Below are 51,041 nucleotides of genomic sequence, written 5' to 3'. Positions count from 1 at the left end.
CAGTGGGGTGGAAAGCACTCATTCATCGACTCTTATTTACAGAGCAGCTGCCGTGAGCTGGGCTCACTTCTGGGCAGTGAGGATGGGCAGTGGGAGAAGCCAGAGTGTCCACGCTTATGGCACCGAGGGGGTATCCTAAGAGGAGAAACAGAGAAAGCCCGAAGAAATACAGAAAGGGGAGGCAGGACATTGGCATGGGGAGCCTCCCACGTGAGAGGTGGGGAGGAGACAGCCCAGACGGGGCGGTGTGGGGTCGGAGTCAGAGGCTGGGATGTCACTCTGACCCCCTCCTGGCAGGACGGACTTACAGGTGCTTCCTTCTGGACCTCAGTTTCTCTCATCCGGACCATGACCCCTGTGGTCTTGAGAAATCTCCATTCAGCCCACAACCTCCAGTCCCAAGACTTCCTTTCATCGACTCTTTTTTGGGCAGTGTCTTGCATTTTAGCTAATTAATGTTGAGATAGAGGTGACAGGTCACATTCTCTCAGTTTTACGTGTAGTGGGTGATTATTCGATGCTTGTATGTGTTGTGAAACGATCACCACGATAAGTGACTATCCATCAGCACACAGTTCAAAACCTTCTTCTGGTGTGAACTGCTTTTTACGTAGTTTTAGTCCTCCCTTGCTGGGCAGGCTTCCCTCTAGTTGCGGAGGGCGGGCTTCTCACTGCGGCGGCTCGAGGGCTTAGGGCTTGAGGGCGTCCGTGGCTGCAGTTCGCGGACTCTAGAGCGCAGGCTCAGTAGCTGTGGCGCACGGGCTAAGCTGCCCCGTGGCATGTGGGATCTTCCCTGACTGGCGATCTCACCCGTGCCTGCTGCATTGGTAGGTGGATTCTTTACCACTGAGCCACCAGGAGGGCCTGATGAGAACTTCAAAGATCCACCCTTCTCTCTCTTTTTCACTGAGGTACAGCTGATTGGCCATGCTGTGTTAGTTTCAGGTATACAGCAAAGTGATTCAATACATATATGTGTATATATATATATATTTTTTCAGATTCTTTTCTATTATAGATTAGTACAAGATACTGAACATAGCTCCCTGTGCTACGCAGTAGGTCCTTCTTGTCTATTTTATGTAAGTAGTGTGTATCTGTTAATCCCAGACTGCCACTCTATCCTCCCCCACCACCCCCTCGTGGACTCTTGAAGGCAGGGTTCAGGTGACAACTGTTGGGGAGAGACCCCAGAGTTTGCACGTTCACGGGCCTTCAGTGCACGGGGGCAGGCAGGTGTCCAGATATGGAGCAGGGTTTGAAAGCAGGGAAGACAGAAAGGGGTGCCCGACACATTTTTGCAGCTTGTCTGCAATACCTGGCAATACCCTGTCTCAGAACCTCTGCCCTCTCCCCACACTGAGTGTGGGAGTCACTCAGTCGTGTCCAACTCTTTGTGACCCCAGGGACTGTTGCCCACCAGGCTCCTCTGTCCCTGGGATTCTCCAGGCAAGAATACTGGAGTGGATAGCCATTCCGTTCTCCAGGGGATCTTCCCAACTCGGGGTTTGAACCCAGGTCACCTGCACTGCAGGCGATTTCTTGACCGATTGAGCCACCTTATGCAGAAGTAAATGGAGCTGTGGTCATTATCTTTGCCAATGTCTCTGAGCTTGGAGTGCAGGCACGGGGCTGGACCCTGGGCCCCAGGCCCTCCGGGCCACCGTGGGCTGCACTGACCAGGGCCACACTCATGGGAAGTCCCCGCTGACAGCTGGAACCACAGATGCCAGGCTGAAGCTCAGAGCTATTTCTGCAAAGGGTGACTTGGGACTTCCTCCCGGATCTCTTAAAAATAAAGGGGTTATCGTGGTCTTCAGGTCCTTCCTCCATGCGAGGAACCCTGACATGATTTCTGGGGGAGGCCTGGGCCCCCCTAGCCCCCTCAGCCAAGCGAGGACTTATCTCTGGGCTCAGTTGGGCAGCAGGAAGGGAAAGAAGCGACCACCACGGCCGCGCTTCCTGCCCCAGAAGCCCCTTTTGGGAGCAGCAGGGGATGTGGCCACTGACTCAGGGGCGTCAATCAGCCTTCTTCCCCGGGGCTGCGGTTGCCCACCGGCCTCTGGGGTGGGGGGATCGGGATCAGAAATCAGGGGGGCAGAGAGAGTTTGGGGGAAGCCTCTGGCATGTCCAGCCCAGCCTCTGCCCTGGGCCTTGGGCACGACCCAGTCTATGTGACCCACGCCTGGTCCTGCAAAGCTGGTGGAACGTCGTCTCCACTACACCCCCAGCCCCTGCAGAGGCTGGGGGACCCACTCCTGGAGGTCAGGCCACCCTGTAGGGAGAGTGAGAAGGCAGAGGCTCTGGGAAGGCAGGCATGGCTTAGGGCGGTCCTCCTCACCCCGCCAGGGGTCCACTTTGCAGCAGAGAGGAGCCCAGGGCCCAGCCCAACCCCTGTGGGGACTCTTTCCCATTTTGCAGTCCCCAGAGTTTTAGTCCCAATGGAAGGCAACTCCTCTCAGGGTTTTCCAAGAAAGAACCTTAAGGCTCCGTTCAACAATCTGGGCCCTGAGGGGGCAAGATCCAGAAGAGGGGCCACTTAGCGGACTCTGGGAGGCTGAGAGGCCACCAAACCCACGCTGGTGCAGAGAAGTCTTCCCACAGGAAATGGCCATCCGAGATGAATTTGATCTGTCCGAAGTGGAGAGGGTGGCTCCAAGCCTAGGAGCAGTCTGTGCAAAGGCCCTGGGGAGACCTAAGGCTCCCACCTGTCCCAGCCCCATCCCCAATCTGCTGGGACCCAGCCAGGGCCCCGTTTGGGCCACAGTAGCCAAAGTGTAGGACAAGGATGAGCTCGAGGGCTCACAGGAGCCATCCTGGGAGCTGGGCACCCAGTCATGTTCACCCCAGCTTGCCGTTGCCGGCTATCGCGGGCCCAGCCGGCCAGTCCCACCTGCAGCCAGCCCTCCTCTGGGAGGAAGGTTCAGGCCACCTAACCTGAACGAGCATCCCCAGGGCAGCTCTGCAGAAGCCAACAATCTTAGCTGGAAACCGTCGCAGGTCGGGGTTTCCTCCCTGCCCAGCTCCCCAGCGCCCCTCAGCCCAGCCTCAGACTTATCACTGCCCTCCAGCTGCCTGGGCCCGGGCCCCCTCCAACCACCTCCCCCGGATGATTCAGCAAATCTTCCCTCCCTGGGGGGAAAAACAAGGGTGTAAAAAAAAATCACAATGTCAGATTACAAAGCCCCAACTGTAGGGCAGGCCCCTGGCAGGGAGATAAGGGTCCCACTCCGCCCTCAAAGCCCCTCTGGCAGATAAACCTTCTAAAGCAGTGGAGGAGGCTGCCTGCCGCAGGTGTGGGGTGCGGCGGCCTGGCCCGGGGGAAGTCACCGGGCAGTTCATGCCCTCGGGTGGCGAGCCGGGCGAAGAGGAAGCGCCTGGCCACAGAAGCAGAGGAGCTGGTGTTGCCAGCACCGTCCCCCGCCCCTGCCAGAGGGGCAGAAAGAGCAGGGCGGAGGCCTGTGCAGAAAGTGCACCGGGGGCATGCCCATAGATGCCCTCCGCTGCGAGCACCCCTCTGCAGCTCTGCCTGCAACTCTCTTGGTGAAGGGCCGCTGAGTGGGGAAGTGAGGATGCCCATCCTCTGGAGGCCCTAGGGTGCAGGGAGCAGCGGGGCCACTGGAGGGCTGGGTACCTCCTCTGGGCAGAGCTAGGGCAGCCTGGGAGGCCTCGCCAGGGGGCGCCCAGGCTTGCACGTCAGAGTCAGGCCAGCCTGGAGCCCCACCACCTCTGACTCCCCGGGTCTGACTCCATCTCTGGAATGTGGGAGAGGCAGGGGCTGCTGAGGCCACAGGCTTCCTGATCTGGCGGGGGGCTGGTCAACTGATGATGGGTTTAAGTTAGGGCTGCGGCGGGGCTCTGCCATCCTAGACAAGTCATTTCTCCGCTCTGGGCCCTTTGGTAAAATGAGAGTGATCCCCAAACCCATGGCAGGGCTGTCCTGGGGCATGAAGGTGCACCCGCCAGGCATGAGCCACTCCAGTCTCCGAGGCTGGGGGAGTCAGCGTCTGGTTGGAAAAGGGGTGGTTTGGGGACAGACACCGACCAGGTCCTCGGCACACAAAGTCAGGGGTCTGACTATCTGGCTGCCTCTCCTTCTCCACCTGGGGCAGCTTTCTGAGCTCATTTCTCTGAAAGAGAGAGGCTGGCCAGACAGAAAAAGGTACAAGAGGAGGCTCCAGGGACAAGCTTGGGTGCAAAGGCCTTCTGCCTATTTTAATCCTCCAAGCTGACCTGGAGCTGGTCAAGCCTCTGCCGTGACTTCAAGGAAGTCCTTGCCTTCCTCCAGGGCCTCCGTTTCCCAGGCTGCAAAAGTGAGAGCGCGGGTCAAGACGGGGATCGACCACCCCTACGTGCTGCACGTTGCGAAACACCAACAGCTCGCGGGGGGTGTGTTTGGCCCAAGGTAACGAACCAGAAGCAAGAAATGCCAGCAGGGTCACGGCAGCCAAAAGGGGAAGCCACCCAAGTGTCCGCCGAGAGATGGGGAGAAATAGAATGTGGTCCGTCCACACTGTGGAGTACTTGTCAAGCCTGAAAACGGAAGGAGAGTCCGACCCCTGCAGCAGCAGAGATGACCCCTGAGGACCCTGTAAAGTAAGCCAGACACATTGGCACCATGCACTCTCACTTCTAGAGAGACCTGGCCTGGTCACAGAGAGATCAGAGGGCAGTGGGGGCCAGGGCCGGGCGAGGAGGGAAGGAGAGGCCAGGTTTGATGGAGACGGAGGTGCCGTTTTACAAGATGAGAAGACCTCTAGGAGCGGATGGTGGCCCAATAATGTGAACGGAATTGACACCCCTGAACCGTGCACACAAACGTGATGAACATGGCGAATGTGCTGGATAGTTTTAAAAACTATTTCTTGATTGATTGGCTGTGTCGGGTCTCAGTCGCTGCACGCGGGACCTCCGTTGGGGCATGAGGCCTCTCGAGTTGCAGTGAGCTGGCTTAGCTGTGAGGTGCAGATTTAGTTGCTCTGTGGCAAGTGGGATCTTAGGTCCTCAACCAGGGATCAAACACCATGTCCCTTGCATTACAAGGCCAATTCCTAACCACTGGATCACCAGGGAAGTGCCTGAGTCATGTATATTTTAGCACCATTAAAAAAAGAGAGAGAAGACGAGAAGAGAAGAAAGCCATTGGGTAGAGTGTGGCCTTGGTGTTTGCCAAACAAAGGCTTCGGAACCCGAGCCCAGCAGCAAACCGCTCATGGTCTGCGTGGAGAGACAGGCCAGCAGTGTCCACCACTGAGGCCAAGCAGGCTAGGCCCTTGCTGGAGCAGGCAGGAAGGGACCCAGGGCTGAGGGGAGAGGCCGCTTCCCTTTAGGACCAAGCGGCTGAGCACATCCCAGGCAGCTTCACCAGAATCCCAGCGTCTTCTCCTCTTCCTCCCAGAGCAGCTCTGCTGGCCTCTGGGCCTCCCACAAAACTGTTCCCTCTGCCTGGAAGGCGGGCCCTCAATTCCTCTCCCTCAATTCTTTCTCTAGTTAGTTTCAACCCACAGGCACCCTCCCAGGAGACCTGGCCCCAAGAGATGCCCTCCTCGGACACGGATCATAACTGTCATCAAATAGCCATTTGTGCAAGTATCTGAATGCCCAGTGAAGGTCTCCATGCCTCCCCTGCACCCAGCAAATAAAGATGATGGCTGGGTGTGTGGGTGGGTGGGCAGACCAGCTCATGGGGCTGGCCCTTCCCATCCCAAGGGGCTGGTGCTCGGTGAGGGCCCAGGCTGGAGTTGTCGGGGGCGGTGAGGGGTGGACGGCTGTGATTTGGAGTTTGGAACCCCTGGTCAGTCCTGCCTGAGCTGCGAGATTGTGCAGTCGTATGAGATCTGCTTCTAGACATCAGCGGATGGCTGCGAGACCCCAGCCCAGAGCTGCAACAGGAAGACAGCACCACTGTCCACCCGGAGGACCAGCCCTCAGCCCAAGACCTGCCCCCACACAGAGCACTTCCCCAGTAAATAGTAGCTGTTGGGCATCCCTCTTTAACAACCTCAGAAGCTAAGGCAAGTACCTTTCGCCGTGCTCAGTCGCTCAGTGTGTCTGACTCTCTGTGACCCCATGGACTGTAGCCCGCCAGGCTCCTCTGTCCATGGGATTCTCCAGGCAAGAGTCCTGGAGTGGGTTGCCATTTCCTTCTCCTGGGGAATCTTCCCGACCCAGGGACTGAATCTGCGTCTCCTGCATTGGCAGGTGGGTTCTTTACCACTGAGCCACCTGGGAAGCCCTAAACGGAGGCATCCACTTGTGCGAAGCGTGGCTGAATTTTAAGTGTGCCTGCCTGGAGAATCCCCCGGACAGAGGAGCCTCGCAGGCTATACAGTCCATGGGGTCGCAGAGAGTCAGACAGGACTCAGAGGCTTTCACTCCACAGCCCAAAGGCTTTTTAATGGGCAGGTCAGCCCTGCCCTCAAGGCCTTGGATTCAGTTCCAGTTCCAAGGCCCGCTCTCCTGCCCAGAACCCCCACACCCCGAGTCCTGGGCACGGAGGAGGCATCCCTGCGCTGGAAGGCGGAGCCCCAGCGTCCAGAGCCGCAGCCCCCTTCCTTCCCCGTCCCCTCCTCCTCCCCACTCCCCCCTCCTTCCTCCGCATCTCCCATCTCCCTCCCCCGCTCCTAGCCCCAAGTGGGGTCTGGGGCCCTGGCAAGGGCTGAGGCCCAAACCGCTGAATTATGCGGTGGTTCGGGTCTTTCATCCTCTGCCAGCGGGCTCCCGGGCAGGGTCCCTGCCCAGTAGGGGGGGACTGCGCCCCCTGGTGACCGCGCCCGCGGAGGGTGGGGGGCGTGCAGGACGGAGGTAGGGGGCGCGCAAGGGCGGGCCGGGGTCGCAAGGGACTCACGCCCCTCGCGGGTCGGCGTTAGCTCCCTGACCATTTCATCCGCCGCGGCCAGTTAGGCATCGGTCTGCCTGTCTGCGAGGGGCGAGAGGCGCTGGAAAACGGTCCAGAGACCCCTCCACCAACTAGCAGTCAATGGGGTTGGGGGTTCGGGGTTCGGGATCAACAGGTGTGCCACTTACGGAGGCCTCTCCAAAGTGGGGAGCGGACCCCGAAGAGCAGGGGTCACCCTGAGAAGACGGGAGGGCGGGGGCAAAGGCAAAGAGGCCCTGGGGTAGGGGCCTGGAGCCTCAGGGATAAGAATTGAGGGGGAGTGGTCGGGAGCAAGATGAGTGTGATTGGGACAGTCTGGGGAGCAGGACCCCCGGAATCTCTGTTAAAGGGTTTGGCGTCCCCGCCTCCCATAACCCCAGCAATGAGCAGCCAAGGCACCTTGATGGAGAAGCGCCCCCTGGCTTCAGCGGGGAGGATGGCAGGCACCAAGCCCTGCGAAGGTGTTGAAACCGGGGATACCCAGAGGTGAGGGTGCCCACTGGAATCCGGCTTGAGGATGGCCTGAGGCCCCCAGCCCCCCACTCCGAGGCCCCTGAGACCGCAACACAGTCACAGGGGCAGAGGTCATACAGGGTTGTGGCCTCAGTAGGGGAACCTTTAGTGACGTCTAAGGAAATCACAGAGTTCCATGCCCTTTGACCCAACAGTATCTTACAGACATCTGCCCATGTTTTAATTGACATACAACAGTGATTCATTGCGACCTTGTATTTGCAAAAGGTTGGAAACAACCGAAGTATCCTTCAAAGAGGGCTGGTTAAATGAATCACGGTCCCACCATACGGTGGAGCACTGGGCGTCTGTTCAAAGAATGCGGAAGTGCCATGTGAATTGACAGGGACAATTTCCCAAGATATACTGTCCCATGAAAAACGCGGATATGGGAGGGAGTGTGTAGTAAACCCATGTGTCATCAATTCATTGAGAGTTGACGACGTTTTGCCCCTGCCACAGGCGGGATCTCAGTTCCCTGACCAGGGATCGAACCTGTGCCCCCTGTAGAGGAAGTAAGGAGTCCTAACCACCAGACCACCAGGGAAGTCCATAGAGTTCACTTTAAAAGATCAAGGATTCATATTACAGCCTCTAGGGAGCCAGCAGAAGCATGTTCAGCTGTCTATTAAAGGGAGAACAGATGAACAAAACCCCTTTGTGGGTTAGTGGTTCACTTTTTAAGGGGAGGGGGTGAAAAATATACAATTTTACTTTTGACTATGTAGGTTAACTCCAGAGAGATAAATAAGAAACTGATAATATTGGTCACCTCCAGAGAAAAGATGAGTCCCGTATCTGGGGAAAGGAGTGGGAAGGAGGTCTTTTTTTACCAGAAGGCTTTGGTGTCGTTGAGATTTTGAACCACCTGTATTTAGCTACGCATCCTCCTGAGAGAAAAATGTAAGTGGACGTGGGACACTTGTTAGGAGGCTGTCGTGGTGATCAAGTTGAGAGGTGAAGTGAGCTGGGCTGATGGATGGACTGCATTTGTTTAACCATTCCTCTGGCCCGGGACACTTGGGTTGCTTCTGCCATTTGGCTATTGTGAGTGATGCTGCTATGAACCGGGGTCTACACATAGGTCTTTGAGACCCAGGAGTGGAATTGCTGGACCGTGTGGGCATTCTGTTTTTAATTTTGAGGAACTGCCGTATTGTTTTCCACAGGGCACCTCGTTTATTTTATTTATTCCTGTTTGGCTGCGCTGGGACTTCACTGCCGCCCTCGCACGCGGGCTTTTCTCTAGTTGCGGTGCCTGGCTTCTCATTGTAGGCCTTCCCCTGTTGCAGGGCAGGGTCTCCAGGCACACAGCCTTCAGTAGTCGTGGCTCCTGGGCTCTGGAGCACAGGCTTGGTAGCTGTGGCTCAGGGGCGTAGCGGCTCCGTGGTATGGGGGATTGTCGAGGCCGAGGGGTACAATCCGTGTCCCCTGCAGAGGCCGGCGGATTCTCCACCACTGAGCCACCAGGCAAAGCCACTCAGGGCTGCTCTATTTTACCTTCCTCTACTGGGTGGACAAGTTTTCCACAGACCGGCTTCCGGTTCTGACCGCTGTTTCGCCTCTGGCCCTGGACCTCCACATCACACCACCAGCAAACTGTCACAGAAGGTGGTAAGAGTGCATCTCTGGAAACCGTTCCTACCTAGGGTGGCCATCAATAACTCAGCGATCACAGAAGGGACCACATTCTCAAAAACCTAAAAACAGAAATACCACATGACCCAGCAATTCCACTCCTGGGTACATATCCGAAAAAATCAAAAACACTAATTTGAAAAGATACATACGCCCCAATGTTCGCAGAATCATTATAATTGCCAGGATAATGGAAGCAACCTAAGTGTCCATCAACAGATGCACCGACAAAGAAAATGTGATTTACATATTTACACACACACACACACACACACACACACACAATGGAATACTAAGCCATAACAAGAATGAAATTTGCCATTTGCGGCAACATGGATGGACTTGGAGGGCACTATGCTAAGCGAAATCAATCAGAAAAAGACAAATACTGTATGATATCACTTACACGTGGAATCAAAAAAAGACAAGAAACTGGTGACTATAACAAACAAAGAAGCACTCAGACTGAGAGCGAACGAGTGGCCGCCGGTGCGGAGAGGGAAGGGGAGGGCCAGCCTTGCGGGAGCAGATCAAGCGTACAAACTACTATGAACCAAATAAGCCACAAGGATATACTGTGCAGCACAAGGAATATAGCCAATATTATATAATAGCTATAACTGAAGGATGACCTTTAAAAGTTGTGAATCACTATCGTACACGTAAAACTTACATATTTTATACCAGCTATGCTTCAATAACCCTGGAGGAGGAAATGGCAACCCACTCCAGCATTCTCACCTGGAGAATCCCATAGACAAAGGAGCCCGGCAGACTACAGTCCATGCGGTCCCAAAGAGCCAGACATAACTGAGCACACACGTGTATTTCAATAAAATAAAATATATAGATAGAGCATAAAAAAAAAACATAAGTGCGAGAGAGTCAGACACACAGAGAGGCGAATTCTTTGAAGACACAGACACAGAGGGAAGATGGCCCGATGACCTTGGAGGCAGAGACTGGAGTGATGTAGCTACATACAACCAAGGAATGCCAAAGACGGCTGGCCACACCGGAGGCCAAGGAAAAGTCATGGAACAGATTACTCCACCTCTGGAGCCTTCAGAGAGAGCGCAGCCCTACCAATACCTTGATCTTGGACTTTTAGCCCCAGACCCATAGGAGAACAATTTTCTAGTATTTTAAGCCAAAACAGAATAAAATAAAAGTGACTGCAAACCAAGTACATATATTCCACTCAGTCCACATGGAATATACTCCCAATGTGCCTTCTCCTTAATCAAGCTTCTCCTAATACCAGTGACCACTTCAGTGCCTCACAACACAAAGGAAATTGTGACCTGGAGGCAGGTTAGATGGAGAGAGACAGCAGCCTTAGCCAACTGCCGTTAAAATACCTTACCTTTTCCATTCTTTAAAGACACCTGCCCAAGTGAATACAACGACAAAGCACCTCCCAAGAGCTTTGAAGAAAAGCACCTGCAATGAAGGGGGCCTGACGCGTAAATTCTATTAGCTCCATCGAAATTTGCCTCTGCCTGGCACATTTTTGAAAATATTTAACTTGGCCATACAAACTCTGTTTGTAATCAGTATTTGATGTTCAGCCCTGGAGGTGGATGCTTTTGAATTGTGGTGTTGGAGAAGACTCTTGGGAGTCCCTGGGACTGCAAGATCAAGCCAGTCCATCCTAAAGGAAATCGATCCTGAATATTCATTGGAAGGACTGATGTTGAAGCTGAAGCTCCAATACTTTGGCCACCTGATGCAAAGAGCTGACTCACTGGAAAAGACCCCGATGCAGGGAAAGATTGAGGGTGGGAGGAGAAGGGGACCCAACAGAGTATGAGATGGCTGGATGGCGTCAGTGACTCGATGGACATGAGTTTGAGTAAGCTCTGGGAGATGGTGATGGACAGGGAGGCCTGGCTGCAATCCATGGGGTGGCAAAGAGTCGGACACGACTGATAGACTGAACAACAACCTGTAGGTACTTAGTTTCACTTTGCTTTGGAATCAGTTGACTAGGCAGACGAACGTCCTCTGGAACAGGGTGTCCCACTTGGAAGTAAAAAGAAAACCCCTCCCCACGTCTTCATCATTGACCCCGCATGAGTGGCACCGTGTTGGAGGATTCCGGGACCTGTGGCCACGCCTCCCGGGGGGTCAGACCTGATGGGGAGGGTCTGACGTCGCCCCCGCCCCGCCTCCCGCCCAGAGCAGGCCTCTTATTAGGCTCTGCCCCCGGTTCCCCCAATCAGGTGGCCTTCCTTTGCGGCGACTTCTCCCTTTCTTCTAGGGTGTCATGGACGTTGAGGACCACCAGGTGGCGGTGGCTGCTCACGGGGCGCTCTGTCGCCACCTCGTGGCCGAAAGTGAGCATTACGCCTTCTCCCCTGTCCTGAGGGTGCAGTGAGAATCCATTTCCAGTTGGCATGGGTTAACCACTACTTCTGTCCTCTGTGGGCTGACCCAGGGGCCCAGGAAGGAATGTTCAGATTCTGGGGCCTAAACGAAACATTTTTCAAAGCCCTCCTTGCTCTCGGTTGATTGCGTTCTTATTGTTGTTGTTGAGCAACTCATTTGTATCCGACTCTTTGGGACCCCATGGATTGCAGCCCTCCAGGCTTCCCTGTCCATCACCAACTCCTGGAGTTGACTCAAATTTATGTCCATTGAGTCAGTGATGCTATCTAACCATCTCGTTCTTTCTCTTCTCCTCCTGCCTTCAACCTTTCCCAGCATCAGGGTCTTTTCTAATGAGTCAGCTCTTTGCATCAGGTGGCCAAAGTATTGGAGCTTCAGCTTCAACATCAGTCCTTCCAATGAATATTCAGGATTGATCTCCTTTAGGATGGACTGGTTGGATCTCCTTGCAGTCCAAGGGACTCTCAAGAGTCTTCTCCAACACCACAGTTTAAAAGCATCGATTCTTCGGCGCTCAGCTTTCTTTATGGTCCAGCTCTGACATCCGTACCCGACGACTGAAAGTGTCACTGTGACCTGCCCCCAATGCTATGAGGCTTCACTGAAAGCCCCAGCTGTTTCTTTAACAGGATTCCCGAACCTTCCTGGCCTCTCTCTCATCTCCCAGCCCTGCCTCCCTACCCCTCCTCTGCCTCTGACCTCTCCACCTTGGATCCCAGGTAGGACCACAGCCTTGCCCTTAGGAAGCTGCTGCTTTGGGGGAGGAGCAATAAAAACAAGGGCTGCCCTGGTAACTCTGTGGTAAAGAATCCGCTTGCCAATTCAAGAGACGTGAGTTTGACCCTTGATCTGGGAAGATCCCACAGGGCCATGAGCCACAACTACTGAGCCCGGCAGCTGCAACAGAAGACGCCACCGCAGTGAGAGGCCCACACACCACAACCAGGGAGCAGCCTCCACTGACGGCATCTGCGGAAAAGCCCGCTCTGCAGGGAAGATGCAGCGCAGCCAAGAACAGATGAATACAATTACGTGAGAAAAGAAAAGGAAGGAAGCAGCACCACAGGCTCTGCGACAGGAATAGGCTCCGAGCACGACCCCGAACTCTCCAGGCAAGGGGATTTCTGAGCTGAGCCCGAAGGATGCTGAGGGGTCAGCCAGGCAGCAGACAGAGGACGGGTTTGGGGGTCACTGGAGACAGGGCGAGGTTTCATTCTAGAGCCATCACCTTCGCTTCCGTGAAAGAACAGGTGAGCGGAGACAAAGCGAGGGGTCACTGGATGGGGACTAGGGGGTGGAGGGCCTCAGGAGGCTCCCTAAGGCGGCAGGTAGTCTATGTCTGTATGCTTTGTTTTTGGCTGTGCTGGGGTCTTTGTCGCTGCAGGCGCTTTTCTCTAGCTGCCATGTGTGGGCTCCTCTTGTTGTGGTCATGGGTTCTTGGCGCACGGGCGTCAGTAGTCACGGCACACGGGCTCAGCAGTTGCGGCTCGAAGGCTCTGGAATGAGGGCTCAGGAGCTATGGCCCACGGGCTTCGCTGCTCAGCGGCCTGTGGGATCTTCCCGGATGCGGGATCAAACCTGCGTCCCCTGCGTCAGCAGGGAGATTCTTCACCACTGAGGCCCCGGGGAAGCCCTGGCTGATGGTTTAGAATCAGCTTTGCAGGGTCACAAACTCAATTCCTTCAATATCCAGAGATAAGTGTGCCATATTTAGCAAATAAAAATATACATACTTAACTGGAGTTTCAGATCAATTATGAAAAAATGGTTATGTAAGTATATATAGCCATAAGTATATATAAGCATACTTATAACCATAAGTATGTCCCCAATATTATGTGAAATTCTAATTTACCTGTGTATCCAATATTTTATCTGTCAACTCGACTGTCAATGACAGACTTCAGGACTGATTCATGTGTATCAAACTCACAGGGGACTGATAGAAACACTCCTGTTTGTTAATTTATAATGGTGGAAAGGGCTAAAAATATATCTCTTATTCAGACTCTTCTTTCTGGCAAATTAAACCAACCAATGCTCACTGCTTGGTGAACATGGAATGAAGACAAAGGACATGAGAAGTCTGAAAGGACATTTCAGCTCAAGGTGAAACCGTAAGGTGTCGTTTCCAGGGTTCCCAAGAGCTGTGGCACCAGAGGCCTTTATGTTTCAGCCCAGAAAGGAATTCAGCGAGAGGCCGAGTGCTAGATAAGGATTTATTAGGACACTTGTAAGGTTCACAAGTGGCAGGCAAGTACTGCGCCGTCTCTGATACTCAGTGCGTTACACTTTTATAATCAGAGGAAGAGAGGGAGGAGGAGGAGACCGTTTTTGTCTTTCTTGAGTAGACGCCATGTCTCTATCATCAGTTCCTCCCCCAGGCAGGGCAGGGATGTTTACTTGTCCTTCCTAATACGGTCAGGCCAGGACTGTCATCAGTTCAGTTCAGTTGCTCAGTCGTGTCCAGCTTTTTGCAACCCCACTGACTGCAGCATGCCAGGCCTCCCTGTCCATCCCCAACTCCCGGAGTTTACTCAAACTCATGTCCATTGAGTCGGTGATGCCATCCAACCATCTCATCCTCTGTCGCCCACTTCTGCTCCTGCCTTCAATCTTTCCCAGCATCAGGGTCTTTTCAAACGAATCAGTTCTTCACATCAGGTGGCCAAAGTACTGGAGTTTCAACTTCAACATCAGTCCTCCAATGAACACCCAGGACCGATCTCCTTTAGGATGGACTGGTTGGACCTCCTTGCAGTCCAAGGGACTCTCAAGAGTCTTCTCTAACACCGCAGTTCAAAAGCATCTGTTCTTTGGTGCTCAGCTTAATTTATAGTCCAACTCTCACATCCATCCATGACTACTGGAAAAACCATAGTCTTGATGGATTTTTGTTGGCAAAGTAATGTCTCTGTTTTTTAATACACTGTCTAGGTTGGTCATAGCTTTTCTTCCAAGGAACAAGGGTCTTTTAATTTCATGGCTGCAGTCACCAGCTACAGTGATTTTGGAGCCCCCCAAATAGTCTGACACTATTTCCACTGTTCCCCCATCTATTTCCCATGAAGTGATGGGACCAGATGCCATGATCTTAGTTTCCTGAATGTTGAGCTTTAAGCCAATTTTTTCACACTCCTCTTTCACTTTCATCAAGAGGCTCTTTAGTTCCTCTTCACATTCTGCCATAAGGGTGGTGTCATTTGCATATCTGAGGTTATTGATATTTCTCCCAGCAATCTTGATTCCAGCCTGTGCTTCCTCCAGCCCAATGTTTCCCGTGATGTACTCTGCATAGAAGTTAAATAAGCAGGGTGACAATATACAGCCTTGGCGTACTCCTTTTCCTATTTGGAACCAGTCTGTTGTTCCATGTCCAGTTCTAACTGTTGCTTCCTGACCCGCATACTGGTTTCTTAAGAGGCAGGTCAGGAGGTCTGGTATTCCCATCTCTTTAAGAATTTTCCACAGTTTGTGGTGATCCATACAGTCAAAGGCTTTGGCATAGTCTTCTGGCATAGAACTATTTGGCATATGACTGTCATAGCACCTTGGAAAAATAGTTTCAGGTCTCAGTACAATGAGGGTCTTTCATTTTGAAGAGTCACCTTCCCATAAATGATTGTTTTTTGTGTGCACAGAGCCTGATTTGGGGTCATTAACTTGATGATCCCCCTGGGCATGTTGTAGGCCTTATTTTCAACATTTTTTTAAATTGTCTTGGGGGCACAGTGCAAAGAACATGTCTTATGGGTCAAAGAACATGTTTTGAGGGGTTACTAACTCACTGAGCTCACTGGGGAGGATGTAGTCCTCATGCCACCGTTGTTTTTGTTTGTTTGGGGACATGTCTTCTGCTTCTGTTGCATGGTTCTGTTGCTAAGCAAGTTAGCTTGATTTTGTCGTTAAGCAGGCCAATCTGACTTTGATGCTAAGTGACTCGTTTTGCTTCATGAGTGAAGCAAGCCCATACTGTTTCAGAATTTTCCCATTACTTCCCTGAGTGATCATTACTCTTACTGTGGTCTCCCAAATCCTCCCAAAGTTCCCTGTCTATCTACAGTTCCCTAATGGGGAATTCTGTCCCTATCAAAGGCATGGGAAAGTCTGGAGTATTATCCTGGCCTCACAGCATCGAACCTTCTTTGGTGACAGAATATGCAAGTTCTCACAGAACAAGGTAGGTCAGGGACTGCAAGTCCTCACGTCCACCCTCCTCTGGCTCATCTGCCACGTTCTTTTGGTTGATTCCTGTGCTCTCAGAGAAAGTCTCGGTGCTCCCAGCCAATGACATATGTCTCTCTCTTGGATTACACATTTCTTTTAAAAACATATTTTCGTGGTATTTACTTGGCCTTCTTAAATCCATCTAGAGTAAAAAGGTAGTCTTTTGACTGAGAAGTCACTTCAGAAACTTGGGGTATCCATATCCAAGGGGCCCCATGCTCTGATTTTTATCTCCTTTAACATCCTCAAATCCAGTCCCTTCTTTCCAAACTCACTGCCACTTTCTTGGTCCCAAGAAGTATCCCTTGCCTGGATTATACAGCCTCTCTGTTGGTTTGGGCTTCCCTGATAGCTCAGTTGGTAAAGAATCCGCTTGCAATGCAGGAGATCCCAGTTCCATTCCTGGGTTGAGAAGATCCTCTGGAGAAGGGATAGGGTACCCACTTCAGTATTCTTGGGCTTCCCTTGTGGCTCTGCTGGTAAAGAATCTGCCTGCAATACGGGAGACCTGAGTTTGATCCCTGGGTCAGGAAGATCCTCTGGAGAAGGGAAAGGCTACCCACGCCAGTATTCTGGCTCAGAGAATGTACTGATCACAAAGAGCTGTTCGTTAGTTTATCTGAATCCACTTTTGCTTTTTCTGGTCTATTCTCTACACAGCAGCCATAGTCTTTTATAGGCATATGTCAGATTCCGGTACGTCCTGCATAAAAGCCCTCAAGGGTTCTCCATCACACTCAGTAAAAGCCAATCTGTTACTACATCCTCTTCTGGATCTGTCTGGCCTAGGTCTACCTCTGACCCTTCATCTCCCCACCACACACACTTTTCTCCCTACAGTTTTTGTCCTCGTAATTCTCTAGAATGGCCCCTGGCCCCTTGGTTCGGGTTCTTCCACACAGCTGCTCACTTAACGCTTCACAACGGGCGCTAAATAACTCTTGAGAAACAAAGGACAGACGCCTGCATTCTGCCCCAGCTGGGGGGTGAGTGGGGGGGCACTTCCAGGTTTTCCCTGTGTAGAGGTGGACGAGCACTCAAGGCGCAATTCCTGGGAGTTCCCTGGAGATCTAGTGGCGATCTTAGGCTTCTTCTGGGCTTTCACATGAATACTGAGATCCTGAAAGGCGCGCAGAATGGCAAAAAAAAAAAAAAAAAAAAATTTAAAGCACAATTCTCTGGCTCTCGCCATTTCCAGATTGAACTCCTCGTGGCCTCTGTCTTCGGAGGGCCATCAGGAGTGGGGTAGGGTTGGGGATGAGGGGTGGGGGTGGGGGTCCCAGCCCCTCAAGAAACCTCTTGAAGTGAACGTCTGGAAACCAATTCATTACTGGGACCTGCCCGCCAAAGACGGAGAAGGCGACGGCACCCCACTCCAGTAGGAAAATCCCAAGGACAGAGGAGCCTGGTAGGCTGCGGTCCATGGGGTCGCAAAGAGTCGGACACGACTGAGCGACTTCCCTTTCACTTTCATGCATTGGAGAAAGCAATGGCAACCCACTCCAGTGTTCTTGCCTGGAGAATCCCAGGGACAGGGGACCCTGGTAGGCTGCCGTCTATGGGGTCACGCAGCAGCAGCATTAGCAACAGCAGCAGCAGCAGCAGCAGCAGCCCGCCAAGGAAGACACACAGGAAGTCCTCCTCGAACCCGCCCTCGAGCTGTCAGTGGGCGGAATTCGAGGAAGGGGCGGGAACCCGCCTACGAGTGGTTTGTTATTGGCGGAAAGGAAACCGGAAGGAGGGGGTCGGAACCCGGCTTCCTCTCGACTCTTCATTGGCTAAAAGACTGGGGCCCTCGGGTTCTCATTGGTTAAAGACTCACTGGGCGAATCTTACACGTCCTCCGGGTCCCTCGCGGGTTGGTTGATGAGATTGGCCTCTACCCCGCCTCTCGGGCGCCTCAGCTTATTATTTTACACACAGAGGTGGGGATCCGCGCGGTCGTTTGCCGCCCAGCCTCGGGCATTCGCCTTAGCGCCGTCCTGCTCGAAGCCTTCGAGCCTGACGGAACTCAGGGATATAGACTACACGCGAGCGGGGAGGGGACCCCGGAACGATTCTTTCCCGGAACCATTGAGACAAGGCTTCCAGGAGCGTGTGGAGGGGACGTTCTCCCCTCACACCCCCGGTGGGCCTGACTGGACTGGCGGGGATGGCGGCGGCGACGGTAGACGCTCGGCCGGGCGCCGCCATCCCGGTGGAGCTGCGGCGCGAGAGGCGCATGGTGTGTGTGGAGTACCCGGGCGTGGTGCGCGACGTGTCCAAGATGCTGCGGACCCTGGGCGGCGAGGAAGGCGTCTCCCGGGTGAGGAGCGGGGAGTCTCCAGGGGAACACTGAGTCGCGGGACTGCGGCTGAGGGGCGAGACCAGCCCGGGAGGGATCTGAGGTTGCCTTGGCAACGGAGCTCCAGTCGGTTCTGGAGGGGCCAGGGGGCGGGGGTCTGATTTGGGGGCTGCCGGGCGTAGATTGATTTCCCCTAGTATCTGAGGGAAGAGGGGCTTCCTTGGTGGCCCAGTGGCAAAGAATCCGCCTGCAGAGCAGGAGACGCGCCTTTCGAAGATCTCTGGAGAAGGAAATGGCAACCCACTCCAGTGTTCTTGCCTGGAAAGTCCCTGGAACAGAGGAGCCCGGAGGGCTGCAGTCCATGAGGGTCGCACCGACTCTTTGGAGTCGGACCGAACGAGCGACACAACAGACCTACATGAGGAGGGGAAGAAGGATTATGTTACTCGAGTTAAAGAGTAGTAATGTATGTGTGTTAGGCGCACAGTCGTGTCCGACTCTTTGCGACCCCACAGACTGTAGCCCGCCAGGCTACTCTTCTGTCCATGGAATTCTCCAGGCAAGAATACTGGAGTGGATTGCTATTCCCTTCTCCAGAGGACTTTCCATCCCAGGGATTGAACCCTGGTCTCCTGCAAATTTGTTCTGCACCAGCTATATTTCTAGGTTCTTTACCTGCATTAGCATCGCATCAGAACCCTGCCAGGTAGGGACTGGGGTTGTCCAGATTTTACAGGAAAACTGAAAAACAGCTTGTTCAAGTTCACCCAGCAAACAGTGGAGCTGGGATGAATTCTCTACCTGGTGTAAAGCTGTGTGTCAGTGACTTAAATGCACCAGGTCTTGAAGTGTCTCTGTTTTAGAGAGTCCTTCCCTGACTGCCCTTACTAAAGTGGCTGCTAGCAATTCACCTGCTAATTCCAATCTGAAGCTGTGTTTTAGAGTCTTTATTGTCTGTCTTGGACCCTTGGTTCTGAGATGATCAGCTCTTGTGGGTCCTGGTCTCTCTTGATCACTCTTATAATCTGAACATCCCTAATCGTGCCTGCTTCCAAAATATTGTTTGAATGCATGATTGAATCTTCACAACCATCTAGTGAGTTCAGTTCAGTTCAGTCGCTCAGTCGTGTCCGAATCTTTATGAACCGCACAGTCAAACCCTTTGGCAGTCAATAAAGCAGAAGTAGATGTTTTTCTGGAACTCGCTTTTTTGATGATCCACCGAACGGTGGCAATTTGATCTCTGGTTCCTCTGACTTTTCTAAATCCAGCTTGAACATCTGGAAGTTCACGGTTCATGTACTGTTGAAGCCTGGCTTGGAGAATTTTGAGCATTACTTTGCTAGCATGTGAAATGAGTGCAATTGTGCGGTAGTTTGAGCGTTCTTTGGCATGGCCTTTCTTAGGGATTGGAATGAACACTGACCTTTTCCAGTCCTGTAGCCACTGCTGAGTTTTCCAAATTTGCTGGCATATTGAGTGCAGCACTTTCACAGCATCATCTTTCAGGATTTGAAATAGCTCCACTGGAATTCCATCACCTCCACTAGCTTTGTTCGTAGTGATGCTTCCTAAGGCCCACTTGACTTCACATTCCAGGATGTCTGGCTCTAGGTGAGTGATCATACCATCATGATTATCTGGGTCGCGAAGATCTTTTTTGTACAGTTCTTCCGTGTATTCTTGCCACCTCTTAATATCTTCTGCTTCTGTTAGGTCCATACCATTTCTGTCCTTTATTGTGCCTGTCTTTGCATGACATGTTCCCTTGGTATCTTTAATTTTCTTGAAGAGATCTCTAGTCTTTCCCATTCTATTGTTTTCCTCCATTTCTTTGCATTGATCGCTGAGGAAGGCTTTCTTATCTCTCCTTGCTATACTTTGGAACTCTGCATTCAAATGGGTGTTTCTTTCCTTTTCCCCTCTCTTCTTTTCACAGCTATTTGTAAGGCCTCCCCAGACAGCCACTTTGCTTTTTTGCATTTCTTTTCCATGGGGATGGTCTTGATCCTTGTCTCCTATACAGTGTCACAAACCTCTGTCCATACTTCTTCAAGGCACTCTGTCAGATCTAATCCCTTGAATCTGTTTTTCACTTCCACTGTATAATTGTAAGGGATTTGATTTAGGATTTGATTTAGATCATACCTGAATGGTCTAGTGGTTTTCCCTACTTTCTTCATTTTAAGTCTGAATTTGGCAATAAGGAGCTCATGATCTGAGCCACAGTCAGCTCCCGGTCTTGTTTTTGTTGACTGTATAGAGCTTCTTCATCTTGGCTGCAAAGAATATAATCAGTCTGATTTTGGTGTTGACCATCTGGTGATGTCCATGTGTAGAGTCTTCTCTTGTGTTGTTGGAAGAGGGTGTTTGCTATGATTAGTGCCTTCTCTTGGCAACTCTATTAGCCTTTGCCTTGCTTCATTCTATGCTCCAAGGCCAAATTTGCCTGTTACTCCAGGTATTTCTTGACTTCCTACTTTTGCATTCCAGTCCCCTATAATGAAAAGGACATCTTTTTTGGTTGTTAGTTCTAAAAGCTCTTGTAGGTCTTCATAGAACCGTTCAACTTCAGCCTTACAGGTCGGGGCATAGACTTGGATTACTGTGATACTGGATGGTTTGCCTTGAAAATGAACAGAGATCATTCTGTCGTTTCTGAGATTGCATCCAAGTACTGCATTTTGGACTCTCTTGTTGACTATGATGGTTACCCCATTTCTTCTAAGGGATTCTTGCCCACAGTAGTAGATATAACAGTCATCTGAGTTAAATTCAGCCATCCCAGTCCATTCTAGTTCTCTGATTCCTAAAATGTCGATGTTCACTCTTGCCATCTCCTGTTTGACCACTTCCAATTTGCCTTGATTCATGGACCTAACATTCCAGGTTCCTGTGCAATATTGCTCTACAGCTTTGGACTTTGCTTCCATCACCAGTCACATCTACAACTGGGTGTTGTTTTTGCTTTGGCTCCATCTCTTCATTCTTTCTGGAGTTATTTCTCCACTGATCTCCAATAGCATAATGGGCACCTACTGACCTGTGGAATTTATCTTTTAGTGGAATTTATCTTTTTGCCTTTTCATATTGTTCATACTGTGGTGTTGGAGAAGACTCTTGAGAGTCCTTTGGACTGCAAGGAGATCCAACCAGTCCATCCTAAAGGAGATCGGTCCTGACTGTTCATTGGAAGGAATGATGTTGAAGCTGAAACTCCAGTACTGTGGCCACCTGTTGTGAAGAGCTGACTCATTTGAAAAGACCCTGATGCTAGGAAAGATTGAAGGCAGGAGGAGAAGGGGGCAACAGAGGATGAGATGGTTGGATGGCATCACCGACTCAATGGACATGAGTTTGAGTAAACTCTGGGAGTTGGTGATGGACAGGGAGGCCTGGCATGCTGTGGTCCATGGGGTTGCAAAAAGTTGGACATGACTGAGCAACTGAATTGAACTGAACTGCTCATGGGGTTCTCAAGGCAAGAATACTGAAGTGCTTTGCCATTCCCTTCTCCAGTGGACTACATTTTGTCAGAACTCTCCACAATGACCTGTCCATCTTGGGTGGCCTACGCAGCATGGGTCATAGTTTCATTGAGTTGGACAAGGCTGTGGTCCATGTGATCAGATTGGTTAGTTTTCTGTGATTGTGATTTTCATTCTGTCTGCCCTCTGATGGAGACATATAAGAGGCTTATGGAAGCTTCCTGATGGGAGAGACTGTCTGAGGGGGAAACTGGGTTTTGTTCTGATGGGTGGGGCCATGCTCAGTTCAGTTCAGTTCATTTCAGTCGCTCAGTCGTGTCTGACTCTGCGACCCCATGAACTGCAGCACGCCAGGCCTCCCTGTCCATCACCATCTTCCGGAGTTCACTCAGACTCATGTCCATCGAGTCTGTGATGCCATCCAGCCATCTCATCCTCGGTCGTCCCCTTCTCCTCCTGCCCCCAATCCCTCCCAGCATCAGAGTCTTTTCCAATGAGTCAATGCTTCTCATGAGGTGGCCAAAGTACTGGAGCTTCAGCTTTAGCATCATTCCTTCCAAAGAAATCCCAGGGCTGATCTCCTTCAGAATGGACTGGTTGGATCTCCTTGCAGTCCAAGGGACTCTCAAGAGTCTTCTCCAACACCACAGTACAAAAGCATCAATTCTTCAGCGCTCAGCTTTCTTCACAGTCCAACTCTCACATCCATACATGACCACAGGAAAAACCATAGCCTCGACTAGACGGACCTTAGTCAGCAAAGTAATGTCTCTGCTTTTGAATATACTATCTAGGTTGGTCATAACTTTTCTTCCAAGGAGTAAGTGTCTTTTAATTTCATGACTGCAGTCACCATCTACAGTGATTTTGGAGCCCCAAAAAATAAAGTCTGACGCTGTTTCCACTGTTTGCCCATCTATTTCCCGTGAAGTGATGGGACCAGATGCCATGATCTTCGTTTTCTGAATGTTGAACTTTAAACCAACTTTTTCGCTCTCCTCTTTCACTTTCATCGAGAGGCTTTTTAGTTCCTCTTCACTCTCTGCCATAAGGGTGGTGTCATCTGCATATCTGAGGTTCTTGATATTTCTCCCGGCAATCTTGATTCCAGCTTGTGTTTCTTCCAGTCCAGCGTTTCTCATGATGTACTCTGCATATAAGTTAAATAAGCAGGGTGACAATATACAGCCTTGACGTACTCCTTTTCGTATTTGGAACCAGTCTGTTGTTCCGTGACCGTTTCTAACTGTTGCTTCCTGACCTGCGTACAGATTTTTCAAGAGCAGGTCAGGTGGTCTGGTATTCCCATCTCTTTCAGAAGTTTCCGCAGTTTATTGTGATCCACACAGTCAAAGGCTTTGGCATAGTCAATAAAGCAGAAATAGATGTTTTCTGGAACTCTCTTGCTTTTCCATGATCCAGTGGATATTGGCAATTTTATCTCTGGTTCCTCTGCCTTTTCTAAAACCAGCTTGAACATCAGGGAGTTCACGGTTCACATATTGCTGAAGCCTGGCTTGGAGAATTTTGAGTATTACTTTACTAGCATGTGAGATGAGTACAATTGTGTGGTAGTTTGAGCATTCTTTGGCATTGCCTTTCTTTTGGGATTGGAATGAAAACGGACCTTTTCCAGTCCTGTGGCCACTGTTGAGTTTTCCAAATTTGCTGGCATATTGAGTGCAGCACTTTCACAGCATCATCTTTCAGGATTTGAAACAGCTCAACTGGAATGCCATCCCCTCCACTAGCTTTGTTCGTAGTGATGCTTTCTAAGGCCCACTTATAGAGTTTTGCCAAGAAATTGCACTGGTCCTAGCAAACACCCTCTTCTAACAACACAAGAGAAGACTCTATACATGGGCATCACCAGATGGTCAACACTGAAATCAGATTGATTATATTCTTTGCAGCCAAAGATGGAGAAGCTCTATACAGTCAACAAAAACAAGACCAGGAGCTGCCTGTGGCTCAGATCATGAGCTCCTTATTGCCAAATTCAGGCTTAAATTGAAGAAAGTAAGGAAAACTGCTAGACCATTCAGGTATGACCTGAATCAAATCCCTTGTGATTCTACAGTGGAAGTAAGAAATAGATTTAAGGGCCTAGATCTGATAAATAGAGTGCCTGATGGACTGTGGACTGAGGTTCGTGACATTGTGCAAGAGACAGGGATCAAGACCATCCCCATGGAAAAGAAATGCAAAAAAGCAAAGTGGTTGTCTGGGGAGGCCTTACAAATAGCTGTGGAAAGAAGAGAGGCGAAAAGCCAAGGAGAAAAGGAAAGATATAAGCATCTGAATGCAGAGTTCCAAAGAATAGCAAGAAGAGATAAGAAAGCCTTCTTCAGTGATCAATGCAAAGAAATAGAGGAAAAGAACAGAATGGGAAAGACTGGAGATCTCCTCAAGAAAATTAGAGATACCAAGGGTACATTTCAGGCAAAGATGGGCTCAATAAAGGACAGAAATGGTCTGGACCTAACAGAAGCAGAAGATACTAAGAAGAGGTGGCAAGAATACACAGAAGAACTGTACAAAAAAGATCTTCACGACCCAGATAATCATGATGATGTGATCACTAATCTAGAGCCAGACATCTTGGAATGTGAAGTCAAGTGGGGCCATGCTCAGTAAATCTTTAATCCAGTTTTCTGTTGATGGGCAGGGCTGTGTTCCCCCCCGTTGTTGACCTGAGGCCAAACTATGGTGCAGGTGATGAAGATGATGGCGACCTCCTTCCAAAGGTCCCGTGCATGCACTGCCACACTCAGTGCCCCGACCCTGCAGCAGGCCGCCACCGATCCACGCCTCCCCCGGAGACTCCTGGACCCTCCCGGGCGAGTTTGGGTTGGTCTCTCGTGGGGTCCTGGCTCCTTTCTCCTGGGTCCTGGTGCACAAGGTTTGTCTGTGCCCTCCCAGAGTCTGTTTCCCAGTCCTGGGTAAGTTCTCATGGCTCTATGGTGGGGTTAATGGTGACCTCCTCCCAGAGGGCTTATGCCACACCCAGGTCTGCTGCACCCAGAGCCCCTGCCCCTGCGGCAGGCCACTGCTGACCCAGATCTCCTCAGGAGACACCCAAACACAGTTCTGTGAGTTAGGTACCTCTATTATGCCCATTTTTTTGGTAAAGACACAGGAAGAAAAGTTGGTCAAACAAGCCCATACATAGTACAGAGGGAATTTAAACACGTACATGCCTCCCTCTGAAGTCTGAACTCTTAATTCTGTTTCCTCATCCGTTATGAATATTGAAAAGCCTTGAACCTGTCATTGAGCACAGGAGGCTCGTAGAGGCCCAGTCATTCACGTCTTGTTCTTTTACCCTCACTTACTGACTTTACTGTGGCTTTGACAGGATCTGTACTGCTGCTAACCCCAGGGATGTTTGTACCCAGGTACAGGGTGAGCCCTTTGGGGAAAAGACTGGTCAGTCATTCATTCCATTCCTGCTTCTTGTGTACCTATTGTGAGCCAGGCCCACATTTAGGGCCATTTCCGGCACAGCAGTCTAATAGACCTGTTCCTGGTGATAGGGGCTCTTTTTAACCTTCTTTCCCTAGACGCTTCGTGGATGCCTGCTAAGGGCCAGGTTGTGTCCTGGGTGTTGGGGCGCCAGCAGGTGGGTGACCTCGGCCTAGGGGACGTTGCTCGTGCTTTCACATGCACACGGCTGACACTGTTGCTTCTTAGCCCATGTGGACAGGCTCCCGCGTGGATGGCGCAGGTAGCGTGTTTGCCCCGCCTTACGAGCCAGGCTAAGCGCCTTGTGTATGTGTTCTCTTAGTCATCATAAGAATCTGATCAATGGGTCCTCCTATTACCATTTTAAGGAGAAGGAGCCAAGGCCTGGAAAGGAGGAGTCACACGAGTCAGGGCCAAGTGCTTGTTACTGATTTCATCTCCTTCGGACCTTGAAACATTTGTAAATGAGGCTGAATACTAGGACCTTTTTGGGGCGGGTAGTTCCTAACCGTAGACAAGTCACGCGGCTCCCACTGAGACTCTCCATGGCAGACGCGGGGGTAACACCACCACAAACTGCTGCCGGAAGAATGGCGGTTCCCTGTACTGACCAGGCTTTGCTTAACTGGCAGTTATTGTCTCCAACTTTGCTGCTTTATAACCTTTTAGAAGAAAGAAGGTGTTAGTCGCACAGTCGTGTCCAAATCTTTGCAACCCCATGGATAGTAGCCCATCAGACTTCTCAGTCCAAGAGAGCTCCAGGCACGAATACTGGAGTGGGTAGCCATTCCCTTCTCTAGGGGATCTTCCCGACTCAGGAATGAACCCCGGTCTCCCACATTGCGGGCAGACTCTTTACCATCTGAGCCACCAGGGAAGCTTTAGAAAGGAAGAGGCTGTCCTCATGTTCTCTACCAGATAAAAGCTGAGATCCTTGGGTTTGGAAAATGAGTCTTTGGGAATTAAAAGCCTAGAACACAAAACAGAAAAAGCCTCCTGGGTCCCCAGCGGGCCTTCACTGAGGGAGGAGCTGCCACTGCGCGGCCGACCTCCCTGTCACTCTCTCCTTTGGTCTCACCGCAGATCTACGCAGATGCCACCAAGAGGCTGGAGCTTTACTTCCGGCCCAAGGACCCCTACTGCCACCCTGTGTGTGCCAACCGCTTCAGTACCAACAGCCTGCTGCTCCGGATCAAGCGGAAGACCAGGCGACAGAGTGGGGTGCTGGGGCCTGAGGCTCGCCCTCAGGTCACGTACGACATAGAGAGCCTTGGAGTCGTCTCCACAGTCTTCAAATTTCAAGGTAACTGCGAAATGCATTCTTCCTGTGCTGGGTCATTTCCGGGCCTGTGTCCCTCGTGCCTGCAGGGGCTACGTGGATTATCCGCCTATGAAGGGGCCCGGGCTGTGCCCAGGCGTGAGGGGAGGGCAGAGCGTGGGCCCTGTCCAGGAGGCAGGGTGCCCTCACTCCAGCCAGCAGCTCCCTGTGGGCCCTGGGCTCTTGGCCGCTGGAGTTCTCTGAGACATCTCATGTTTAAAGCCATTTTGCAGGGCCAAAGGAAAAAGTCCACAGGCCTCCAGTTTTCAACCCCACCCCCTCCCTCGTATTTTGGGACCTGTGAGTCTTGACCGCTGCTGGTCTTGTCTCCCGTCTAAATCCTTCCCAGATCACCTCAACCCCTTGGAACCTCATGTCCTTTGACCTCTCAGCCAACTAGATGTCTCCTGCGGGGTCCTCACAGGGGTGAGGCGTGGGGTAGGGCGGGGAGTCATGCCTGCCTGAGCCTCCCTGGGTCTGCTTGTCTGACAATGGGGCCCTGGGCCCCGTGGCCCCCCATGGGGATTCGGGAGGTGGTGCTCTTAGAGAGCCCATCCACGCGCACAGGAAGCACTTGGCAAATGACTACTAAGTCTGGAGCGTGTCTGCGGAAGCCGCTGCAGGTCTAAGGCAGAAACAAAAAACGAAAGGCTGGAAATGAAGAATAAAAAGTGAGCGAAGACTGAAACAGGCCTTGGGATCCCCACACGGTGGGTGTTCTGAACGTCCATCGCTGGTGGAATGTGTCTCCACCAGGGAGGGCTGTCCTTCCTGGGACGGGGCTCTCCCCGTGATGCGTTTTCCCCTCTCTAACTGAGCCGGCAGTTCCCTGCTCAGTGTGTGTCCTGGACTGGCAGCATCAGCCTCACCTGCGGCATGTCTCAGCACGCGCACGGTGCAGCTCATACATTCCCAACCTGGACTCCATCCTCAGTGTCATGAACCACCCCCCGCCCCCGCCCCGACAAATAACGTCTCTCCAGATGACTCGGAGCACCCAGGGCCGAGCTCCCAGAAGTGACTCAAGGGGGTTGGTTTCAGCTCCTGCCACTCTTGCCCGGCAGCCTCTCCTGCGAGGCCCCCTCAGCGCCCCCAAGCAGATGTGGGCCTTGTGTGGCAGCTGCCAGCGCCTGGGCGGTGTTAAAGGGCGTCTGCCGCCTGTCCGCCTCTCTCCCCAGGGATGTCCGACTTCCAGTACCTGGCGGTGCACACAGAGGCAGACGGCAGGCAGGTGTCCATGTACGACAAGGTGCTCATGCTCAAGCCCCAGAAGGAGAGCTTCTTCCACCAGGACCTGCCACTCTACATCCCCCCGCCCATCTTCTCCAGGCTGGACACACCGGTGGACTACTACTACCGCCCAGAGACACAGCACCGGTGAGCGCCCCCTCGGCCGCCGCCCCGCAGCATCGGGATCCTGAGGGGGGAGGGCCCTGTGCTCAGAAGGCTGAACTCTGCCCCCCATGGGTCAGGGGGCCCAGGCAGCCGGCTCTGCTCAGGCCCTTGGCCCCAGTGCCTCCAAAAGCAGAGCAGCTGGTGACCAGGAGTCAGGAGCCTGCCCTGGTCCCTGCATCCCACCCAGAGCCCTTGCTTAGAGCTGTCCCCACACCATGGAATGTCGATCAAGATGTTGCCTCAGGACTGGAGGGCCCATTGCCAAAAGTGTGTATGTGAAAGTGTGGAGAGACAGACATCTCCTAACTAGGGGCACTGAGAACGAGGTTGGTTGACTTTTTTGGAGAGCCATCTGGCAGGATTTATTACAGTTTTGTTTTAAGCTTAGCCGTACCACGTGGCTTAGGGGATCTTAGTTCCCTGACCAGGGATCGAACCCATGTTCCCTGTAGCGGAAGTACGGAGTCCTAACCACTAGACCACCAGGGAATTCCCCTGCTATGGTGTTAAATGTTCTTTCCAGTCGACCGAGTGGTTCCTCCTGTAGGAATTTATCCCATAGTGATTCCCACCTCAGTGCTCAAAGATACACTGACAGGAGCGTTTCCTGGCTGGTTGTGGGCGGGAAGCTAGGAGAACCTGGTGTAGCGGGAGAGCCCGCGCCGGCGGGGGCCTGTGTTCAGGTTCGGGGCCTGTGACCCCACGAGAGCCCCGACCTCCTGCTCCAGCCTGTCCACCTGGTAGCAATAGTGACAGTCCCGTGTCTCTGCATCGCTAGAGAACTGCACGCCTGAAGCCCCTGGGAATACTCAGTACAGTGCGTGCCGGCGGAGTGTGGTACAGTGGATAAGCAGGTGGCGACCAGTCCGTGAATAGGTGCCGTGCAGTTACTTAAGTGATGGCCTGTCTGTGCCAGGGAAGACCACACCGCCTGTACCAGAGCCCGGCTCCATGGGCCGACGTGGCTCATGTCCAGAGAACCTCACTAGAGCAGACTGCACGCTGTAAAAATAAACTGAGCGACAACAGAAGCCTGGGAAAACCGGGAAGATTGGGCCCAGACAGTCATCTCTGGAGGGGCGGAAGGACGAGAACCTGCTTTTCCCTCATCAAATATTTGCATCAACGAGCACTGTCCGCCTGGCAGGGCCCAGGCCTCCCCTTGGAGCTGGGGTTGGAGGGGGCATGACAGGTGGCTCTCTGTGGGCCCAGCTGGGGATCCGGCAGGGCACATGGGGTGAGTAAGTGGGCAGCGGGGGCCAGTGGGCAGGCGTGTGTCTTAAAGGAGACAAGTGGGGACTGGGCTGTTGTGGACCGTGAGTGGGGCATAGGGAGGACTCTTGGGGGTGTGACCTTTGAAACAGGTGAAGGTCCGGGGAGGGAGGGAGGGCGTACCAGACCTGGGTGCTGCTGCTGGCACGTGCAGAGGACTGGTCTAGGGGATTGTCCCTGAAGCCAAGAGACTGGTGGGTGAGGGTTCTGCAGACCCCGCGGAGGAGCTTAGATTCTGCCCTGAAGAGAGAGGGGAATTGTTCTCTTCCTTTAAAAAATGCATTCTGAGGTGTTCCAAAAGGAGAGGGGGCTGTCTGGACCCCCCCACCCACGTCACCAGCTTCAGCCATTAGCAGCCTTCCGCTGCTGGCTTCCTCTCCCCTCCGCCACCCCGGCATCACAGCGCACCCTCCAGAAACAAGTTGGTGTGCATCTGCGCCGGGAAGAGCTAAGGCAGCCACGGCACCGGCCGCAGATCGAGCGAATGCAACAGCATCCTTACGTCATCCCGGCCCAGGATGTCTGCCCCATTGTCTCCAAGGTGACTTGAGAGCCAGGGGACGTCGCCAACTCTCAGGCCTGTTGAGCCCATCATCCCACCGCCTCACCCTTTTTTCTGATCACAGGAGTAAACTGCGCTTGTTAGAAAAGACCAAACCTTGTAGATGTGTTTAACTAAAAGAATCAAGTCCATCCCCTCCCGCCGAAAACTCTAGCCTGTGCAGTGACAGAGTTTTCTGTGCGTATATTATACTAGATACAAGAGTTTTAATTTTTAAAATGTGCATATTTCTAAAATGTTTTAATTATTTTCCTCCCACAAACATTTTACTCCTAAGTCAGAAACAGACACAAATATGTCCAGGAAGAAACGAGAGCGCGCCCTCCCTTCCCCCGACACTGCTGGCCCTGGCGCTGGCTGGCAGCAGTGACTGCAGTCACGCCTCTGTCCTCGCGCCTCTGGGAGGGGCCTGGGGTGGGAAGCCAGCTGCCTTGGGACCCACGGGCCCTGTTTTTCTCTTATGTGGTTTATTGATTTTCCGGCACATGGAAAGAGCCTGCCTGGTCTCCCAGGGCTGCAATCGATTTTTCTGCTCTGCTGACCTTCCTGGGTACCGAGGACTGGCCGAGGAGGCCTGGCGTCCGCCTCACTGGCCTGCCCTGGTCCAGGGAGGTGCAGCTTCCTAGATGACCTGTGGACCCTCCTCCTTGAGGCAGTTGAGGTGGGGGGAGCCAGCAGAGAGCCAGGCAGGGCCCCCCTCCCTGCAGTTGCCGCTGGGCCCGGAGGGGCCGCCAGGGGCTCTCCTGCTCAGGTGTCTGGGGCTTCAGGGATGTGTCTTTAAAACGGGACAAATTCGGGGGGTTTCAGATGGAGTCATGCTTTTGAAAAAAGCCATAGCTTCGATCCCGTCTTTATAATTCTGTTTCCCAATGTGAAAAATCACTTTGTTGTTCTTTGTAAATATGCAGATGGTGTGTACTCATGGAAAATGAAGGTGAAATGGAAACAGATTTAAAAGCGAATAATCCCGTGTGACATCCAGGATGTACTTTGAAAAGTACTTCAGAATAATAGAGTGGGTTGGGGTGGAGCCTGGATGGTGTGGAAGTGGCCATGTGATGGCAGTTGTGGGAGCTGATGGGGGGCGTCTGGGGGTCCTTGGGGCTGCTCCCCTGCTTCAGCAAGGCCGGACGCTCCGACTCCCACCTCAGAGGGAGGCACTCGGAGCCTCCTGGGAAGCGTTGGCCCCTGTGTTCGGTGCTCATAAAGGTTGCCGGCAGCAGAGCGCTTTTTCTACTTTGTTTCTAGTTGAAGGATAGTTGCTTTACAATATTGTCTTGATTTCTGCTATAAAAACGGAGCCCTTTTTTAAAAACTTATTTTTATTCTTGGCCGCGCCACGTGGTTTGCCGGGTCTTAGTTCCCCGACCAGAGATGGGACCTGTGCCCCTGCAGTGGAAGCAGAGTCCGGTTAGCCTCTGTGCTCTGTGATGAGACTGTTCGGTAGTATCCTTCCTCCCTTCACTGCAGTATCGTTGAGATGCTTCAAGTCAGGGACTCAGGCTCCATCGCAGGCGGCCAGATAGTAGTCGGCGCCATCACCACCCGCCCCCAGGCCCCCGCCCAGCCTCCCTGGGCTGGGATCCCAGCTCTGTCACCTCGAGCTCTGGCCCAAGCAGTTCTCCAACCCCCGTGGCCTCAGGGACTTGTGGAAGTTGGGTCCTTGTTATGGGAAAATGGAAGGACCGTTTCGAGGGTTAGATGAGTGATCTGTGATGTCAGTAAGCACAGCCGGCAGAGGATCCGTGGTTCCTGTGTAGCCGCACCTCGGCTGATTCCCCTGCTACGCCTGACAGACGCTGGGCTGTTCCAGATTCTCGCTGGCTGGACAGCGCCATGACAGCTCGATGCGGCTGTGAGGTCACCAGCCTCTGGGATGTTGGGCCCAGCTTCAGAGCCTCCCTGAGCTCTCTGACTCGCTGCCCCTTCGCCCCCGGCTGGCACCGAGGTCCTCCCTTCTCCCAGCTTCCAGGGGAAGCACCCAAACGTGGGCCGCCAGTGTCCAGCTGGGCCCACGCCTGGCGCGCTGCCCTCAGCCCCCTCTCTGCCCCCAGGGAAGGCTACAACAATCCTGCCGTCTCGGGCGAGAACCTGATCGGCCTGAGCAGGGCCCGGCGCCCCCACAACGCCATCTTTGTCAACTTTGAGGGGGACGAGGTGCCCGAGCGGCCGATGGAGGCCGCGGTCCAGACGTGGAAGAAGGTCTGCACCAACCCCGTGGACCACAGAGTGGAGGCGGAGCTGAGGAAGGTGCGCCCCGCCCCTCGGCCGCCCCGTTCACCTGCTGGACCCCGCGCTTGTCTCAGACTTGCTCATTAACTCGCGGGACCCATCACCTCCAGATGCCATGTCTCAAGCTCTGCCAGTGCGCGCCCTGCCTTCCCAAGGCTGAAAGTGTTCTTCAGCCTCCTCTGAGGTTCCCAGGGGGTCAGCGCGGTCCAGGCGTGACTGCAGCCCGGAGTTCCGGGGTCCCAGAAACTTCCTTCCTCCAGTCGTTGGCCAGGGCACACATCAGCTGGGGCACCTGCTGTGTGCCAGGCCTGGCCCTTCCTCCCCGTTAGTCAGCTGGCCAGGCGGCCCTGGGAGGAAGAAGCCTTCTGCCTGGCCCGAGTCACTGGGTCAGGGGACATGGGGCCACTCTTCTGCGCACAGCCCAGCCTCCCCGTGGCTTGGGGCCACTCCTGCCCTGGCCCTCCTCCACCCTCTAGCCTTCCACAGCCCTCCCCTGGGCTGGGCTGTCCCCAGGGCCTCCTCACATCCCAGCGCAGGCCTCTGCCCTCGGGCTGCTCAGGGTCCTGGAGCTCTGGCCTGGCCCCACTCTGGCCTTCGGTCCTCTGCCTCCCCCGTCACCCTTTGGCGGCGCCCCTCGCGGTCCTTCAGGACACGCAGGCTCAGCTGCACTGGCATGTGCTGGGTGCACAGGCCACGTCCGAGGGAGGGACAAGCGAGCACGAGGCAGCCCCCGAGGCTGCCCCTCCTCTGGGGCCGGACCCTGCAGGGGGCCCTGGGGCTGGCGGGCAAGCTGCCTGCCTTCCTCTCAGCCTCTGCTTTGACCCTCCAGCTGTTTGACATCCGTCCTATCTGGTCACGCAACGCCCTCAAGGCCAACATCAGTGTCCACCCCGACAAGCTCAAGATCTTGCTGCCCTTCGTGGCCTATTACATGGTAAGGGTCTGCCTGCTGCCCCCCTGGGTTCCCGCCACGGTTGTCCTGATCCCAGCACCCGCTGGACAGCTCGGTACCGCCCCTGCAGAGGCCCTCCTCAGCCTCCGCGGTCACATGTCAGCCACATTGGGGTGACTGTGGGGTTCAAGACTGATTACGTAACTTGCAAATAAAGGGATTGTACCTTTTTTAACGGCCTTGAGCTGAGAGCTTTCCAGGACCAGGGGCTGGGGTAAGTGCTGTGTGCACAGCCTCTTCTCTGCTGGCGCAGCAGCAGGGGCGTTGCTCTGGTGAGGATGCTAGGCTCGGCCTGGGGCCTCAACGTGCCAGCGTCCTGCAGCCAGCATGTGGCAGAGCTCCTGGGGGCCCTGACCACGGTGCCACCTGCATTCACTCATTCTCCCCGGGTCGAGTGGGCTTCAGTGCGCAGCAGACATACCTCAGACTGAGTCCAAGAGGGACTGGAGATGGGGGTGTCATTGTCAAGATTCCCCAAGGGGCCACGAGGAGGCACTCCTGCCGGCCAGGGGTTGAACGTGGGGCCCTGGGGGGCAGGCAGACGATGTGACTGTGATGGCAGTTGGGGTGGGGGGCCTAGACCCGGCCTCACGGCGCTGCCTTTCAGCCTGGGCGCTCTGGACACGGGGCCTCAGAGCCTCCCGCCTGTCAGGACAGTTGCGACGGTTCCCAGGCTCTTCTCTGTGCCAGGCGCTGTGCCAAGGGCGCCAGGGTCCCCATCTCCTCCTGTCACTGCTGCTCAGTCGCTCAGTTGTGTCCGACTGTTTGCAGCCCCACGGACCGCAGCACGCCAGGCTTCCCTGTACTTTACCATCCCCCAGAGCTTGCTCAGACTCGTGTCCATTGAGTCAGTGATGCCCTCCAACCATCTCATCCTCTGTCTTCCCCTTCTCCTGCCTTCAATCTTTCCCAGCATCAGGGTCTTTTCCAGTGAGTCGGCTTTTCGCATCAGGTGGACAAAGTATTGGAGCTTCAGCTTTAAGACTCCTTTAATCCTCCCCAGAATGCCCTCTGATTGGAAGACCAAGGTTTGGAAGGGTCAAGTGACCCATCCCAGGAAACAGAGCCACATGAGCGAGCTTGCGGGGCAGGGGCTGCAGAGCCCTACCTGAGCCTGCATCCCAGGGGAGCTGAGAATCAGCCTGAACCTCACTTCGTACCTCGACCCTTTCTGTCTCCAGATAACAGGCCCCTGGAGAAGCCTGTGGATTCGATTTGGATATGACCCCCGAAAACGCCCAGAGGCCAAGATTTATCAAGTGCTTGACTTCCGAATCCGATGTGGAATGAAATACGGTAAACAGTTGCTAAAACCCTGGCTCTCCTTTTCCCTTCCTAGCTTTGCATTTGCAGCATCCTCTGGGTAACGAGAGTAGATCCTCACGGAGAGGGTGAGCGCCTTCCGCCCTCAGCGGGCTTGTTGGAGGCGGGCTAGCGCAGACCCGAGGACCCGAGCTCCCGTCCTGGCCCCGTGGTGCCGCTCTAGTGGTCCTTCTGTTCTTCCACAGTTACTTGCGGCTCCTGCCGTGCAGGCCAGGCGTCCGGTCAGTGTCCGTCCCCCGCCTGCGGTGAGTCCCCCGCACACCAAGCAGCGAGACACGGCGGCTCCTGTCCAGCTCGGGGCCCTGTGCCCTCTCTCAGGAGCCGCCCCTGGGAGCCCTGGTGCACCCGTGGTGCAGGCCGCGCTGTCAGGGGCTCTGCACCCCCTAGCCTGATGTGCCCGCCCTCTCCGGCAGGTTACGCCCCCAGCGACATGCCCGTCAAGGCCAAGCGCAGCACCTACAACTACAGCCTCCCCATCACCGTCAAAAAGACCAGTAAGGGCCTCGGGCTCCCTTGCAGAGCAGGCGCCGGGAAAGAGGGGCATCCAGACTGTGGGAGGGCAGGGGCCTCCCGAAGGGTCACTCCAGGGCCCTGCTGGCCAGCGCACCCCAGGGTGGGAGGGGGTGGTCGGGGGGCAGGAGAAATACCCCCCTGTATTCCAGACCCCTGCCGTGGTCCCCTCGCAGCCAGCCAGCTCGTCACCATGCATGACCTGAAGCAAGGCCTGGGCCCCTCAGGGTCGGCCACTGCACAGAAGTCGAGTCCCAACAAGTACAAGCTCAAGGTGGGCGTCCGCAGGCAGCCTGTCTGGGCAAGAGTGAGGGGTGGGTGGAGCAGCGGCCCCTCCCCTGGGCAGGCTGGGCCCCGCTACCCGTACTGGGCCTCGCCTGTGACATGGGGAGGCTCTGATGGAGGCTGCCCTCCCTTCCAGTCCCTTCACCCTACTCCCACTTCCCAGCACTGCCTCCAAACACAACTCAGGATGTGAGCCCCTGGGGCGAGGGTATTGACCACCAGGGCACGTCCGTCTCAGGGAGGGTCTTAGACACCAACAGCCGCGTGCACTGCCCTCTGAGTTGGGCCCTGAGGCCCCTGTGGCCCCCCGGGCAGGGTGAGACTGAGGGCTGTGAGCCCAGAGCCACAGCAGACCACCTGCACCCAGCCGTGGGCTGGATGAGGGCCGCCCTCCCAGGCCTGGGCCCCCTTAGCACAGCCACCCAGCAGGGCAGCGACGTCCCAAGGCCTGTCGTGAGTTGCTCCAGGCCTGGGCAGGAGTCCCCGGCCACAGAGGGCTGGGGCCAGCTATATGCCCGCAGGGTCCGTCTCCTCTCTCCTCAGGGTGGAAAGCCGCCTTCAGGAACCTCATTTTAGGCTGTAGTCTCTACCTCTGGAACTGGTCTGCAGCTCTCCCTAAGATGACCATTTAGGAGAAGTGAGGAGGCCTCTCTTCAGGGAGGCGCCGAGGCAGAGCCCAACCCCAGTGGGGCCTCCCCACTAGACGTGCCTGGCTGGTCTTGCGGGCAGCTCTAGGGTGCCGGGAGGCCTGGCTGCTTCCACGCCTATCAGCACTGGGGGAATTGCAGGTTATGTCCTACTGACCTCCCCGGCCTCTGACCCATCCGCCCGCCTGAATCCAGAGAGGAGAGCCAAGCCTGCCAGGTCTCAGGGCTGGCACAGGCCGCTGCCCTGGAAGAGCCCCGGGGAGCTCCCCCCTGCGGGGACTCGAGCGCCGCCCACCCTGGGCCGCTCCCCTGACCCTCCCGGCTCGTCTCGGCCCTCCTTTCCAGGACTCGGTCTACATCTTCCAGGAGGGGGCCTTGCCGCCGTACCGACAGATGTTCTACCAGTTCTGTGACCTGAACGTGGAGGAGTACGTACCTGAGGGGTGCCGAGGCGGGGACCGGGGCACTCGGGCGCAGAGCAGAGGGACTGCCAGGGACCAAAGTGTGTCCCGCCTCTCCTCCCTCTCATGTCCGCCGTGACCCCTCGGGACGGCTGGGCCCTGGGAGTGAGTGCTGCCAGCCCGTGCCCGGGCTCGCGTGGCACCCAGCAGCGGCTTCCTGGGTCCCCTGTGGGCCACCCTGCCCCCAAGCAGCCAGCCGTGCTGGGCGCAGAGCATGGCGCTGGGCTCGGGTCTTTGTCTTCCTCCTCCGTGGCCCGCACTGGGGTTCCTGACATGGTTCCCAGTCCCCAGAGCCGACAGAATCCCAGACATTTTTAACCCAGCTGTTCCCAGTGATGTTTAGAAAGCCGGGAGAGGGGTGCTGGGCTGGAGGGGCAGCTTACCCCAGGTTGGAGTCCGGCGAGTGGCTTTTGAGGAGGCCCTTTGCGACCGTGCTTATATGCAGGACAGCACTCTGAGTGCTGTTTTTCTGAGCACCCCAGCTCTGCTGAAGCCGCTTACTGGCACCTGTGAGCAGAGACCCCCCCCACCGCCCACCCCGGACCTTTGAGCAGAGACACCCCCGCCCAGGACTTTGAGCAGAGACCCACATCCTGGACCTTTGAGCAGAGACTCCCCCCCAACCTTTGAGCAGAGGACACCCCCCCCCGCCAGAACTTTGAGCAGAGACCCACACCCTGGACCTTTGAGCAGAGACTCTCCCCCCACAGCCTTTGAGCAGAGACCCACCCCCAACCTTTGTCTCCGACACCTAGGCTGCAGAGAGTCATTCACCGCAATGACGGGGCAGAGAGCTCGTGCACTGAGCGGGACGGCTGGTGCCTCCCCAAGACCACGGACGAGCTGAGGGACACCATGTCCCTCATGATCCGGCAGACCATCCGCTCCAAGAGGCCTGGTGAGAGCCGCTCACCCCGCGTGCTGTGGGCGCCCCCAGGGCCGGAGCAGGCATCCCTCAAGGACCTGCTCCACAGGAAACCTCACCTGGTGGGAGCCAAGAGCCAGCATCCCCCCACCCCTGCCCCCGGCGGTTCCCTGAGGCGCTCAGCCCTGGGGTTCCAGGTAGGAGCCGGGCCCAGAAGAGGGGCTGGGGCTGCCCTTGGGGCTGCCACTTCATGCCCAGACCTCACCCTGCGTCCTGCGGCCACGTGTGGGCAGGTTGCTCCTGTCTCTCCTGGGGGGCAGGGGCCCTGTCGCCATGCCCTGCCCGCCCCTTCCCTCTCTGGGGTTCCTTCCAGGCTTGGGGTGGGGGCATCCCAGACCACCGACCCCCACAGAGCTGCCGGGAGCCGGGGCTCTCAGCTTCTCCCAGGACACAGGCCCCTCTGAGCACCCAGTTGGGGAAAGGCAGCCTGGGCCCACTCCTGTGGGGTCCCCTGGACTCCTGAGCTGCCTGGGGCTGCTCCGGGGAGGTTCCCAGGGCCCTGGGCATCAGTGTTTCTCTGAGGGTGCTGGTTAAATGAGTCCAGGTCCACCAGCCATCTTAATTCCTGGAGCAGCTTCAGACTGGAGCCCCAGCCCCTGAATTTGTAGACAGGTCCCCCGGGGCTGAGCCCAGGGACGGCCGGGCCATCGTCGGGACACACCCGGCCTGGTCTCTGGGCCCAGCTCTCTTCTCCAGCCCGACCAAAGCGGACAGTGGGAAAGAGCAGCTGACCGGTGAGTCCGGGGAAGACGAGGAGGAGGAGGAAGACGAGGAGGAGGAGGAGTTCAAGCCGTCCGACGGGAGCGAGAACGAGATGGAGACGGAGATCCTGGACTACGTGTAATGCAGCCGTGGGCCCTTGGCCGGGCCCCCCACCCAGGCCCCTGCCCAGGCCCGAAGAGGGGGCCGGGATGCGCCAGGGACCCCAGCGCTGCCTGCAGCAGCCAGCACGGCCCTAGGCAGCCTGTCTGAGGAGAGCAGCTGGGTGCGCTGCCCCTGGTCCTGCCCAGGCTGCCCCCTGGCCCCGGGTGCCTGTGCCTGGCCTCGCCAGCCCAGCACCCTGCCCTGCCTGTGGCTGAGCCCAGCACCCTGCCCTGCCTGTGGCTGAGACCAGCGGGAGCTGGCGGTGCGGATGGTTTGGCCCAGGAGGGGCCGGCCTGGCTGGGGTCAGGCTGGAGGTGAGGGCGGGGCAAGGACCCTGGTCCAGGTCGCGGTGGCGAAGACTGTCCTCAGGGTTAGACCCCATCTGTTGGGGTGACCTGGCAAAGGGCAGGCCAAGCTGGAGCTGCCCTCATTAAAGACATTTCCCCAAGGAGTCTCAGTGTCTCAGTGTGGGTGTCAGAACCCGAGAGGGGTTTTCTCTGGCCTCGGGGCTTGGGCTCCAGCTGGACGTCATTTGTCCCTTCAGTTGCTTGTCGGTGCCCTGATGCTGGTGATGCTGGGATGGCTGAGAACAGGCCGGGTGCCCCTCAGCAGGTGGGCCAGGTGAGAGCAGCCTTGGAGGGCACTCCAGCCGCACGCTCACCCTTCCTGTTCCACAAGGATGTGTTGCAGAGGGGTTCCTGGAGACGACACCATGGTCTCAGCACTGCCCAGTGGGAAACCAGAGGGCAAGCAGGTCCCTGGGTGGGGCTGAACCTATGCTCCTGGGGGGCACACCCCACACGCTGCCCCAGCCAGAGGGGAGCCCGTCGCCCTGCCTCAGCCAGAAGACCAGAAGCAGCTCTTCCCAATGGCAGGCCGGGCTGCTCCCCGCCCCTCACCTCTGCAAGGCTTTCCCTCAGGCCCTGGTCCCGGCCAGTGGATCTCAGCTGGGGCTCGTCCCACCTCCTGAGCCGTGCTGCCAAGCTCAGACCTCAGGGGAGAGGGTCTGGGTTCTGGCCCCTCACCCAGAAGCCGCCTCAGTTCCTGTGCAGAGCTGAGAAAGACATGCCTGGGGCAGGCAAGCACCGTGCCTCTGCAGCTCAGCCCCACGGTTCCCAGAGCCTGCCTGCCATGTGCCGGACTGCATGGCCTTGCCAGGTCCTTGACAAATGCTCAGTGATTCCCAGCTTAGAAACCTGCATGCCTACGCCACCACCCCCCCCTTTAAAGAAGCGTTTTATTTATGGAGAAGAGCAAATACACGTGAAAAGGCTGCATCTTGTATAAGAAGCCCAGTCACCCTCCACCAGATCTGTTGCATCCACTCCTGATTTCAAAGCCCGCATTTCCAGCTTCGCTGCGCCGTGGCTTCGCTGTGGCACATGGCTTCTTTTGGTTGCAGCATGCAGGATCTTTAGTGGTGGCATGCGGGGTCTGGTTTCCTGACCCCAGGCCTCCAGCATCAGGAGCATGGAATCAGCCACTGGACCGCTAGGGCAATCCCTCTCCGTGATTCTGTTCTATTTCGTATTTGTGTTTTGCCGGAACTGTTTTAAGGAAATTGGTACTTAAGTGTATGTTTCTAACACATCAAGATTTTTGTTTTAAAAACACAGTGATGGTGTCATCACACCTAACAACAGCAATTCCGCCTCAGACATGCCCGTGCAGTTGGGAGGCCCCAGTGTCTGCTGGGCCCCTTCAGAGACACGAGCACTGATTGACCGGCAGTTTGGGGTGCGGTCACCCTCGTCCCCCGGCCTCATTTCTGGCCCTAGTGATGACCAGAAGGACCTGTTTAGCTTGGCGATGATTTGTTTCAATCAATCGCAGTCTTGCTTTTTGCTGCCCAGCTCATCTCATCTCTGGCCTGAGAACAGCCCCAGGCTGGCTGCTGTGTCCTCTGACATACCATCTGGTCTTCCCAGCCTTCTTGCTTCTGGGCACCGTGATGGTCCAGGCTCCTCCACCTCACTTCCTGTCTTAGACCCAGGCCACCGTTTGCTCTCGGGTGCCCCCGCCTTCCTTGGTTTTTACTGCCACTGAACTTCAAGCACAGGAGGCTTCCCCTCTTCCATAATCAGAGTCACTTCTTTAGAGCAGATTCTTAGAACTGGAGGGGCTGGGCAAAGGTGTGAGCCAACAAGCTCATCTTCTGTCACTGCCGGCATCCTTCAAACCTCTGCGGCCCAGCCCAGCCTGCACCGTTCCTCTTCCCGGCATCCTAACTCCTGGCTCCCATCTGCAGCCACCCACCCCTCCCACATTTCTCCAGCTTCTCTCCACTCTGCATCACAAAAGATCTGGGTGCTGGAAATGATAGGCGGACAGGCAGATGGACCAACTGTGTTTCTGCAGGTCTCTGGGTCCTGGCCACAGCTGGTGGACCTGGGGTCTTTGCTTGGGTCATCTGTGTGGCTGGAAAGCCCGGCCCTTCCTTTTCCTTGGGGAAAGCCTCCAGGTTGGACTGGAGTCTCGTCCCCACCTCCCACTGTGCCGCCCGGTGACGACCTGGCGCTGCTTCGGCCCTCACCCCCACTTCACACCGTACAGACACCCAGCGCACCCTGGGTACCAGCCGGGGGCCACACCAGTTGCCTGGTAGCCCATGGCCAGCTCTGTCCCAGAAGTCACAGGCCCAGACCCTGTAAACGGCCTCTGCTGAACTGCAGTCAGGGTATGGGGTCACAGGGAGCCCATTTCCCCAAGGGCAAAAGCGAGTCCTTTGTCGGCACTGTGCACTCAGCCAAGCCCCAGTCCTTGAGCCCCTGCCCTCCCCACTGCCCTGCCATCTGCCTGGGCTCCCAGGTAGGCAGTCACCTGCACAGATGCCCCGTGGGGACCAGGCCACGCGGGAGCAGAGGACCCTGGGAAAGACGGACCATGCCCGCACGTGTGTGCGTGTGACCTTGGCCCAGCCCAAGCCCCACTGGAAACAGCAGCTGTCCCCTGGCCCCAGGTACGCCACTTGGAGTGCGGCCAGCCTGGAGGAAGGATCAATGCCAGGAGGAGGGGAAGGATCCCTCCGCAGGTGGCTCTGGGCTGGCTCCAGCCCCATAAATACCTGCAGGCCCCGAGGGCAGGTGTCACAGAGGCAGCCGCACACCATGGGGCGCTGGGAGCTAGCCGTCTTGGGCCTCGCCTGCTGCTTGGCAGTCGCGAGTGGGGCGAAGGTAAGCGAGAGACCAGCTGAGGGGTCAGCCATGGGAGGGAGCCCCCTCTCACCTTCGCTAAGCCAGACCTGGAACCTGGGGACAGGGACCAGCAGGGGGAAGACAGAGAGTCACTGGCAGAACCAGACCACCATTGTTAACAGCATGGACGCCTCAGGCTGCCAAATACAGAGTATCTAATTCAACGGGAATTTCACACAAACCACGAGTCAATTTTGGTGTATGTTTCACCCAATGGTTAGGACATACACTTAAAAATATACGTATCATTGTTTATTTGAAATTCAAGTGTAACTGGGCAACCTTGCTGAGTCAACCACCTGACCCACAACCCGCCTCTGGCTCTGTTGTCTCTCTGGAGACATCAGTGTGGTCCCCCTTTCCCAGAAGGGGTGACGGGGCCCCAGAGCAGACGAGCGATTTGCCCAACATCACACAGCCACTGTAGCCGAGCAGGAATCTGGAATCCACGTTAGTCCAACCCTGGAGTCCAGTTCCTGGGGTAACCTCCATCTCCTGCTCCTCCAGCACCTGCTTGCTACAGCTTCTCTGCCCAGACACAAGTCAGGAGGTCCAGCCAAACGTCCTGGGGCAGCCAACCCTGCGCACCCTCACTGACCTCTTGCGGGTATGAGCACCCAGGCAGGGAGACCTTTCCAGGACAGAGCCAATAGCCACATGCAGATGGTGTGGGTGCTCCGGCAGGGCTCCGGTCGAGGGCCCAAGCGCCCCCCAGGCTGGTCCTTCCACCCCTCAGCCTGCTCTTCAGACCCCTGCTGCCCAGAGCTTCAGGCCTGGTCCTGGGTGCCCTTTGCCACCCTCCTTCTTCTGGGGGCTTCTTTCCTGGGGGCTGAGGGGGCCCGGGTTTCCTCTGTGCTGTTCCAGCAGCCAGCGACACCCTCCCCACACTGCCACCGTGGCCAGGGGCCCCACGCCCTGTCCACCACGAGGGGCCTTCAGGCCGGTCTCAGTCACACAAAGCTGTCAACCCCGAGCCCCCCAGTGCCCTCTCCCAGCAGCCAGGGAGGCTGTTCAGGAAGAAACGCCTGGAGCGTGGAGGGATGGGAGAGACAGGGGCCCAGCTCCCAGGGCATCTGGCAGGGCTGGCTCCCGGCTTCTTCCTCTGAAGTTCCAGCCTGGCCTGGAACTTTGATCCCCCTGCCCCAGCGAGGCAGGGGGACCCTCCCAGCCCAGACTTAGATCAGAGGGCGGCTGGGATCTGGGCAGGCCTGGGATGTGGGGCTGGCCCACTCTAACTCCCCTGGAACCTAGCTCAGGAGAGATCCAGAAAGCCCGGACCTGCTTTCCCCCCAGATCAGCGGGGCAAAGCTCTGGGAGAGAAGGGCCCAGCTGGCGCCAGCTCAGTGGGAGTTCTGGCAACCTTGGGTGAGCAGGGGTCTGTCCTGGCTTGGAGCACAGGGGTTGTGAGGATTTGAGGGGACTCAGTCAAGGGGGAGATGGGGGGAGGAGGAAGAAGGGCCTGCTGATCAGGGAGCTCACTGCTGGGCGTGAACAATTCGGCATCCCTCAGGCGCCAACCACTGCCAGCAGCTGGGCAAGCCAACAGGTCACGAGGGGGATAGTGTTGTCACCCATCTTACAGGCAGGTAAACTGAGGCTCAAGGTCACGGGAAGCCATGATGAGAAGCCAAACCTCCACCCTACCTGTCCCAGCCTTCTTGGAATGCTTCCCTGAGTGCAGACACATGGCTTGAACCAGCCCCCTCTGAGATTCAGGGAGCAGGACACCCTGGGGGTACGGGTGGGGTGGGATGGGGATTGAACCAGCTCCTCCGGTGATATGAGCAGGTGGCAGGGGTCTCAGTCCCAGATGCAGGTGGGCCCTTCCTTGGAGCTGTCTCGGGGGAACCTCTGGGAACCCGGAGCCTGCAGGGGGGCTCTCCTCCTCCGGGGGCCCACCAGCCAGAGCCCCCCTGAACTCTCCCCTCCCTGCCCAGCTGGGCTCCGTGTACACCGAAGGTGGCTTCGTGGAGGGCGTCAACAAGAAGCTGAGCCTCTTTGGAGACTCTGTCGACATCTTCAAGGGCATCCCCTTCGCCGCCGCCCCCAAGGCCCTGGAGAAGCCCGAGCGACACCCCGGCTGGCAAGGTGGGAGCAGGTGAGGATGGGCCAGGTCCCGAGGCTGGGGAGCCCACCCTCACGCCAGCTCTTCCGGCCGCCCACAGGGATCCTGAAGGCCAAAAACTTCAAGAAACGGTGCCTGCAGGCCACGCTCACCCAGGACAGCACCTACGGAAATGAGGACTGCCTCTACCTCAACATCTGGGTCCCCCAGGGTGGGAAGGAAGGTCTGTTTTCCCCCCTACGCCCTCCAGCTCCCCAAACAGCCAGAGGCCTGGCTCTGGCCCCTGGGTTGTGTCTGGGGGCTCCAGAGCTGAACTTCCTGACATCAGCACAGATCGGATGGGGTGGGGGGGATGGGCAGGACATGGGAGGGGTGTGGGCCTGTCGGAGGGGTGTATCTGGCATCACGGAGCCTGCTCCCCTCCCCCTCAGTCTCCCACGACCTGCCCGTCATGATCTGGATCTACGGAGGTGCCTTCCTCATGGGGTCCAGCCAGGGGGCCAACTTTCTCAGCAACTACCTCTACGACGGGGAGGAGATCGCCACGCGGGGCAACGTCATCGTGGTCACTTTCAACTACCGCGTTGGGCCCCTGGGCTTTCTCAGCACTGGGGACTCCAACCTGCCAGGTCTGCCGGGGGCACCAGGCGGGGGGAGCCAGTGTGCCGGGCCCCTGAGCGTCCCTCATCCCCAGATAGCTCCCTACAGCCCCCCAGAAAGGGTCCAGCCTCCCATCTGCTAAGTGAGACACAGGAGCCGCTTGGCAGCTGAAGCGAAAGAGAAGAGGCTGCCAGCCAGCTGGCCAGACCCCAAGAGACGTGGGGGTGGGAGCCACTGAGAGACACAGGAGCTGGCACACCCAGGCGGCACCTCGGGGCGGGGCGGGGAAGGACACAGAAGTCCCTGGACAGACAGGAGGGACTCTGGCCAGGAGAGAGCTGAGCCCAGGGCCTCCAGCTCCCCTTCCCCCAGCCTGAGATGCCCCTCCCCCAGCACCCGCCCACCCAGCCTCCCGGGGACACACCACGCACCACCCTGGGGCTGGACAGGGTCTCCACGCCGTCAGGGACAATCTCATCCCACTCACATGGACTGTGTGCCTAATGTGGGCCAAGCCCCCTGAGGAAGCCCCCTCACCCCGCCCACAGGTAACTATGGCCTTTGGGATCAGCACATGGCTATTGCCTGGGTGAAGAGGAATATTGAGGCCTTCGGAGGAGACCCCAACAACATCACCATCTTTGGGGAGTCGGCCGGAGGTGCCAGCGTCTCTCTGCAGGTCTGGGGGCCCCTAAAGGGGTTGCTCAGAGGAGTGGGAGGCAGTCAATGGTGATGGGGAGAAGCAAGGCTGACAGGCGCTGCCGTGGGGGTGTCTCTGGCCGAGCCCTGCAGACAGGCGGGCTCAGGGGATGACTGGACCTCTCTGTATTGCAGACCCTCTCTCCCTACAACAAGGGCCTCATCAAGCGAGCCATCAGCCAGAGTGGCGTGGGTCTGTGCCCATGGGCCATCCAGGAGGATCCCCTCTTCTGGGCTAAAAGGGTAAGGGGGGGCTCTGAGGGGCGGGGCCTCCCTACTTTTTACTCTCTTCTGGACCCTGTGTCTGACACCCTGAGCACTGCCTCTCTGTCCCCAACCCCCAGATTGCAGAGAAGGTGGGCTGCCCTGTGGACGACACCAGCAAGATGGCTGGGTGTCTGAAGATCACCGACCCCCGTGCCTTGACGCTGGCCTATAAGCTGCCCCTGGGAAGCACGGAATGTGAGTAGGGGGCTGGGGACCCGGGGGCTCCCCACTGGGCGCTGGATCTCATCCTGGCTCTGTCACCAGCTCACTGGCATCCCCGGGCAGCTCGTTGCCACCCCTGCCCTGGCAGCCCTCTGTGGCCACAGCTGGAAGTGGGGGAGGCGTCTTACCTCTTGTCTTCAGTGGGTCATGACGCCTTGGAGAACAGTTTGGCCCCATCCCCAATCACGCACACATAGGAGATCATTCGTACATGATTTTCAGCAGATTTATGGACCCCAGATCAAGAAAGCCTCTGCACAGAGATAAGCATTCATTCTTTCCTCCGCTCATGAGTTCAGCAAACATCTCCTGAGCACCTGCTGCAGCGTTCCCTTCTAGCTCTGCTGCTCTGCATCCCAGGAAGGCCAAGGGGGCCCAGGGGCAGAATCCTGCAGGTGTCAGTTCCATCAGCGCAGGAAGCTATCATTCTCCCTCCCTCCTTCTTCTAAGGCAAAGTGCAATGCAAACGCCATCGTTTGCATCTGGACCTAATGTGAAGTAAATCATAAGTGCTACGTAAGCATCTTGGCCCAAGACGCAGACCAACTTCATATCTGAGAGTTCCGCATCTGGGGAGTCGAGCAACTGCAGATAGAAAACATTAAAAAAAAAAAATTCCAGGAAGTTCCAAAAAGCAAAATTTGAATTGGCTTCCCGCCCTCCCCGCAACCCCCTGCCCACCCCCCACCCCACTGCAGGGCTTCCCTGATAGCTCAGTAAAGAATCCGCCTGCAATGCAGGAGATCCTGCTTTGATTCCTGGGTCAGGAAGACCTGATGGAGGAGGGATAGACTACCCACTCCAGCATTCTTGGGCTTCCCTGGTGGCTCAGCTGGTAAAGAATCTGCCCGTGATGTGGGAGCCCTGGGTTCGATCCCTGGGTTGGGCAGATCCGCTGGAGAAGGGAACGGCTACCCACTCCAGTATTCTGGCCTGGAGAATTCCATGGACTGTATAGTCCATGGGGTTGCAAAGGGTCAGACACGCAGAGTCGTACACAACTGAGAGACTTTCACTTTCACTACCCTAGCTGCTAAGCTGCTAAGTCACTTCAGTCCTGTCCAACTCTGTGCGACCCCATAGATGGCAGCCCACCAGGCTCCCCCATCCCTGGGATTCTCCAGGCAAGAACACTGGAGTGGGTTGCCATTTCCTTCTCCAATGCAGGAAAATGAAAAGTGAAAGTGAAGTCACTTAGTCATGCCCGACCCTCAGTGACCCCATGGACTGCAGCCTTCCAGGCTCCTCCGTCCATGGGATTTCCCAGGCAAGAGTACTGGGGTGGGGTGCCATACCCTTCTCCATCACTATGCTAGAATGCCCTGTAACTATTTACATAATGTTTGCATAGCATTTACAATTATTTACATAGCATTTATTTTGCACTAGGTATTAAAAGTCATCTAGAAATGATTTAAAGTATATGGGAGGATGGGGGTTTCCCAGGTAGCTCACTGGTAAAGAATCTGTGTGCCAATGCAGGAGACAGGTTCAATCCCTGGGTTGGGAAGATCCCCTGGAGAAGGAAATAGCAACCCACTCCAGTATTCCTGCCTGGAGAATCCCATGGACAGAGGAGCCACACACGCATATGTATATGGGGAGATGTCGGTAGGTTGTATGCAAATAGTGCACCATTTTATATAAGAGATTTGAGCACTTGGATGTTGGTGTCCTGGTAGCAACAGTCACGGATTTGCAGAAATGTGACTGTGTTTTGTTTTGAGCTGAATTGGAGGGGAAATGGGACAGGCCTAATGGGGGCAGGGCATACGGTCCTTTGGGGCCAGTTCAGGGGTCTCACACCATTTCTGGCTGACACACTGGAATCCGCCAAAGAGGTGGGTTCCAGTGCCCCCCAACAGAGAGGGGGCACCTCTTTCTCCAACGGTCCCCTCCGGGATTTCTAGACTTTGCTCCTTCTTGATTTAAGAGAGCAAGAGAACAGGGACCAAAAAACAAAAAGAGAGAGAGAACAGGGAGAGGGCATCAGGTTGCAGACAGGGAGCAGGTCTGGCGCCTGGACCAGTTCTTCTCGTCCTGGGTGATTTTGCGCCCAGGGAATGCGTGGCAGAGCCTGCAGGCGGTTCTAGTGGTTGCAGTCGGGGACGGGGCACCACTGGAGTCTAGTGGGTCGAGGTCAGGGAGGCTGCTAACACTATACACTGTGCAGGATGGCGCCCCCACGACATAGAATGAAGGGATCAGAAATTCAATAATGCTGAAGCCGAGGAACCTTGCTCTCCATCAAAGGAGGTGCAGCTCCTTGGTGGCCTCAGGATGGAGTCAGCTCCTGCCCCGGAGGTCTGGGGGAGGCGCAGGTGGGTACCATAAGGTTTGAGAACATGCTGCTGTTTGCCCCCAGACCCCAAGCTGCACTATCTGTCCTTTGTCCCCGTCATCGATGGAGACTTCATCCCTGATGACCCCGTCAACCTGTACGCCAACGCTGCGGACATCGACTACATAGCTGGCACCAACGACATGGACGGCCACCTCTTTGTCGGGCTGGATGTGCCAGCCATCAACAGCAACAAACGGGACGTCACGGAGTAAGCTGGGGAAGTGGAGGGGGTGCGGAGGGGGTGGCATCAGCCAAATGAGGAAGTCGGCGCCATGACGGCGGTGAGGGGTTGTCCGTGACCGTCTGTTGCTTCGGTGTTACTGGTGCTCGGTTGTTGGCCACGTCTGACTCTTTGCAACCCCATGGACTGCTGCGCGCCAGGCTTCCCTGTCCTTCACCATCTCCCAGAGCTTGCTCAAACGCATGTCCATCGTGTCGGTGATGCCATCCAATCATCTCATCCTCTGTCGCTGCCTTCTCCTCCTGCTCTCGATCTTTCCCAGCATCAGGGTCTTTTCCAGTGAGTCGGCTCTTCACCTCAGGGGGCCAAAGTACTGGAGCTTCAGCTTCAGCATCAGTCCTTCCAGTGAATATTCAGGGTTGATTTCCTGACTGGTTTGATCTTGCAGTCACAGGGCGGCAGATACCCTCCTGTGGGCAGGGGGTGGAGGGTCCAGTGCCCGTTTTGGTGTCTGCAGGGAAGACTTCTATAAGCTGGTCAGCGGGCTTACTGTCACCAAGGGGCTCAGAGGTGCCAATGCCACGTACGAGGTGTACACCGAGCCCTGGGCCCAGGACTCATCCCAGGAGACCAGGAAGAAGACCATGGTGGACCTGGAAACCGATATCCTCTTCCTGATCCCCACGAAGATCGCCGTGGCCCAGCACAAGAGCCATGCCAAGTGAGGAGGGCGGGCGGGGGCGGCCCACCAGGGATCCCAAACACCTTCCCAGTGAGGCCTTGAGGCAGGCAGCTCCCAGGAGTCCAGGAGGCCCGGGAAAGCCAGGCTCAGTTCCCACCTGTGTCTGCGCTGTCTGCCAGGCCTGACGGACCTTGAGAGGGCCCGTCCTCCCAGCCTCAGCTCAGGGGCTTTACTGAACCCTCCTGTGACTCCCGGCCCAGGCCAGGCCTGCACACTCTCCCACACCCCTCGGCCCTCCCCATCAGAAAGTCCTTGAGTTGGCCTTCTATCCGCAAGCTGTCTGGAAGGCGGCACCACTGGGTGATATTCTCTGCAGCGGGTTTCAAATTTGACAACTTTCAGAACAAGCCTGCAGCCAATTTTAAACCTTCCATGTGATAATAGCCAACGAAAATGAAAAATAAGCGAGGGATGCTTAAAACGTAGGAAGATAAAATTTCACCTAGAACCCAGGTGGCAGAGTGGTAAAGAATCTCCCTGCCAATACAGGAGACACAGGTTCGATCCCTGGGTCGGGAAGATCCCCGGGAGGAGAGAATGGCAACCCTCTCCAGCATTCTTGCCTGCAGAATCCCCATGGACAGAGGAGTCCGTGGGGTCACAGAGTCAGACATGACTGAGCACACACGCAGAAATCTAGGATGAAAATTCGGCAATAAATTTGGTTGGAGCTTCCTGTCAGTCGAGGCCAAAAGGAAATGACTGAGGATGCATACTACCTTGTCCCATCAAATCAAGAATACAGATTCATGTGCAGAGAAAAACAATTTCTCTTGATACTGAATTATGAAGGAAGATGCGTCTATACCATTGGTGGAGGCCAAGTGTAAATGCACTTGAAATTGTAGAATCCATGAAGTCAAAAATTTGGCCACAGTTTCCTTCTCCTGGGTGAAAAGATCCAGATCCTTCCTGAGTCTTTTTTTTTTTTTTAATGTATTTATTTTGAACTTGCTGCATAGTTTGTGGGATTCAGTTCCCCAACCAGGTATTGAACCTGTGCCCTTTGTAGTGAAAGCACTGATTCCCAACCACTGGGCTGCCAGGGAATTCCCCTTCCTGAGTCTTGTGGGAATTGCCCAGACCCTTACCTACTCCCCCATGGCCTTCCCCTGGGGCCCATCTCTGGGGTGGGCAGCCTCAGGTGGGCACCCTGCCAACCTGGGCGGTCATCCCTCCCTCCTCAGGAGCGCCAACACCTACACCTACCTGTTCTCCCAACCGTCTCGGATGCCCCTTTACCCCAAGTGGATGGGGGCTGACCACGCCGATGATCTCCAGTATGTCTTTGGGAAGCCCTTCGCCACCCCCCTGGGCTACCGGGCCCAAGACAGGACTGTCTCCAAGGCCATGATTGCCTACTGGACCAACTTTGCCAGAACTGGGTAAGACACGGGTGGGGACGGCCTCTGTCCACATCACCCTGCAGGCTGGGGGTTCAGTCCCTATTCCCTTAAACACTTACCCTCCCTGAGCCCGAGCACTCCGTGTGAGGCCAAGGGCTCCCGGCTGGGCCCTAGGATGTTCATGTGCCCAACCAGTGCCTGGGAGTCGTGGAAGTGCCTAAGGGGCAGAGGGTGGAAGACTGCTCAGGTGAGCAGGGGATGGGGGTCTCCAGCCTCCTGTGAGCCCCCTGGCCCCACCTAGCCATTCAGCCTTTTTTCTCACTCTGCAGGGACCCTAACACGGGCCACTCAACAGTGCCCACAAACTGGGATCCCTACACCCTGGAAGACGGTAACTACCTGGAAATCAACAAGCAGATGGATAGCAACTCAATGAAGCTGCACCTGAGGACCAACTACCTGCAGTTCTGGACCCAGACCTACCAGGCACTGCCCACGGTGACCGGCGAGGGGGCCAGCTCGGTGCCCCCCGCGGACAACTCTGAGGCCAGCCCCGTGTCCCCTGCGGACAACTCTGAGGCCACCACCGAACCCTCTGCGGGTGACTCTGAGGTGGCTCAGATGCCTGTCGTCATTGGCTTCTAATGTCCTTGGCCTCCAGGGGCCACAGGAGACCCCAGGACCCACCTTCCCTCCCAAGTGCCTCCTGAATAAAGCCTCAACCATCTCTCTCTGGGGTCTCTTTTTGCTCCCAAGACCCAGCTGGAGGAAAAAGGGGTCTTCAGTTATCACGAGCCCCAGGCGCCCGGCCCAAGGTGTTTCCCTCCATCCTAGCCACTCATCAAGCCCAGGAAGCCAACAGGACCATCCTCTTTAAAGAGGAGGAAACAGGTCCATAGAAGTGAAGTGTCAGGCTAGGACTGGGACTCAGGTGTGGACCGCTCCCATGAAAGGCCGTCGTCTTCCAGGTGCTGGGCTCTGCTACCGAGGGTGGGCAGGGCCGCAGCCAAGAGAAAAACTGGGTTCTGCAGGGGGCGGCCGCCTCTGGACCCTGGGAGCCCAGCCACGCCCAGGTCCTCTGTTCTAACTACAGTCTGGGGGAGAGAATCGGATTCTGCCTCCAGGCGGCTCCATGCCCACGAGGACAGAGCATCGCACTGGAAGGACAGGAGCAAAGGTTGCAAGAGGAGCGCACGTGGGGCTGTGCCCCGTGAGGGCGTGAGAGGCAGAGGGCAGGGTCAGTGCCGTCCCTGCCGCTGGGAATCCAGCCTGGCTACGTGCCTGAGGACATCAGAGCAAGAGTCACACCCAGAGACTCCAAAGCCAGTGCTCGTAACAAGGCCGGACCCTCCCTCTCTCCCCTCGCCTCGACCATTCTGTGGTCACTGTGGGGTGGGGGTGAGGGGCCAGCGGGTCTAGGGTCCTGGGCGGGTGTGTGGGGCAGCAGGATCAGCTGCCAGCCCCAGGCTCGTTCCCTGGTGAGTTCTGCCCCCGAGACCACAGATGCGACACCTTGCATCGAGGCCACAGAAGCGGAGCCCAGGACCAAGATCAGCTCTGAAGCCGACTGAGCTAACAAGCTTCTTCCTGGCTCCCCCTTAGGCAAAGATGCCCTCTCTGGTGAGAGCCCTTTAGCGCCGGAACCAATCACCTAATGCCAACCTTCCGGCAGGAATTTTGTCTTGAGGATCTAAGAATTGGCTATTAACTCAGGAAAGCTGTCGACTCTTCCCTGATCTGTCAGGAGGTCAC

The 51,041-nt window shown here is 55.7% G+C and overlaps 2 protein-coding genes across 6 annotated transcripts; both read left to right on the top strand.

Moving 5' to 3' along the window:
* Positions 1 to 17,782: 17,782 nt before the first annotated feature.
* On the top strand, positions 17,783 to 38,080 carry GTF3C5 (general transcription factor IIIC subunit 5). Of its 5 annotated transcripts, none has more exons than XM_027966225.2 (12): positions 17,783 to 17,951; positions 25,967 to 26,186; positions 27,380 to 27,578; positions 31,485 to 31,680; positions 32,492 to 32,596; positions 33,796 to 33,910; positions 34,123 to 34,182; positions 34,351 to 34,431; positions 34,624 to 34,721; positions 35,725 to 35,807; positions 36,596 to 36,738; positions 37,449 to 38,080. In XM_027966225.2, the coding sequence occupies exons 1-12, from the start codon at positions 17,799 to 17,801 to the stop codon at positions 37,607 to 37,609; spliced, it is 1,614 nt and encodes a 537-aa protein (XP_027822026.1). In that variant the 5' UTR covers positions 17,783 to 17,798; the 3' UTR covers positions 37,610 to 38,080. The 5 variants fall into 5 exon arrangements, with proteins under 5 accessions (XP_027822026.1, XP_027822025.1, XP_014949604.2 ...); XM_027966224.2 differs by having other exon boundaries at positions 34,600 to 34,721; XM_015094118.3 differs by lacking the exon at positions 34,123 to 34,182.
* Positions 38,081 to 40,334: 2,254 nt separating this feature from the next.
* CEL (carboxyl ester lipase) lies at positions 40,335 to 50,000 on the top strand. The gene is made up of 11 exons (XM_004005572.5): positions 40,335 to 40,802; positions 42,761 to 42,911; positions 42,989 to 43,111; positions 43,320 to 43,517; positions 44,037 to 44,167; positions 44,323 to 44,430; positions 44,532 to 44,649; positions 47,042 to 47,228; positions 47,719 to 47,922; positions 49,131 to 49,328; positions 49,619 to 50,000. Exons 1-11 carry the CDS (start codon positions 40,458 to 40,460, stop codon positions 49,932 to 49,934), a joined length of 2,079 nt encoding a protein of 692 aa, XP_004005621.5. The 5' UTR covers positions 40,335 to 40,457; the 3' UTR covers positions 49,935 to 50,000.
* The last annotated feature ends 1,041 nt before the right edge of the window (positions 50,001 to 51,041 follow it).

Source organism: Ovis aries, chromosome 3 (assembly GCF_016772045.2).
Source record: "Ovis aries strain OAR_USU_Benz2616 breed Rambouillet chromosome 3, ARS-UI_Ramb_v3.0, whole genome shotgun sequence".
Classification (NCBI taxonomy): domain Eukaryota; kingdom Metazoa; phylum Chordata; class Mammalia; order Artiodactyla; family Bovidae; genus Ovis; species Ovis aries.
This window is presented reverse-complemented; position numbering and strand designations above follow the sequence as displayed.

Coding starts and splice junctions, on each gene's coding strand:
- CEL (XM_004005572.5), top strand. CDS start 40,458: ATGCCCCGTGGGGACCAGGCCACGCGGGAGCAGAGGACCCTGGGAAAG. Junction 44,431..44,531: donor CCCTCTTCTGGGCTAAAAGG/GTAAGGGGGGGC, acceptor CCCAACCCCCAG/ATTGCAGAGAAGGTGGGCTG. Junction 44,650..47,041: donor GCCCCTGGGAAGCACGGAAT/GTGAGTAGGGGG, acceptor GTTTGCCCCCAG/ACCCCAAGCTGCACTATCTG.
- GTF3C5 (XM_027966224.2), top strand. CDS start 17,799: ATGGCGGCGGCGACGGTAGACGCTCGGCCGGGCGCCGCCATCCCGGTG. Junction 32,597..33,795: donor CCTTCGTGGCCTATTACATG/GTAAGGGTCTGC, acceptor TTCTGTCTCCAG/ATAACAGGCCCCTGGAGAAG. Junction 36,739..37,448: donor CATCCGCTCCAAGAGGCCTG/GTGAGAGCCGCT, acceptor CTCTGGGCCCAG/CTCTCTTCTCCAGCCCGACC.